The following is a 69,212-nucleotide window of genomic DNA, read 5'->3' on the forward strand; positions in this document are numbered from 1 at the left end:
CTCTTCGGGCGTGGGAGCTGTCACCAGAGCCGCGGCCCTACCAGAAAATGCTTCGCAGGCTGGCGCGGCGGCGCCAGTTGGGCGCCGGTGGCGCTGAGGCTGACGGCCGCCGCAAAGCCCGCAGCCCCACGGGCTGTGGGGCCACGCGATCGGCTGCCAAAGAGCTTTCCAACGAGGCACGGCTTTCCCTCTTGGCTCTTCGGGCGTGGGAGCTATGGCCAGAGCCGCGGCCCTACCGGAAAATGCTTTGCAGGCTGGCGCGGCGGCGCCAATTGGGCGCCGGTGGCGCCGAGGCTGATGGACACCGGAAAGCCCGCAGCCCCACGGGCTGTGGGGCCATGCGAGCAGCTGCCAAAGAGCTTTCCAACGAGGCACGGCTTTCCCTCCTGGCTCTTCGGGCGTGGGAGCTGTCGACAGAGCCGCGTCCCTACCAGAAAATGCTTCGCAGGCTGGCGCGGCGGCGCCAGGTGCGCGCCGGTGGCACCGAGGCTGACGGCCACCGGAAAGCCCGCAGCCCCACGGGCTGTGGGGCCACGCGATCGGCTGCCAAAGAGCTTTCCAACGAGGCACGGCTTTCCCTCCTGGCTCTTCGGGCGTGGGAGCTGTGGCCAGAGCCGCGGCCCTACCGGAAAATGCTTCGCAGGATGGTGCGGCGGCGCCACGTGGGCACCGGTGGCGCCGAGGCTGACGGCCGCCGGAAAGCCCGCAGCCCCACGGGCTGTGGGGCCACGCGAGCGGCTGCCAAAGAGTTTTCCAACGAGGCACGGCTTTCCCTCCTGGCTCTTCGGGCGTGGGAGCTATGGCCAGAGCCGCAGCCCTACCAGAAAATGCTTCGCAGGCTGGCGCGGCAGCGCCACGTGGGCGCCGGTGGCGCCGAGGCTGACGGCCGCCGCAAAGCCCGCAGTCCACGGGCTGTGGGGCCACGCGAGCGGCTGCCAAAGAGCTTTCCAACGAGGCACAGCTTTCCCTCCTGGCTCTTCGGGCGTGGGAGCTGTGGCCAGAGCCGCGGCCCTACCGTAAAATGCTTCGAAAGCTGGCGCGGCGGCGCCAGGTGGGCGTTGGTGGCGCCGAGGCTGACGGCCGCCGGAAAGCCCGCAGCCCCACGGGCTGTGGGGCCACGCGACGGCTGCCAAAGAGCTTTCCAACGAGGCACGGCTTTCCCTCCTGGCTCTTCGAGCGTGGGAGCTGTGGCCAGAGCCGCGGCCCTACCGGAAAATGCTTTGCAGGCTGGTGCGGCGGCCCCACGTGGGCGCTGGTGGCGCCGAGGCTGACGGCCGCCGCAAAGCCCGCAGCCCCACGGGCTGTGGGGCCACGCGAGCGGCTGCCAAAGAGCTTTCCAACGAGGCACGGCTTTCCCTCCTGGCTCTTCGGGCGTGGGAGCTGTGGCCAGAGCCGCGGCCCTACCGTAAAATGCTTCGCAAGCTGGCGCGGCGGCGCCAGGTGGGCGTTGGTGGTACCGAGGCTGACGGCCGCCGGAAAGCCCGCAGCCCCACGGGCTTTGGGGTCACGCGACAGCTGCCAAAGAGCTTTCCAACGAGGCACGGCTTTCCCTCCTGGCTCTTCGGGCGTGGGAGCTGTGGCCAGAGCCGCAGCCCTACCGGAAAATGCTTTGAAGGCTGGTGCGGTGGCCCCACGTGCGCACCAGTGGCGCCGAGGCTAACGGCCACTGCAAAGCCCGCAGCCCCACGGGCTGTGGGGCCACGCGATCGGCTGCCAAAGAGCTTTCCAACGAGGCACGGCTTTCCCTCCTGGCTCTTCGGGCGTGGAAGCTGTCACCAGAGCCGCGGCCCTACCAGAAAATGCTTCGCAGGCTGGCGCGGCGGCGCCAGTTGGGCGCCGGTGGTGCTGAGGCTGACGGCCGCCGCAAAGCCCGCAGCCCCACGGGCTGTGGGGCCACGCGATCGGCTGCCAAAGAGCTTTCCAACGAGGCACGGCTTTCCCTCTTGGCTCTTCGGGCGTGGGAGCTATGGCCAGAGCCGCGGCCCTACCGGAAAATGCTTTGCAGGCTGGCGCGGCGGCGCCAATTGGGCGCCGGTGGCGCCGAGGCTGATGGACACCGGAAAGCCCGCAGCCCCACGGGCTGTGGGGCCATGCGAGCGGCTGCCAAAGAGCTTTCCAACGAGGCACGGCTTTCCCTCCTGGCTCTTCGGGCGTGGGAGCTGTCGACAGAGCCGCGTCCCTACCAGAAAATGCTTCGCAGGCTGGCGCGGCGGCGCCAGGTGGGCGCCGGTGGCGCTGAGGCTGACGGCCACCGGAAAGCCCGCAGCCCCATGGGCTGTGGGGCCACGCGATCGGCTGCCAAAGAGCTTTCCAACGAGGCACGGCTTTCCCTCCTGGCTCTTCGGGCGTGGGAGCTGTGGCCAGAGCCGCGGCCCTACCGGAAAATGCTTCGCAGGATGGCGCGGCGGCGCCACGTGGGCGCCGGTGGCGCCGAGGCTGACGGCCGCCGGAAAGCCCGCAGCTCCACGGGCTGTGGGGCCACGCGAGCGGCTGCCAAAGAGTTTTCCAACGAGGCACGGCTTTCCCTCCTGGCTCTTCGGGCGTGGGAGCTATGGCCAGAGCCGCGGCCCTACCAGAAAATGCTTCGCAGTCTGGCGCGGCAGCGCCACGTGGGCGCCGGTGGCGCCGAGGCTGACGGCCGCCGCAAAGCCCGCAGTCCACGGGCTGTGGGGCCACGCGAGCGGCTGCCAAAGAGCTTTCCAACGAGGCACAGCTTTCCCTCCTGGCTCTTCGGGCGTGGGAGCTGTGGCCAGAGCCGCGGCCCTACCGTAAAATGCTTCGAAAGCTGGCGCGGCGGCGCCAGGTGGGCGTTGGTGGCGCCGAGGCTGACGGCCGCCGGAAAGCCCGCAGCCCCACGGGCTGTGGGGCCACGCGACGGCTGCCAAAGAGCTTTCCAACGAGGCACGGCTTTCCCTCCTGGCTCTTCGGGCATGGGAGCTGTAGACAGACCCGCGGCCCTACCGGAAAATGCTTTGAACCCTGGTGCGGCGGCCCCACGTGCGCGCCAGTGACGCCGAGGCTGACGGCCGCTGCAAAGCCCGCAGCCCCACGGGCTGTGGGGCCACGCGAGGGGCTGCCAAAGAGCTTTCCAACGAGGCACGGCTTTCCCTCCTGGCTCTTCGGGCGTGGGAGCTGTGGCCAGAGCCGCAGCCCTACCGGAAAATTCTTTGAAGGCTGGTGCGGCGGAACCAGGTGGGCGCCAGTGGCGCCGAGGCTGACGGCCGCTGCAAAGCCCGCAGCCCCACGGGCTGTGGGGCCACGCGAGCGGCTGCCAAAGAGCTTTCCAACGAGGCACGGCTTTCCCTCCTGGCTCTTCGGGCGTGGGAGCTGTGGCCAGAGCCGCGGCCCTACCGTAAAATGCTTCGCAAGCTGGCGCGGCGGCGCCAGGTGGGCGTTGGTGGCGCCGAGGCTGACGGCCGCCAGAAAGCCCGCAGCCCCACGGGCTTTGGGGTCACGCGACAGCTGCCAAAGAGCTTTCCAACGAGGCACGGCTTTCCCTCCTGGCTCTTCGGGCGTGGGAGCTGTGGCCAGAGCCGCGGCCCTACCGGAAAATGCTTCGCAGGCTGGCGCGGCGGCGCCACGTGGGCGCCGGTAGCACCGAGGCTGACGGACACCGGAAAGCCCGCAGCCCCACGGGCTGTGGGGCCACGCGAGCGGCTGCCAAAGAGCTTTCCAACGAGGCACGGCTTTCCCTCCTGGCTCTTCGGGCGTGGGAGCTGTGGCCAGAGCCGCAGCCCTACCGGAAAATGCTTTGAAGGCTGGTGAGGTGGCCCCACGTGCGCACCAGTGGCGCCGAGGCTGACGGCCACTGCAAAGCCCGCAGCCCCACGGGCTGTGTGGCCACGCGATCGGCTGCCAAAGAGCTTTCCAACGAGGCACGGCTTTCCCTCCTGGCTCTTCGGGCGTGGGAGCTGTCACCAGAGCCGCGGCCCTACCAGAAAATGCTTCGCAGGCTGGCGCGGCGGCGCCAGTTGGGCGCCGGTGGCGCTGAGGCTGACGGCCGCCGCAAAGCCCGCAGCCCCACGGGCTGTGGGGCCACGCGATCGGCTGCCAAAGAGCTTTCCAACGAGGCACGGCTTTCCCTCTTGGCTCTTCGGGCGTGGGAGCTATGGCCAGAGCCGCGGCCCTACCGGAAAATGCTTTGCAGGCTGGCGCGGCGGCGCCAATTGGGCGCCGGTGGCGCCGAGGCTGATGGACACCGGAAAGCCCGCAGCCCCACGGGCTGTGGGGCCATGCGAGCAGCTGCCAAAGAGCTTTCCAACGAGGCACGGCTTTCCCTCCTGGCTCTTCGGGCGTGGGAGCTGTCGACAGAGCCGCGTCCCTACCAGAAAATGCTTCGCAGGCTGGCGCGGCGGCGCCAGGTGCGCGCCGGTGGCACCGAGGCTGACGGCCACCGGAAAGCCCGCAGCCCCACGGGCTGTGGGGCCACGCGATCGGCTGCCAAAGAGCTTTCCAACGAGGCACGGCTTTCCCTCCTGGCTCTTCGGGCGTGGGAGCTGTGGCCAGAGCCGCGGCCCTACCGGAAAATGCTTCGCAGGATGGTGCGGCGGCGCCACGTGGGCACCGGTGGCGCCGAGGCTGACGGCCGCCGGAAAGCCCGCAGCCCCACGGGCTGTGGGGCCACGCGAGCGGCTGCCAAAGAGTTTTCCAACGAGGCACGGCTTTCCCTCCTGGCTCTTCGGGCGTGGGAGCTATGGCCAGAGCCGCAGCCCTACCAGAAAATGCTTCGCAGGCTGGCGCGGCAGCGCCACGTGGGCGCCGGTGGCGCCGAGGCTGACGGCCGCCGCAAAGCCCGCAGTCCACGGGCTGTGGGGCCACGCGAGCGGCTGCCAAAGAGCTTTCCAACGAGGCACAGCTTTCCCTCCTGGCTCTTCGGGCGTGGGAGCTGTGGCCAGAGCCGCGGCCCTACCGTAAAATGCTTCGAAAGCTGGCGCGGCGGCGCCAGGTGGGCGTTGGTGGCGCCGAGGCTGACGGCCGCCGGAAAGCCCGCAGCCCCACGGGCTGTGGGGCCACGCGACGGCTGCCAAAGAGCTTTCCAACGAGGCACGGCTTTCCCTCCTGGCTCTTCGGGCGTGGGAGCTGTCGACAGAGGCGCGGCCCTACCGGAAAATGCTTGCAGGCTGGCGCGGCGGCGCCAAGTGGGCGCCGGTTACAACGAGGCTGACGGACGCCACAAAGCCCGCAGCCCCACGGGCTGTGGGGCCACGCGAGCGGCTGCCAAAGAGCTTTCCAACGAGGCACGGCTTTCCCTCCTGGCTCTTCGGGCGTGGGAGCTGTGGCCAGAGCCGCGGCCCTACCGGAAAATGCTTTGCAGGCTGGTGCGGCGGCCCCACGTGGGCGCTGGTGGCGTCGAGGCTGACGGCCGCCACAAAGCCCGCAGCCCCACGGGCTGTGGGGCCACGCGAGCGGCTGCCAAAGAGCTTTCCAACGAGGCACGGCTTTCCCTCCTGGCTCTTCGGGCGTGGGAGCTGTCGCCAGAGCCGCGGCCCTACCGGAAAATGCTTCGCAGGCTGGTGCGGAGGCGCCACGTGGGCGCAGGTGGCGCCGAGGCTGACGGCCGCCGCAAAGCCCGCAGCCCCACGGGCTGTGGGGCCACGCGAGCGGCTGCCAAAGAGCTTTCCAACGAGGCACAGCTTTCCCTCCTGGCTCGTCGGGCGTGGGAGCTGTGGCCAGAGCCGCGGCCCTACCGGAAAATGCTTCGCAGGCTGGCGCGGCGGCGCCAGGTGGGCGTTGGTGGCACCGAGGCTGACGGCCGCCGGAAAGCCCGCAGCCCCACGGGCTTTGGGGTCACGCGACGGCTGCCAAAGAGCTTTCCAACGAGGCACGGCTTTCACTCCTGGCTCTTCGGGCGTGGGAGCTGTCGACAGAGCCGCGGCCCTACCGGAAAATGCTTCGCAGGCTGGCGCGGCGGCGCCACGTGGGCGCCGGTGGCACCGAGGCTGATGGACACCGGAAAGCCCGCAGCCCCACGGGCTGTGGGGCCACGCGAGCGGCTGCCAAAGAGCTTTCCAACGAGGCACGGCTTTCCCTCCTGGCTCTTCGGGCGTGGGAGCTGTGGCCAGAGCCGCGGCCCCACCGGAAAATTCTTTGAAGGCTGGTGCGGCGGAACCAGGTGGGCGCCAGTGGCGCCGAGGCTGACGGCCGCCGCAAAGCCCGCAGCCCCACGGGCTGTGGGGCCACGCGAGCGGCTGCCAAAGAGCTTTCCAACGAGGCACGGCTTTCCCTCCTGGCTCTTCGGGCGTGGGAGCTGTGGCCAGAGCCGCGGCCCTACCGGAAAATGCTTCGCAGGCTGGTGCGGCGGCGCCAGGTGGGCGCCGGTGGCGCCGAGGCTGATGGACACCGGAAAGCCCGCAGCCCCACGGGCTGTGGGGCCACGCGAGCGGCTGCCAAAGAGCTTTCCAACGAGGCACGGCTTTCCCTCCTGGCTCTTCGGGCGTGGGAGCTGTGGCCAGAGCCGCGGCCCTACCATAAAATGCTTCGCAAGCTGGCGCGGCGGCGCCAGGTGGGCGTTGGTGGCACCGAGGCTGACGGCCGCCAGAAAGCCCGCAGCCCCACGGGCTTTGGGGTCACGCGACGGCTGCCAAAGAGCTTTCCAACGAGGCACGGCTTTCCCTCCTGTCTCTTCGGGCGTGGGAGCTGTGGCCAGAGCCGCGGCCCCACCGGAAAATGCTTTGAAGGCTGGCGCGGCGGCACCAGGTGGGCGCCGGTGGCACCGAGGCTGACGGCCGCCGCAAAGCCCGCAGCCCCACGGGATGTGGGGCCACGCAGGCGGCTACCAAAGAGCTTTCCAACGAGGCACGGCTTTTCCTCCTGGCTCTTCGGGCGTGGGAGCTGTCGACAGAGCCGCGGCCCTACCGGAAAATGCTTCACAGGCTGGTGCGGCGGCGCCACGTGGGCGCCGGTGGCACCGAGGCTGACGGCCGCCGCAAAGCCCGCAGCCCCACGGGCTGTGGGGCCACGCGAGCGGCTGCCAAAGAGCTTTCCAACGAGGCACGGCTTTCCCTCCTGGCTCTTCGGGCGTGGGAGCTGTGGCCAGAGCCGCGGCCCTACCGGAAAATGCTTCGCAGGCTGGCGCGGCGGCGCCAGGTGGGCGTTGGTGGCACCGAGGCTGACGGCCGCCGGAAAGCCCGCAGCCCCACGGGCTTTGGGGTCACGCGACGGCTGCCAAAGAGCTTTCCAACGAGGCACGGCTTTCACTCCTGGCTCTTCGGGCGTGGGAGCTGTCGACAGAGCCGCGGCCCTACCGGAAAATGCTTCGCAGGCTGGCGCGGCGGCGCCACGTGGGCGCCGGTGGCACCGAGGCTGATGGACACCGGAAAGCCCGCAGCCCCACGGGCTGTGGGGCCACGCGAGCGGCTGCCAAAGAGCTTTCCAACGAGGCACGGCTTTCCCTCCTGGCTCTTCGGGCGTGGGAGCTGTGGCCAGAGCCGCGGCCCCACCGGAAAATTCTTTGAAGGCTGGTGCGGCGGAACCAGGTGGGCGCCAGTGGCGCCGAGGCTGACGGCCGCCGCAAAGCCCGCAGCCCCACGGGCTGTGGGGCCACGCGAGCGGCTGCCAAAGAGCTTTCCAACGAGGCACGGCTTTCCCTCCTGGCTCTTCGGGCGTGGGAGCTGTGGCCAGAGCCGCGGCCCTACCGGAAAATGCTTCGCAGGCTGGTGCGGCGGCGCCATGTGGGCGCCGGTGGCGCCGACGCTGATGGACACCGCAAAGCCCGCAGCCCCACGGGCTGTGGGGCCACGCGAGCGGCTGCCAAAGAGCTTTCCAACGAGGCACGGCTTTCCCTCCTGGCTCTTCGAGCGTGGGAGCTGTGGCCAGAGCCGCGGCCCTACCGGAAAATGCTTTGCAGGCTGGTGCGGCGGCCCCACGTGGGCGCTGGTGGCGCCGAGGCTGACGGCCGCCGCAAAGCCCGCAGCCCCACGGGCTGTGGGGCCATGCGAGCGGCTGCCAAAGAGCTTTCCAACGAGGCACGGCTTTCCCTCCTGGCTCTTCGGGCGTGGGAGCTGTGGCCAGAGCCGCGGCCCTACCGGAAAATGCTTCGCAAGCTGGCGCGGCGGCGCCAGGTGGGCGTTGGTGGCGCCGAGGCTGACGGCCGCCGGAAAGCCCGCAGCCCCACGGGCTTTGGGGTCACGCGACAGCTGCCAAAGAGCTTTCCAACGAGGCACGGCTTTCCCTCCTGGCTCTTCGGGCGTGGGAGCTGTGGCCAGAGCCGCGGCGCCACCGGAAAATGCTTTGAAGGCTGGTGCGGCGGCACCAGGTGGGCGCCGGTGGCGCCGAGGCTGACGGCAGCCGCAAAGCCCGCAGCCCCACGGGCTGCGGGGCCACACGATCGGCTGCCAAAGACCTTTCCAACGAGGCACGGCTTTCCCTCCTGGCTCTTCGGGCGTGGGAGCTGTGGCCAGAGCCGCGGCCCTACCGGAAAATGCTTCGCAGGCTGGCGCGGCGGCGCCAGGTGGGCCCCGGTGGCGCTGAGGCTGACGGCCGCCGCAAAGCCCGCAGCCCCACGGGCTGTGGGGCCACGCGATCGGCTGCCAAAGAGCTTTCCAACGAGGCACGGCTTTCCCTCTTGGCTCTTCGGGCGTGGGAGCTATGGCCAGAGCCGCGGCCCTACCGGAAAATGCTTTGCAGGCTGGCGCGGCGGCGCCAATTGGGCGCCGGTGGCGCCGAGGCTGATGGACACCGGAAAGCCCGCAGCCCCACGGGCTGTGGGGCCATGCGAGCGGCTGCCAAAGAGCTTTCCAACGAGGCACGGCTTTCCCTCCTGGCTCTTCGGGCGTGGGAGCTGTCGACAGAGCCGCGTCCCTACTGGAAAATGCTTCGCAGGCTGGCGCGGCGGCGCCAGGTGGGCGCCGGTGGCACCGAGGCTGACGGCCGCCGCAAAGCCCGCAGCCCCACGGGCTGTGGGGCCACGCGAGCGGCTGCCAAAGAGCTTTCCAACGAGGCACGGCTTTCCCTCCTGGCTCTTCGGGCGTGGGAGCTGTGGCCAGAGCCGCGGCCCTACCGGAAAATGCTTTTCAGGCTGGTGCGGCGGCCCCACGTGGGCGCTGGTGGCGCCGAGGCTGACGGCCGCCGCAAAGCCCGCAGCCCCACGGGCTGTGGGGCCACGCGAGCGGCTGCCAAAGAGCTTTCCAACGAGGCACGGCTTTCCCTCCTGGCTCTTCGGGCGTGGGAGCTGTGGCCAGAGCCCCGGCCCTACCGGAAAATGCTTTGCAGGCTGGCGCGGCGGCGCCAGGTGGGCGTTGGTGGCGCCGAGGCTGACGGCCGCCGCAAAGCCCGCAGCCCCACGGGCTGTGGGGCCACGCGAGCGGCTGCCAAAGAGCTTTCCAACGAGGCACGGCTTTCACTCCTGGCTCTTCGGGCGTGGCAGCTGTGGCCAGAGCCGCGGCCCTACCGGAAAATGCTTCGCAGGCTGGCGCGGCGGCGCCACGTGGGCGCCGGTTACAACGAGGCTGACGGGCGCCACAAAGCCCGCAGCCCCACGGGCTGTGGGGCCACGCGAGCGGCTGCCAAAGAGCTTTCCAACGAGGCACGGCTTTCCCTCCTGGCTCTTCGGGCGTGGGAGCTGTGGCCAGAGCCACGGCCCTACCGGAAAATGCTTCGCAGGCTGGCGCGGCGGCGCCACGTTGGCGCCGGTGGCACCGAGGCTGATGGACACCGCAAAGCCCGCAGCCCCACGGGCTGTGGGGCCACGCGAGCGGCTGCCAAAGAGCTTTCCAACGAGGCACGGCTTTCCCTCCTGGCTCTTCGGGCGTGGGAGCTGTGGCCAGAGCCGCGGCCCTACCGGAAAATGCTTTGCAGGCTGGTGCGGCGGCCCCACGTAGGCGCTGGTGGCGCCGAGGCTGACGGCCGCCGGAAAGCCCGCAGCCCCACGGGCTGTGGGGCCACGCGAGCTGCTGCCAAAGAGCTTACCAACGAGGCACGGCTTTCCCTCCTGGCTCTTCGGGCGTGGGAGCTGTGGCCAGAGCCGCGGCCCTACCTGAAAATGCTTTGCAGGCTGGTGCGGCGGTGCCACGTGGGCGCTGGTGGCGCCGAGGCTGATGGACACCGGAAATCCCACAGCCCCACGGGCTGTGGGGCCACGCGATCGGCTGCCAAAGAGCTTTCCAACGAGGCACGGCTTTCCCTCCTGGCTCTTCGGGCGTGGGAGCTGTGGCCAGAGCCGCGGCCCTACCGGAAAATGCTTCGCAGGCTGGCGCGGCGGCCCCACGTGGGCGCCGGTGGTGCCGAGGCTGACGGCCGCCGCAAAGCCCGCAGCCCCACGGGCTGTGGGGCCATGCGAGCGGCTGCCAAAGAGCTTTCCAACGAGGCACGGCTTTCCCTCCTGGCTCTTCGGGCGTGGGAGCTGTGGCCAGAGCCGCGGCCCTACCGGAAAATGCTTAACAGGCTGGCGCGGCGGCGCCATGTGGGCGCCGGAGGCGCCGAGGCTGACGGCCGCCGCAAAGCCCGCAGCCCCACGGGCTGTGGGGCCACGCGAGCGGCTGCCAAAGAGCTTTCCAACGAGGCACGGCTTTCCCTTCTGGCTCTTCGGGCGTGGGAGCTGTGGCCAGAGCCGCGGCCCTACCGGAAAATGCTTTGCAGGCTGGTGCGGCGGCCCCACGTGGGCGCCGGTGGCGCCGAGGCTGACGGACGCCGCAAAGCCCGCAGCCCCACGGGCTGTGGGGCCATGCGAGCGGCTGCCAAAGAGCTTTCCAACGAGGCACGGCTTTCCCTCCTGGCTCTTCGGGCGTGGGAGCTGTGGCCAGAGCCGCGGCCCTACCGGAAAATGCTTAACAGGCTGGCGCGGCGGCGCCAGGTGGGCGCCGGTGGCGCCAAGGCTGACGGCCGCCGCAATGCCCGCAGCCCCACGGGCTGTGGGGCCACGCGAGCGGCTGCCAAAGAGCTTTCCAACGAGGCACGGCTTTCACTCCTGGCTCTTCGGGCGTGGCAGCTGTGGCCAGAGCCGCGGCCCTACCGGAAAATGCTTCGCAGGCTGGCGCGGCGGCGCCAGGTGTGCGTTGGTGTCGCCGAGGCTGACGGCCGCCGGAAAGCCCGCAGCCCCACGGGCTGTGGGCCCACGCGAGCGGCTGCCAAAGAGCTTTCCAACGAGGCACGGCTTTCCCTCCTGGCTCTTCGGGCGTGGGAGCTGTGGCCAGAGCCGCGGCCCTACCGGAAAATGCTTTGCAGGCTGGTGCTGCGGCCCCACGTGGGCGCTGGTGGCGCCGAGGCTGACGGCCGCCGGAAAGCCCGCAGCCCCACGGGCTGTGGGGCCACGCGAGCGGCTGCCAAAGAGCTTTCCAACGAGGCACGGCTTTCCCTCCTGGCTCTTCGGGCGTGGGAGCTGTGGCCAGAGCCGCGGCCCTACCGGAAAATGCTTCGCAGGCTGGTGCGGCGGCGCCATGTGGGCGCCGGTGGCGCCGAGGCTGATGGACACCGCAAAGCCCGCAGCCCCACGGGCTGTGGGGCCACGCGAGCGGCTGCCAAAGAGCTTTCCAACGAGGCACGGCTTTCCCTCCTGGCTCTTCGAGCGTGGGAGCTGTGGCCAGAGCCGCGGCCCTACCGGAAAATGCTTTGCAGGCTGGTGCGGCGGCCCCACGTGGGCGCTGGTGGCGCCGAGGCTGACGGCCGCCGCAAAGCCCGCAGCCCCACGGGCTGTGGGGCCACGCGAGCGGCTGCCAAAGAGCTTTCCAACGAGGCACGGCTTTCCCTCCTGGCTCTTCGGGCGTGGGAGCTGTGGCCAGAGCCGCGGCCCTACCGTAAAATGCTTCGCAAGCTGGCGCGGCGGCGCCAGGTGGGCGTTGGTGGTACCGAGGCTGACGGCCGCCGGAAAGCCCGCAGCCCCACGGGCTTTGGGGTCACGCGACAGCTGCCAAAGAGCTTTCCAACGAGGCACAGCTTTCCCTCCTGGCTCTTCGGGCGTGGGAGCTGTGGCCAGAGCCGCAGCCCTACCGGAAAATGCTTTGAAGGCTGGTGCGGTGGCCCCACGTGCGCACCAGTGGCGCCGAGGCTAACGGCCACTGCAAAGCCCGCAGCCCCACGGGCTGTGGGGCCACGCGATCGGCTGCCAAAGAGCTTTCCAACGAGGCACGGCTTTCCCTCCTGGCTCTTCGGGCGTGGAAGCTGTCACCAGAGCCGCGGCCCTACCAGAAAATGCTTCGCAGGCTGGCGCGGCGGCGCCAGTTGGGCGCCGGTGGTGCTGAGGCTGACGGCCGCCGCAAAGCCCGCAGCCCCACGGGCTGTGGGGCCACGCGATCGGCTGCCAAAGAGCTTTCCAACGAGGCACGGCTTTCCCTCTTGGCTCTTCGGGCGTGGGAGCTATGGCCAGAGCCGCGGCCCTACCGGAAAATGCTTTGCAGGCTGGCGCGGCGGCGCCAATTGGGCGCCGGTGGCGCCGAGGCTGATGGACACCGGAAAGCCCGCAGCCCCACGGGCTGTGGGGCCATGCGAGCGGCTGCCAAAGAGCTTTCCAACGAGGCACGGCTTTCCCTCCTGGCTCTTCGGGCGTGGGAGCTGTCGACAGAGCCGCGTCCCTACCAGAAAATGCTTCGCAGGCTGGCGCGGCGGCGCCAGGTGGGCGCCGGTGGCGCTGAGGCTGACGGCCACCGGAAAGCCCGCAGCCCCACGGGCTGTGGGGCCACGCGATCGGCTGCCAAAGAGCTTTCCAACGAGGCACGGCTTTCCCTCCTGGCTCTTCGGGCGTGGGAGCTGTGGCCAGAGCCGCGGCCCTACCGGAAAATGCTTCGCAGGATGGCGCGGCGGCGCCACGTGGGCGCCGGTGGCGCCGAGGCTGACGGCCGCCGGAAAGCCCGCAGCTCCACGGGCTGTGGGGCCACGCGAGCGGCTGCCAAAGAGTTTTCCAACGAGGCACGGCTTTCCCTCCTGGCTCTTCGGGCGTGGGAGCTATGGCCAGAGCCGCGGCCCTACCAGAAAATGCTTCGCAGTCTGGCGCGGCAGCGCCACGTGGGCGCCGGTGGCGCCGAGGCTGACGGCCGCCGCAAAGCCCGCAGTCCACGGGCTGTGGGGCCACGCGAGCGGCTGCCAAAGAGCTTTCCAACGAGGCACAGCTTTCCCTCCTGGCTCTTCGGGCGTGGGAGCTGTGGCCAGAGCCGCGGCCCTACCGTAAAATGCTTCGAAAGCTGGCGCGGCGGCGCCAGGTGGGCGTTGGTGGCGCCGAGGCTGACGGCCGCCGGAAAGCCCGCAGCCCCACGGGCTGTGGGGCCACGCGACGGCTGCCAAAGAGCTTTCCAACGAGGCACGGCTTTCCCTCCTGGCTCTTCGGGCATGGGAGCTGTAGACAGACCCGCGGCCCTACCGGAAAATGCTTTGAACCCTGGTGCGGCGGCCCCACGTGCGCGCCAATGACGCCGAGGCTGACGGCCGCTGCAAAGCCCGCAGCCCCACGGGCTGTGGGGCCACGCGAGGGGCTGCCAAAGAGCTTTCCAACGAGGCACGGCTTTCCCTCCTGGCTCTTCGGGCGTGGGAGCTGTGGCCAGAGCCGCAGCCCTACCGGAAAATTCTTTGAAGGCTGGTGCGGCGGAACCAGGTGGGCGCCAGTGGCGCCGAGGCTGACGGCCGCTGCAAAGCCCGCAGCCCCACGGGCTGTGGGGCCACGCGAGCGGCTGCCAAAGAGCTTTCCAACGAGGCACGGCTTTCCCTCCTGGCTCTTCGGGCGTGGGAGCTGTGGCCAGAGCCGCGGCCCTACCGTAAAATGCTTCGCAAGCTGGCGCGGCGGCGCCAGGTGGGCGTTGGTGGCGCCGAGGCTGACGGCCGCCAGAAAGCCCGCAGCCCCACGGGCTGTGGGGTCACGCGACAGCTGCCAAAGAGCTTTCCAACGAGGCACGGCTTTCCCTCCTGGCTCTTCGGGCGTGGGAGCTGTGGCCAGAGCCGCGGCCCTACCGGAAAATGCTTCGCAGGCTGGCGCGGCGGCGCCACGTGGGCGCCGGTAGCACCGAGGCTGACGGACACCGGAAAGCCCGCAGCCCCACGGGCTGTGGGGCCACGCGAGCGGCTGCCAAAGAGCTTTCCAACGAGGCACGGCTTTCCCTCCTGGCTCTTCGGGCGTGGGAGCTGTGGCCAGAGCCGCAGCCCTACCGGAAAATGCTTTGAAGGCTGGTGAGGTGGCCCCACGTGCGCACCAGTGGCGCCGAGGCTGACGGCCACTGCAAAGCCCGCAGCCCCACGGGCTGTGTGGCCACGCGATCGGCTGCCAAAGAGCTTTCCAACGAGGCACGGCTTTCCCTCCTGGCTCTTCGGGCGTGGGAGCTGTCACCAGAGCCGCGGCCCTACCAGAAAATGCTTCGCAGGCTGGCGCGGCGGCGCCAGTTGGGCGCCGGTGGCGCTGAGGCTGACGGCCGCCGCAAAGCCCGCAGCCCCACGGGCTGTGGGGCCACGCGATCGGCTGCCAAAGAGCTTTCCAACGAGGCACGGCTTTCCCTCTTGGCTCTTCGGGCGTGGGAGCTATGGCCAGAGCCGCGGCCCTACCGGAAAATGCTTTGCAGGCTGGCGCGGCGGCGCCAATTGGGCGCCGGTGGCGCCGAGGCTGATGGACACCGGAAAGCCCGCAGCCCCACGGGCTGTGGGGCCATGCGAGCAGCTGCCAAAGAGCTTTCCAACGAGGCACGGCTTTCCCTCCTGGCTCTTCGGGCGTGGGAGCTGTCGACAGAGCCGCGTCCCTACCAGAAAATGCTTCGCAGGCTGGCGCGGCGGCGCCAGGTGCGCGCCGGTGGCACCGAGGCTGACGGCCACCGGAAAGCCCGCAGCCCCACGGGCTGTGGGGCCACGCGATCGGCTGCCAAAGAGCTTTCCAACGAGGCACGGCTTTCCCTCCTGGCTCTTCGGGCGTGGGAGCTGTGGCCAGAGCCGCGGCCCTACCGGAAAATGCTTCGCAGGATGGTGCGGCGGCGCCACGTGGGCACCGGTGGCGCCGAGGCTGACGGCCGCCGGAAAGCCCGCAGCCCCACGGGCTGTGGGGCCACGCGAGCGGCTGCCAAAGAGTTTTCCAACGAGGCACGGCTTTCCCTCCTGGCTCTTCGGGCGTGGGAGCTATGGCCAGAGCCGCAGCCCTACCAGAAAATGCTTCGCAGGCTGGCGCGGCAGCGCCACGTGGGCGCCGGTGGCGCCGAGGCTGACGGCCGCCGCAAAGCCCGCAGTCCACGGGCTGTGGGGCCACGCGAGCGGCTGCCAAAGAGCTTTCCAACGAGGCACAGCTTTCCCTCCTGGCTCTTCGGGCGTGGGAGCTGTGGCCAGAGCCGCGGCCCTACCGTAAAATGCTTCGAAAGCTGGCGCGGCGGCGCCAGGTGGGCGTTGGTGGCGCCGAGGCTGACGGCCGCCGGAAAGCCCGCAGCCCCACGGGCTGTGGGGCCACGCGACGGCTGCCAAAGAGCTTTCCAACGAGGCACGGCTTTCCCTCCTGGCTCTTCGGGCGTGGGAGCTGTCGACAGAGGCGCGGCCCTACCGGAAAATGCTTGCAGGCTGGCGCGGCGGCGCCAAGTGGGCGCCGGTTACAACGAGGCTGACGGACGCCACAAAGCCCGCAGCCCCACGGGCTGTGGGGCCACGCGAGCGGCTGCCAAAGAGCTTTCCAACGAGGCACGGCTTTCCCTCCTGGCTCTTCGGGCGTGGGAGCTGTGGCCAGAGCCGCGGCCCTACCGGAAAATGCTTAGCAGGCTGGCGCGGCGGCGCCAGGTGTGCGTTGGTGTCGCCGAGGCTGACGGCCGCCGGAAAGCCCGCAGCCCCACGGGCTGTGGGGCCACGCAAGCGGCTGCCAAAGAGCTTTCCAACGAGGCACGGCTTTCCCTCCTGGCTCTTCGGGCGTGGGAGCTGTGGCCAGAGCCGCGGCCCTACCGGAAAATGCTTTGCAGGCTGGTGCGGCGGCCCCACGTGGGCGCTGGTGGCGTCGAGGCTGACGGCCGCCACAAAGCCCGCAGCCCCACGGGCTGTGGGGCCACGCGAGCGGCTGCCAAAGAGCTTTCCAACGAGGCACGGCTTTCCCTCCTGGCTCTTCGGGCGTGGGAGCTGTCGCCAGAGCCGCGGCCCTACCGGAAAATGCTTCGCAGGCTGGTGCGGAGGCGCCACGTGGGCGCAGGTGGCGCCGAGGCTGACGGCCGCCGCAAAGCCCGCAGCCCCACGGGCTGTGGGGCCACGCGAGCGGCTGCCAAAGAGCTTTCCAACGAGGCACGGCTTTCCCTCCTGGCTCTTCGGGCGTGGGAGCTGTGGCCAGAGCCGCGGCCCTACCGGAAAATGCTTCGCAGGCTGGTGCGGCGGCGCCAGGTGGGCGCCGGTGGCGCCGAGGCTGATGGACACCGCAAAGCCCGCAGCCCCACGGGCTGTGGGGCCACGCGAGCGGCTGCCAAAGAGCTTTCCAACGAGGCACGGCTTTCCCTCCTGGCTCTTCGAGCGTGGGAGCTGTGGCCAGAGCCGCGGCCCTACCGGAAAATGCTTTGCAGGCTGGTGCGGCGGCCCCACGTGGGCGCTGGTGGCGCCGAGGCTGACGGCCGCCGCAAAGCCCGCAGCCCCACGGGCTGTGGGGCCATGCGAGCGGCTGCCAAAGAGCTTTCCAACGAGGCACGGCTTTCCCTCCTGGCTCTTCGGGCGTGGGAGCTGTGGCCAGAGCCGCGGCCCTACCGGAAAATGCTTCGCAAGCTGGCGCGGCGGCGCCAGGTGGGCGTTGGTGGCGCCGAGGCTGACGGCCGCCGGAAATCCCGCAGCCCCACGGGCTTTGGGGTCACGCGACAGCTGCCAAAGAGCTTTCCAAAGAGGCACGGCTTTCCCTCCTGGCTCTTCGGGCGTGGGAGCTGTGGCCAGAGCCGCGGCGCCACCGGAAAATGCTTTGAAGGCTGGTGCGGCGGCACCAGGTGGGCGCCGGTGGCACCGAGGCTGACGGCCGCCGGAAAGCCCGCAGCCCCACGGGCTTTGGGGTCACGCGACGGCTGCCAAAGAGCTTTCCAACGAGGCACGGCTTTCACTCCTGGCTCTTCGGGCGTGGGAGCTGTCGACAGAGCCGCGGCCCTACCGGAAAATGCTTCGCAGGCTGGCGCGGCGGCGCCACGTGGGCGCCGGTGGCACCGAGGCTGATGGACACCGGAAAGCCCGCAGCCCCACGGGCTGTGGGGCCACGCGAGCGGCTGCCAAAGAGCTTTCCAACGAGGCACGGCTTTCCCTCCTGGCTCTTCGGGCGTGGGAGCTGTGGCCAGAGCCGCGGCCCCACCGGAAAATTCTTTGAAGGCTGGTGCGGCGGAACCAGGTGGGCGCCAGTGGCGCCGAGGCTGACGGCCGCCGCAAAGCCCGCAGCCCCACGGGCTGTGGGGCCACGCGAGCGGCTGCCAAAGAGCTTTCCAACGAGGCACGGCTTTCCCTCCTGGCTCTTCGGGCGTGGGAGCTGTGGCCAGAGCCGCGGCCCTACCGGAAAATGCTTCGCAGGCTGGTGCGGCGGCGCCATGTGGGCGCCGGTGGCGCCGAGGCTGATGGACACCGCAAAGCCCGCAGCCCCACGGGCTGTGGGGCCACGCGAGCGGCTGCCAAAGAGCTTTCCAACGAGGCACGGCTTTCCCTCCTGGCTCTTCGAGCGTGGGAGCTGTGGCCAGAGCCGCGGCCCTACCGGAAAATGCTTTGCAGGCTGGTGCGGCGGCCCCACGTGGGCGCTGGTGGCGCCGAGGCTGACGGCCGCCGCAAAGCCCGCAGCCCCACGGGCTGTGGGGCCATGCGAGCGGCTGCCAAAGAGCTTTCCAACGAGGCACGGCTTTCCCTCCTGGCTCTTCGGGCGTGGGAGCTGTGGCCAGAGCCGCGGCCCTACCGGAAAATGCTTCGCAAGCTGGCGCGGCGGTGCCAGGTGGGCGTTGGTGGCGCCGAGGCTGACGGCCGCCGGAAAGCCCGCAGCCCCACGGGCTTTGGGGTCACGCGACAGCTGCCAAAGAGCTTTCCAACGAGGCACGGCTTTCCCTCCTGGCTCTTCGGGCGTGGGAGCTGTGGCCAGAGCCGCGGCGCCACCGGAAAATGCTTTGAAGGCTGGTGCGGCGGCACCAGGTGGGCGCCGGTGGCGCCGAGGCTGACGGCCGCCGCAAAGCCCGCAGCCCCACGGGCTGCGGGGCCACACGAGCGGCTGCCAAAGAGCTTTCCAACGAGGCACGGCTTTCCCTCCTGGCTCTTCGGGCGTGGGAGCTATGGCCAGAGCCGCGGCCCTACCGGAAAATGCTTCGCAGGCTGGCGCGGCGGCGCCACGTGGGCGCCAGTGGTGCCGAGGCTGACGGCCACCGCAAAGCCCGCAGCCCCACGGGCTGTGGGGCCACGCGAGCGGCTGCCAAAGAGCTTTCCAACGAGGCACGGCTTTCCCTCCTGGCTCTTCGGGCGTGGGAGCTGTGGCCAGAGCCGCGGCCCTACCATAAAATGCTTCGCAAGCTGGCGCGGCGGCGCCAGGTGGGCGTTGGTGGCACCGAGGCTGACGGCCGCCAGAAAGCCCGCAGCCCCACGGGCTTTGGGGTCACGCGACGGCTGCCAAAGAGCTTTCCAACGAGGCACGGCTTTCCCTCCTGGCTCTTCGGGCGTGGGAGCTGTGGCCAGAGCCGCGGCCCCACCGGAAAATGCTTTGAAGGCTGGCGCGGCGGCACCAGGTGGGCGCCGGTGGCACCGAGGCTGACGGCCGCCGCAAAGCCCGCAGCCCCACGGGCTGTGGGGCCACGCAGGCGGCTACCAAAGAGCTTTCCAACGAGGCACGGCTTTTCCTCCTGGCTCTTCGGGCGTGGGAGCTGTCGACAGAGCCGCGGCCCTACCGGAAAATGCTTCGCAGGCTGGTGCGGCGGCGCCACGTGGGCGCCGGTGGCACCGAGGCTGACGGCCACCGGAAAGCCCGCAGCCCCACGGGCTGTGGGGCCACGCGAGCGGCTGCCAAAGAGCTTTCCAACGAGGCACGGCTTTCCCTCCTGGCTCTTCGGGCGTGGGAGCTGTCGCCAGAGCCGCGGCCCTACCGGAAAATGCTTCGCAGGCTGGCGCGGCGGCGCCACGTGGGCGCCGGTGGCGCCGAGGCTGACGGATACCGGAAAGCCCGCAGCCCCACGGGCTGTGGGGCCACGCGAGCGGCTGCCAAAGAGCTTTCCAACGAGGCACGGCTTTCCCTCCTGGCTCTTCGGGCGTAGGAGCTGTGGCCAGAGCCGCGGCCCTACCAGAAAATGCTTTGAAGGCTGGTGCGGTGGCCCCACGTGCGCACCAGTGGCGCCGAGGCTGACGGCCACTGCAAAGCCCGCAGCCCCACGGGCTGTGGGGCCACGCGATCGGCTGCCAAAGAGCTTTCCAACGAGGCACGGCTTTCCCTCCTGGCTCTTGGGGCGTGGGAGCTGTCGCCAGAGCCGCGGCCCTACCCGAAAATGCTTCGCAGGCTGGCGCGGCGGCGCCAGGTGGGCCCCGGTGGCGCTGAGGCTGACGGCCGCCGCAAAGCCCGCAGCCCCACGGGCTGTGGGGCCACGCGATCGGCTGCCAAAGAGCTTTCCAACGAGGCACGGCTTTCCCTCTTGGCTCTTCGGGCGTGGGAGCTATGGCCAGTGCCGCGGCCCTACCGGAAAATGCTTTGCAGGCTGGCGCGGCGGCGCCAATTGGGCGCCGGTGGCGCCGAGGCTGATGGACACCGGAAAGCCCGCAGCCCCACGGGCTGTGGGGCCATGCGAGCGGCTGCCAAAGAGCTTTCCAACGAGGCACGGCTTTCCCTCCTGGCTCTTCGGGCGTGGGAGCTGTCGACAGAGCCGCGTCCCTACCAGAAAATGCTTCGCAGGCTGGCGCAGCGGCGCCAGGTGGGCGCCGGTGGCACCGAGGCTGACGGCCGCCGCAAAGCCCGCAGCCCCACGGGCTGTGGGGCCACGCGAGCGGCTACCAAAGAGCTTTCCAACGAGGCACGGCTTTCCCTCCTGGCTCTTCGGGCGTGGGAGCTGTGGCCAGAGCCGCGGCCCTACCGGAAAATGCTTCGCAGGCTGGCGCGGCGGCGCCAGGTAGGCGCCGGTGGCGCCGAGGCTGACGGCCGCCGCAAAGCCCGCAGCCCCACGGGCTGTGGGGCCATGCGAGCGGCTGCCAAAGAGCTTTCCAACGAGGCACGGCTTTCCCTCCTGGCTCTTCGGGCGTGGGAGCTGTCGACAGAGCCGCGGCCCTACCCGAAAATGCTTCGCAGGCTGGCGCGGCGGCGCCAGGTGGGCGCCGGTGGCACCGAGGCTGACGGCCACCGCAAAGCCGGCAGCCCCACGGGCTGTGGGGCCACGCGAGCGGCTACCAAAGAGCTTTCCAACGAGGCACGGCTTTCCCTCCTGGCTCTTCGGGCGTGGGAGCTGTGGCCAGAGCCGCGGCCCTACCGGAAAATGCTTCGCAGGCTGGCGCGGCGGCGCCAGGTAGGCGCTGGTGGCGCCGAGGCTGACGGCCGCCGCAAAGCCCGCAGCCCCACGGGCTGTGGGGCCATGCGAGCGGCTGCCAAAGAGCTTTCCAACGAGGCACGGCTTTCCCTCCTGGCTTTTCGGGCGTGGGAGCTGTGGCCAGAGCCGCGGCCCTACCAGAAAATGCTTCGCAGGCTGGCGCGGCGGCGCCAGGTGGGCACCGGTGGCTCCGAGGCTGACGGCCGCCGCAAAGCCCGCAGCCCCAGGGGCTGTGGGGCCACGCGAGCGGCTACCAAAGAGCTTTCAAACGAGGCACGGCTTTCCCTCCTGGCTCTTCGGGCGTGGGAGCTGTCGACAGAGCCGCAGCCCTACCGGAACATGCTTCGCAGGCTGGCGCGGCGGCGCCAGGTGGGCGCCGGTGGCGCCGAGGCTGACGGCCGCCGCAAAGCCCGCAGCCCCACGGGCTGTGGGGCCACGCGAGCGGCTGCCAAAGAGCTTTCCAACGAGGCACGGCTTTCCCTCCTGGCTTTTCGGGCGTGGGAGCTGTGGCCAGAGCCGCGGCCCTACCAGAAAATGCTTCGCAGGCTGGCGCGGCAGCGCCAGGTGGGCACCGGTGGCTCCAAGGCTGACGGCCGCCGCAAAGCCCGCAGCCCCACGGGCTGTGGGGCCATGCGAGCGGCTGCCAAAGAGCTTTCCAACGAGGCACGGCTTTCCCTCCTGGCTCTTCGGGCGTGGGAGCTGTCGACAGAGCCGCGTTCCTACCGGAAAATGCTTCGCAGGCTGGCGCGGCGGCGCCAGGTGGGCGCCGGTGGCACCGAGGCTGACGGCCGCCGCAAAGCCCGCAGCCCCACGGGCTGTGGGGCCACGCGATCGCCTGCCAAAGAGCTTTCCAACGAGGCACGGCTTTCCCTCCTGGCTCTTCGGGCGTGGGAGCTGTGGCCAGAGCTGCGGCCCTACCGGAAAATGCTTTGAAGGCTGGTGCGGCGGCCCCACGTGCGCACCGGTGGCGCCGAGGCTGACGGCGCAGACAGAGCCGCAGCCCTACCGGAATATGCTTCGCAGGCTGGCGCGGCGGCGCCAGGTAGGCGCCGGTGGCGCCGAGGCTGACGGCCGCTGGAAAGCCCGCAGCCCCACGGGCTGTGTGGCCACGCGAACGGCTGCCAAAGAGCTTTCCAACGAGGCACGGCTTTCCCTCCTGGCTCTTCGGGCGTGGGAGCTGTCGCCAGAGCCGCGGCCCTACCCGAAAATGCTTCGCAGGCTGGCGCGGCGGCGCCAGGTGGGCCCCGGTGGCGCTGAGGCTGACGGCCGCCGCAAAGCCCGCAGCCCCACGGGCTGTGGGGCCACGCGATCGGCTGCCAAAGAGCTTTCCAACGAGGCACGGCTTTCCCTCTTGGCTCTTCGGGCGTGGGAGCTATGGCCAGAGCCGCGGCCCTACCGGAAAATGCTTAGCAGGCTGGCGCGGCGGCGCCAATTGGGCGCCGGTGGCGCCGAGGCTGATGGACACCGGAAAGCCCGCAGCCCCACGGGCTGTGGGGCCATGCGAGCGGCTGCCAAAGAGCTTTCCAACGAGGCACGGCTTTCCCTCCTGGCTCTTCGGGCGTGGGAGCTGTCGACAGAGCCGCGTCCCTACCAGAAAATGCTTCGCAGGCTGGCGCGGCGGCGCCAGGTGGGCGCCGGTGGCACCGAGGCTGACGGCCGCCGCAAAGCCCGCAGCCCCACGGGCTGTGGGGCCACGCGAGCGGCTGCCAAAGAGCTTTCTAACGAGGCACGGCTTTCCCTCCTGGCTCTTCGGGCATGGGAGCTGTGGCCAGAGCCGCGGCCCTACCGGAAAATGCTTCGCAGGCTGGCGCAGCAGCGCCACGTGGGCGCCGGTGGCGCCGAGGCTGACGGCCGCCGCAAAGCCCGCAGCCCCACGGGCTGTGGGGCCACGCGAGCGGCTGCCAAAGAGCTTTCCAACGAGGCACGGCTTTCCCTCCTGGCTTTTCGGGCGTGGGAGCTGTGGCCAGAGCCGCGGCCCTACCAGAAAATGCTTCGCAGGCTGGCGCGGCGGCGCCAGGTGGGCACCGGTGGCTCCGAGGCTGACGGCCGCCGCAAAGCCCGCAGCCCCACTGGCTGTGGGGCCACGCGAGCGGCTACCAAAGAGCTTTCAAACGAGGCACGGCTTTCCCTCCTGGCTCTTCGGGCGTGGGAGCTGTCGACAGAGCCGCAGCCCTACCGGAATATGCTTCGCAGGCTGGCGCGGCGGCGCCAGGTAGGCGCCGGTGGCGCCGAGGCTGATGGCCGCCGCAAAGCCCGCAGCCCCACCGTCTGTGGGGCCACGCGATCGGCTGCCAAAGAGCTTTCCAACGAGGCACGGCTTTCCCTCCTGGCTCTTCGAGCGTGGGAGCTGTGGCCAGAGCCGCGGCCCTACCGGAAAATGCTTTGCAGGCTGGTGCGGCGGCTCCACGTGCGCACCGGTGGCGCCGAGGCTGACGGCCGCCGCATAGCCCGCAGCCCCACGGGCTTTGGGGCCACGCGAGCGTCTGCCAAAGAGCTTTCCAACGAGGCACGGCTTTCCCTCCTGGCTCTTCGGGCGTGGGAGCTGTGGCCAGAGCCGCGGCGCCACCGGAAAATGCTTTGAAGGCTGGTGCGGCGGCACCAGGTGGGCGCCGGTGGCGCCGAGGCTGACGGCCGCCGCAAAGCCCGCAGTCCACGGGCTGTGGGGCCACGCGAGCGGCTGCCAAAGAGCTTTCCAACGAGGCACAGCTTTCCCTCCTGGCTCTTCGGGCGTGGGAGCTGTGGCCAGAGCCGCGGCCCTACCGTAAAATGCTTCGAAAGCTGGCGCGGCGGCGCCAGGTGGGCGCCGGTGGCACCGAGGCTGACGGACACCGGAAAGCCCGCAGCCCCACGGGCTGTGGGGCCACGCGAGCGGCTGCCAAAGAGCTTTCCAACGAGGCACGGCTTTCCCTCCTGGCTCTTCGGGCGTGGGAGCTGTCGCCAGAGCCGCAGCCCTACCGGAAAATGCTTTGAAGGCTGGTGCGGTGGCCCCACGTGCGCACCAGTGGCGCCGAGGCTGACGGCCACTGAAAAGCCCGCAGCCCCACGGGCTGTGGGGCCACGCGAGCGGCTGCCAAAGAGCTTTCCAACGAGGAACGGCTTTCCCTCCTGGCTCTTCGGGCGTGGGAGCTGTCACCAGAGCCGCGGCCCTACCAGAAAATGCTTCGCAGGCTGGCGCGGCGGCGCCAGTTGGGCGCCGGTGGCGCTGAGGCTGACGGCCGCCGCAAAGCCCGTAGCCCCACGGGCTGTGGGGCCACGCGATCGGCTGCCAAAGAGCTTTCCAACGAGGCACGGCTTTCCCTCTTGGCTCTTCGGGCGTGGGAGCTGTGGCCAGAGCCGCGGCCCTACCGGAAAATGCTTTGCAGGTTGGCGCGGCGGCGCCAATTGGGCGCCGGTGGCGCCGAGGCTGATGGACACCGGAAAGCCCGCAGCCCCACGGGCTGTGGGGCCATGCGAGCGGCTGCCAAAGAGCTTTCCAACGAGGCACGGTTTTCCCTCCTGGCTCTTCGGGCGTGGGAGCTGTCGACAGAGCCGCGTCCCTACCAGAAAATGCTTCGCAGGCTGGCGCGGCGGCGCCAGGTGGGCGCCGGTGGCGCCGAGGCTGACGGCCACCGGAAAGCCCGCAGCCCCACGGGCTGTGGGGCCACGCGATCGGCTGCCAAAGAGCTTTCCAACGAGGCACGGCTTTCCCTCCTGGCTCTTCGGGCGTGGGAGCTGTGGCCAGAGCCGCGGCCCTACCGGAAAATGCTTCGCAGGATGGCGCGGCGGCGCCACGTGGGCGCCGGTGGCGCCGAGGCTGACGGCCGCCGGAAAGCCAGCAGCCTCACGGGCTGTGGTTCCACGCGAGCGGCTGCCAAAGAGTTTTCCAACGAGGCACGGCTTTCCCTCCTGGCTCTTCGGGCGTGGGAGCTATGGCCAGAGCCGCGGCCCTACCAGAAAATGCTTCGCAGGCTGGCGCGGCAGCGCCACGTGGGCGCCGGTGGCGCCGAGGCTGACGGCCGCCGCAAAGCCCGCAGTCCACGGGCTGTGGGGCCACGCGAGCGGCTGCCAAAGAGCTTTCCAACGAGGCACAGCTTTCCCTCCTGGCTCTTCGGGCGTGGGAGCTGTGGCCAGAGCCGTGGCCCTACCCGAAAATGCTTCGAAAGCTGGCGCGGCGGCGCCAGGTGGGCGTTGGTGGCGCCGAGGCTGACGGCCGCCGGAAAGCCCGCAGTCCACGGGCTGTGGGGCCACGCGAGTGGCTGCCAAAGAGCTTTCCAACGAGGCACGGCTTTCCCTCCTGGCTCTTCGGGCATGGGAGCTGTAGACAGACCCGCGGCCCTACCAGAAAATGCTTTGAACCCTGGTGCGGCGGCCCCACGTGCGCGCCAGTGACGCCGAGGCTGACGGCCGCTGCAAAGCCCGCAGCCCCACGGGCTGTGGGGCCACGCGAGGGGCTGCCAAAGAGCTTTCCAACGAGGCACGGCTTTCCCTCCTGGCTCTTCGGGCGTGGGAGCTGTGGCGAGAGCCGCGGCCCCACCGGAAAATTCTTTGAAGGCTGGTGCGGCGGAACCAGGTGGGCGCCAGTGGCGCCGAGGCTGACGGCCGCCACAAAGCCCGCAGCCCCACGGGCTGTGGGGCCACGCGAGCGGCTGCCAAAGAGCTTTCCAACGAGGCACGGCTTTCCCTCCTGGCTCTTCGGGCGTGGGAGCTGTGGCCAGAGCCGCGGCCCTACCGTAAAATGCTTCGCAAGCTGGCGCGGCGGCGCCAGGTGGGCGTTGGTGGCGCCGAGGCTGACGGCCGCCGGAAAGCCCGCAGCCCCACGGGCTTTGGGGTCACGCGACAGCTGCCAAAGAGCTTTCCAACGAGGCACGGCTTTCCCTCCTGGCTCTTCGGGCGTGGGAGCTGTGGCCAGAGCCGCGGCGCCACCGGAAAATGCTTTGAAGGCTGGTGCGGCGGCACCAGGTGGGCGCCGGTGGCGCCGAAGCTGACGGCCGCCGCAAAGCCCGCAGCCCCACGGGCTGCGGGGCCACACGAGTGGCTGCCAAAGAGCTTTCCAACGAGGCACGGCTTTCCCTCCTGGCTCTTCGGGCGTGGGAGCTGTCGACAGAGCCGCGGCCCTACCGGAAAATGCTTCGCAGGCTGGCGCGGCGGCGCCACGTGGGCGCCGGTGGCGCCGAGGCTGACGGCCGCCGCAAAGCCCGCAGCCCCACGGGCTGTGGGGCCATGCGAGCGGCTGCCAAAGAGCTTTCCAACGAGGCACGGCTTTCCCTCCTGGCTCTTCGGGCGTGGGAGCTGTCGACAGAGCCGCGTCCCTACCAGAAAATGCTTCGCAGGCTGGCGCGGCCGCGCCAGGTGGGCGCCGGTGGCGCCGAGGCTGACGGCCACCGGAAAGCCCGCAGCCCCACGGGCTGTGGGGCCACGCGATCGGCTGCCAAAGAGCTTTCCAACGAGGCACGGCTTTCCCTCCTGGCTCTTCGGGCGTGGGAGCTGTGGCCAGAGCCGCGGCCCTACCGGAAAATGCTTCGCAGGATGGCGCGGCGGCGCCACGTGGGCGCCGGTGGCGCCGAGGCTGACGGCCGCCGGAAAGCCCGCAGCCCCACGGGCTGTGGGGCCACGCGAGCGGCTGCCAAAGAGCTTTCCAACGAGGCACAGCTTTCCCTCCTGGCTCTTCGGGCGTGGGAGCTGTGGCCAGAGCCGCGGCCCTACCGTAAAATGCTTCGAAAGCTGGCGCGGCGGCGCCAGGTGGGCGTTGGTGGCGCCGAGGCTGACGGCCGCCGGAAAGCCCGCAGCCCCACGGGCTGTGGGGCCACGCGACGGCTGCCAAAGAGCTTTCCAACGAGGCACGGCTTTCCCTCCTGGCTCTTCGGGCATGGGAGCTGTAGACAGACCCGCGGCCCTACCGGAAAATGCTTTGAACCCTGGTGCGGCGGCCCCACGTGCGCGCCAGTGACGCCGAGGCTGACGGCCGCTGCAAAGCCCGCAGCCCCACGGGCTGTGGGGCCACGCGAGGGGCTGCCAAAGAGCTTTCCAACGAGGCACGGCTTTCCCTCATGGCTCTTCGGGCGTGGGAGCTGTGGCCAGAGCCGCAGCCCCACCGGAAAATTCGTTGAAGGCTGGTGCGGCGGAACCAGGTGGGCGCCAGTGGCGCCGAGGCTGACGGCTGCCACAAAGCCCGCAGCCCCACGGGCTGTGGGGCCACGCGAGCGGCTGCCAAAGAGCTTTCCAACGAGGCACGGCTTTCCCTCCTGGCTCTTCGGGCGTGGGTGCTGTGGCCAGAGCCGCGGCCCTACCGGAAAATGCTTCGTAGGCTGGCGCGGCGGCGCCACGTGGGCGCCGGTGGCGCCGAGACTGATGGACACCAGAAAGCCCGCAGCCCCACGGGCTGTGGGGCCACGCGAGCGGCTGCCAAAGAGATTTCCAACGAGGCACGGCTTTCCCTCCTGGCTCTTCGGGCGTGGGAGCTGTCGACAGAGGCGCGGCCCTACCGGAAAATGCTTGCAAGCTGGCGCGGCGGCGCCAAGTGGGCGCCGGTTACAACGAGGCTGACGGGCGCCACAAAGCCCGCAGCCCCACGGGCTGTGGGGCCACGCGAGCGGCTGCCAAAGAGCTTTCCAACGAGGCACGGCTTTCCCTCCTGGCTCTTCGGGCGTGGGAGCTGTGGCCAGAGCCGCGGCCCTACCGGAAAATGCTTTGCAGGCTGGTGCGGCGGCCCCACGTGGGCGCTGGTGGCGTCGAGGCTGACGGCCGCCGCAAAGCCCGCAGCCCCACGGGCTGTGGGGCCACGCGAGCGGCTGCCAAAGAGCTTTCCAACGAGGCACGGCTTTCCCTCCTGGCTCTTCGGGCGTGGGAGCTGTCGCCAGAGCCGCGGCCCTACCGGAAAATGCTTCGCAGGCTGGTGCGGAGGCGCCACGTGGGCGCAGGTGGCGCCGAGGCTGACGGCCGCCGCAAAGCCCGCAGCCCCACGGGCTGTGGGGCCACGCGAGCGGCTGCCAAAGAGCTTTCCAACGAGGCACAGCTTTCCCTCCTGGCTCTTTGGGCGTGGGAGCTGTGGCCAGAGCCGCGGCCCTAACATAAAATGCTTCGCAAGCTGGCGCGGCGGCGCCAGGTGGGCGTTGGTGGCACCGAGGCTGACGGCCGCCGGAAAGCCCGCAGGCCCAAGGGCTTTGGGGTCACGCGACGGCTGGCAAAGAGCTTTCCAACGAGGCACGGCTTTCCCTCCTGGCTCTTCGGGCGTGGGAGCTGTGGCCCCACCGGAAAATGCTTTGAAGGCTGGCGCGGCGGCACCAGGTGGGCGCCGGTGGCGCCGAGGCTGACGGCCGCCGCAAAGCCCGCAGCCCCACGGGCTGTGGGGCCACGCAGGCGGCTGCCAAAGAGCTTTCCAACGAGGCACGGCTTTCACTCCTGGCTCTTCGGGCGTGGGAGCTGTCGACAGAGCCGCGGCCCTACCGGAAAATGCTTCGCAGGCTGGCGCGGCGGCGCCACGTGGGCGCCGGTGGCACCGAGGCTGATGGACACCGGAAAGCCCGCAGCCCCACGGGCTGTGGGGCCACACGAGCGGCTGCCAAAGAGCTTTCCAACGAGGCACGGCTTTCCCTCCTGGCTCTTCGGGCGTGGGAGCTGTGGCCAGAGCCGCGGCCCCACCGGAAAATTCTTTGAAGGCTGGTGCGGCGGAACCAGGTGGGCGCCAGTGGCGCCGAGGCTGACGGCCGCCGCAAAGCCCGCAGCCCCACGGGCTGTGGGGCCACGCGAGCGGCTGCCAAAGAGCTTTCCAACGAGGCACGGCTTTCACTCCTGGCTCTTCGGGCGTGGCAGCTGTGGCCAGAGCCACGGCCCTACCGGAAAATGCTTCGCAGGCTGGCGCGGCGGCGCCACGTGGGCGCCGGTGGCGCCGAGACTGATGGACACCGCAAAGCCCGCAGCCCCACGGGCTTTGGGGCCACGCGATCGGCTGCCAAAGAGCTTTCCAACGAGGCACGGCTTTCCCTCCTGGCTCTTCGGGCGTGGGAGCTGTCGACAGAGGCGCGGCCCTACCGGAAAATGCTTCGCAGGCTGGCGCGGCGGCGCCAAGTGGGCGCCGGTTACAACGAGGCTGACGGGCGCCACAAAGCCCGCAGCCCCACGGGCTGTGGGGCCACGCGATCGGCTGCCAAAGAGCTTTCCAACGAGGCACGGCTTTCCCTCCTGGCTCTTCGGGCGTGGGAGCTGTGGCCAGAGCCGCGGCCCCACCGGAAAATGCTTCGCAGGCTGGCGCGGCCGCGCCAGGTGGGCGCCGGTGGCAACGAGGCTGATGGACACCGCAAAGCCCACAGCCCCACGGGCTGTGGGGCCACGCGAGCGGCTGCCAAAGAGCTTTCCAACGAGGCACGGCTTTCCCTCCTGGCTCTTCGGGCGTGCGAGCTGTGGCCAGAGCCGCGGCCCTACCGGAAAATGCTTAGCAGGCTGGCGCGGCGGCGCCAGGTGTGCGTTGGTGGCGCCGAGGCTGACGGCCGCCGGAAAGCCCGCAGCCCCACGGGCTTTGGGGTCACGCGACAGCTGCCAAAGAGCTTTCCAACGAGGCACGGCTTTCCCTCCTGGCTCTTCGGGCGTGGGAGCTGTGGCCAGAGCCGCGGCGCCACCGGAAAATGCTTTGAAGGCTGGTGCGGCGGCACCAGGTGGGCGCCGGTGGCGCCGAAGCTGACGGCCGCCGCAAAGCCCGCAGCCCCACGGGCTGCGGGGCCACACGAGTGGCTGCCAAAGAGCTTTCCAACGAGGCACGGCTTTCCCTCCTGGCTCTTCGGGCGTGGGAGCTGTCGACAGAGCCGCGGCCCTACCGGAAAATGCTTCGCAGGCTGGCGCGGCGGCGCCACGTGGGCGCCGGTGGCGCCGAGGCTGACGGCCGCCGCAAAGCCCGCAGCCCCACGGGCTGTGGGGCCATGCGAGCGGCTGCCAAAGAGCTTTCCAACGAGGCACGGCTTTCCCTCCTGGCTCTTCGGGCGTGGGAGCTGTCGACAGAGCCGCGTCCCTACCAGAAAATGCTTCGCAGGCTGGCGCGGCCGCGCCAGGTGGGCGCCGGTGGCGCCGAGGCTGACGGCCACCGGAAAGCCCGCAGCCCCACGGGCTGTGGGGCCACGCGATCGGCTGCCAAAGAGCTTTCCAACGAGGCACGGCTTTCCCTCCTGGCTCTTCGGGCGTGGGAGCTGTGGCCAGAGCCGCGGCCCTACCGGAAAATGCTTCGCAGGATGGCGCGGCGGCGCCACGTGGGCGCCGGTGGCGCCGAGGCTGACGGCCGCCGGAAAGCCCGCAGCCCCACGGGCTGTGGGGCCACGCGAGCGGCTGCCAAAGAGTTTTCCAACGAGGCACGGCTTTCCCTCCTGGCTCTTCGGGCGTGGGAGCTATGGCCAGAGCCGCGGCCCTACCAGAAAATGCTTCGCAGGCTGGCGCGGCAGCGCCACGTGGGCGCCGGTGGCGCCGAGGCTGACGGCCGCCGCAAAGCCCGCAGTCCACGGGCTGTGGGGCCACGCGAGCGGCTGCCAAAGAGCTTTCCAACGAGGCACAGCTTTCCCTCCTGGCTCTTCGGGCGTGGGAGCTGTGGCCAGAGCCGCGGCCCTACCGTAAAATGCTTCGAAAGCTGGCGCGGCGGCGCCAGGTGGGCGTTGGTGGCGCCGAGGCTGACGGCCGCCGGAAAGCCCGCAGCCCCACGGGCTGTGGGGCCACGCGACGGCTGCCAAAGAGCTTTCCAACGAGGCACGGCTTTCCCTCCTGGCTCTTCGGGCATGGGAGCTGTAGACAGACCCGCGGCCCTACCGGAAAATGCTTTGAACCCTGGTGCGGCGGCCCCACGTGCGCGCCAGTGACGCCGAGGCTGACGGCCGCTGCAAAGCCCGCAGCCCCACGGGCTGTGGGGCCACGCGAGGGGCTGCCAAAGAGCTTTCCAACGAGGCACGGCTTTCCCTCATGGCTCTTCGGGCGTGGGAGCTGTGGCCAGAGCCGCAGCCCCACCGGAAAATTCGTTGAAGGCTGGTGCGGCGGAACCAGGTGGGCGCCAGTGGCGCCGAGGCTGACGGCTGCCACAAAGCCCGCAGCCCCACGGGCTGTGGGGCCACGCGAGCGGCTGCCAAAGAGCTTTCCAACGAGGCACGGCTTTCCCTCCTGGCTCTTCGGGCGTGGGTGCTGTGGCCAGAGCCGCGGCCCTACCGGAAAATGCTTCGTAGGCTGGCGCGGCGGCGCCACGTGGGCGCCGGTGGCGCCGAGACTGATGGACACCAGAAAGCCCGCAGCCCCACGGGCTGTGGGGCCACGCGAGCGGCTGCCAAAGAGATTTCCAACGAGGCACGGCTTTCCCTCCTGGCTCTTCGGGCGTGGGAGCTGTCGACAGAGGCGCGGCCCTACCGGAAAATGCTTGCAAGCTGGCGCGGCGGCGCCAAGTGGGCGCCGGTTACAACGAGGCTGACGGGCGCCACAAAGCCCGCAGCCCCACGGGCTGTGGGGCCACGCGAGCGGCTGCCAAAGAGCTTTCCAACGAGGCACGGCTTTCCCTCCTGGCTCTTCGGGCGTGGGAGCTGTGGCCAGAGCCGCGGCCCTACCGGAAAATGCTTTGCAGGCTGGTGCGGCGGCCCCACGTGGGCGCTGGTGGCGTCGAGGCTGACGGCCGCCGCAAAGCCCGCAGCCCCACGGGCTGTGGGGCCACGCGAGCGGCTGCCAAAGAGCTTTCCAACGAGGCACGGCTTTCCCTCCTGGCTCTTCGGGCGTGGGAGCTGTCGCCAGAGCCGCGGCCCTACCGGAAAATGCTTCGCAGGCTGGTGCGGAGGCGCCACGTGGGCGCAGGTGGCGCCGAGGCTGACGGCCGCCGCAAAGCCCGCAGCCCCACGGGCTGTGGGGCCACGCGAGCGGCTGCCAAAGAGCTTTCCAACGAGGCACAGCTTTCCCTCCTGGCTCTTTGGGCGTGGGAGCTGTGGCCAGAGCCGCGGCCCTAACATAAAATGCTTCGCAAGCTGGCGCGGCGGCGCCAGGTGGGCGTTGGTGGCACCGAGGCTGACGGCCGCCGGAAAGCCCGCAGGCCCAAGGGCTTTGGGGTCACGCGACGGCTGGCAAAGAGCTTTCCAACGAGGCACGGCTTTCCCTCCTGGCTCTTCGGGCGTGGGAGCTGTGGCCAGAGCCGCGGCCCCACCGGAAAATGCTTTGAAGGCTGGCGCGGCGGCACCAGGTGGGCGCCGGTGGCGCCGAGGCTGACGGCCGCCGCAAAGCCCGCAGCCCCACGGGCTGTGGGGCCACGCAGGCGGCTGCCAAAGAGCTTTCCAACGAGGCACGGCTTTCACTCCTGGCTCTTCGGGCGTGGGAGCTGTCGACAGAGCCGCGGCCCTACCGGAAAATGCTTCGCAGGCTGGCGCGGCGGCGCCAAGTGGGCGCCGGTGGCACCGAGGCTGATGGACACCGGAAAGCCCGCAGCCCCACGGGCTGTGGGGCCACACGAGCGGCTGCCAAAGAGCTTTCCAACGAGGCACGGCTTTCCCTCCTGGCTCTTCGGGCGTGGGAGCTGTGGCCAGAGCCGCGGCCCCACCGGAAAATTCTTTGAAGGCTGGTGCGGCGGAACCAGGTGGGCGCCAGTGGCGCCGAGGCTGACGGCCGCCGCAAAGCCCGCAGCCCCACGGGCTGTGGGGCCACGCGAGCGGCTGCCAAAGAGCTTTCCAACGAGGCACGGCTTTCCCTCCTGGCTCTTCGGGCGTGGCAGCTGTGGCCAGAGCCACGGCCCTACCGGAAAATGCTTCGCAGGCTGGCGCGGCGGCGCCACGTGGGCGCCGGTGGCGCCGAGACTGATGGACACCGCAAAGCCCGCAGCCCCACGGGCTTTGGGGCCACGCGATCGGCTGCCAAAGAGCTTTCCAACGAGGCACGGCTTTCCCTCCTGGCTCTTCGGGCGTGGGAGCTGTCGACAGAGGCGCGGCCCTACCGGAAAATGCTTCGCAGGCTGGCGCGGCGGCGCCAAGTGGGCGCCGGTTACAACGAGGCTGACGGGCGCCACAAAGCCCGCAGCCCCACGGGCTGTGGGGCCACGCGATCGGCTGCCAAAGAGCTTTCCAACGAGGCACGGCTTTCCCTCCTGGCTCTTCGGGCGTGGGAGCTGTGGCCAGAGCCGCGGCCCCACCGGAAAATGCTTCGCAGGCTGGCGCGGCCGCGCCAGGTGGGCGCCGGTGGCAACGAGGCTGATGGACACCGCAAAGCCCACAGCCCCACGGGCTGTGGGGCCACGCGAGCGGCTGCCAAAGAGCTTTCCAACGAGGCACGGCTTTCCCTCCTGGCTCTTCGGGCGTGCGAGCTGTGGCCAGAGCCGCGGCCCTACCGGAAAATGCTTAGCAGGCTGGCGCGGCGGCGCCAGGTGTGCGTTGGTGGCGCCGAGGCTGACGGCCGCCGGAAAGCCCGCAGCCCCACGGGCTGTGGGGCCACGCGAGCGGCTGCCAAAGAGCTTTCCAACGAGGCACGGCTTTCCCTCCTGGCTCTTCGGGCGTGGGAGCTGTGGCCAGAGCCGCGGCCCTACCGGAAAATGCTTCGCAAGCTGGCGCGGCGGCGCCAGGTGGGCGTTGGTGGCACCGAGGCTGACGGCCGCCGGAAAGCCCGCAGCCCCACGGGCTTTGGGGTCACGCGACGGCTGGCAAAGAGATTTCCAACGAGGCACGGCTTTCCCTCCTGGCTCTTCGGGCGTGGGAGCTGTGGCCAGAGCCGCGGCCCCACCGGAAAATGCTTTGAAGGCTGGCGCGCCGGCACCAGGTGGGCGCCGGTGGCGCCGAGGCTGACGGCCGCCGCAAAGCCCGCAGCCCCACGGGCTGTGGGGCCACGCAGGCGGCTACCAAAGAGCTTTCCAACGAGGCACGGCTTTCCCTCCTGGCTCTTCGGGCGTGGGAGCTGTCGACAGAGCCGCGGCCCTACCGGAAAATGCTTCGCAGGCTGGCGCGGCGGCGCCAGGTGGGCGCCGGTGGCACCGAGGCTGATGGACACCGGAAAGCCCGCAGCCCCACGGGCTGTGGGGCCACGCGAGCGGCTGCCAAAGAGCTTTCCAACGAGGCACGGCTTTCCCTCCTGGCTCTTCGGGCGTGGGAGCTGTGGCCAGAGCCGCGGCCCTACCGGAAAATGCTTCGCAGGCTGGCGCGGCGGCGCCACGTGGGCGCCAGTGGTGCCGAGGCTGACGGCCACCGCAAAGCCCGCAGCCCCACGGGCTGTTGGGCCACGCGATCGGCTGCCAAAGAGCTTTCCAACGAGGCACGGCTTTCCCTCCTGGCTCTTCGGGCGTAGGAGCTGTGGCCAGAGCCGCGGCCCTACCAGAAAATGCTTTGAAGGCTGGTGCGGTGGCCCCACGTGCGCACCAGTGGCGCCGAGGCTGACGGCCACTGCAAAGCCCGCAGCCCCACGGGCTGTGGGGCCACGCGATCGGCTGCCAAAGAGCTTTCCAACGAGGCACGGCTTTCCCTCCTGGCTCTTCGGGCGTGGGAGCTGTCGCCAGAGCCGCGGCCCTACCCGAAAATGCTTCGCAGGCTGGCGCGGCGGCGCCAGGTGGGCCCCGGTGGCGCTGAGGCTGACGGCCGCCGCAAAGCCCGCAGCCCCACGGGCTGTGGGGCCACGCGATCGGCTGCCAAAGAGCTTTCCAACGAGGCACGGCTTTCCCTCTTGGCTCTTCGGGCGTGGGAGCTATGGCCAGAGCCGCGGCCCTACCGGAAAATGCTTTGCAGGCTGGCGCGGCGGCGCCAATTGGGCGCCGGTGGCGCCGAGGCTGATGGACACCGGAAAGCCCGCAGCCCCAAGGGCTGTGGGGCCATGCGAGCGGCTGCCAAAGAGCTTTCCAACGAGGCACGGCTTTCCCTCCTGGCTCTTCGGGCGTGGGAGCTGTCGACAGAGCCGCGTCCCTACCAGAAAATGCTTCGCAGGCTGGCGCGGCGGCGCCAGGTGGGCGCCGGTGGCACCGAGGCTGACGGCCGCCGCAAAGCCCGCAGCCCCACGGGCTATGGGGCCACGCGATCGGCTGCCAAAGAGCTTTCCAACGAGGCACGGCTTTCCCTCCTGGCTCTTCGGGCGTGGGAGCTGTGGCCAGAGCTGCGGCCCTACCGAAAAATGCTTTGAAGGCTGGTGCGGCGGCCCGACGTGCGCACCGGTGGCGCCGAGGCTGACGGCCGCTGCAAAGCCCGCAGCCCCACGGGCTGTGGGGCCACGCGAGCAGCTGCCAAAGAGCTTTCCAACGAGGCACGGCTTTCCCTCCTGGCTCTTCGGGCGTGGGAGCTGTAGCCAGAGCCGCGGCCCTACCGTAAAATGCTTTGCAGGCTGGCGCGGCGGCGCCAGGTGGGCGTTAGTGGCGCCGAGGCTGACGGCCGCCGGAAAGCCCGCAGCCCCACGGGCTGTGGGGCCACGCGAGCGGCTACCAAAGAGCTTTCAAACGAGGCACGGCTTTCCCTCCTGGCTCTTCGGGCGTGGGAGCTGTCGACAGAGCCGCAGCCCTACCGGAATATGCTTCGCAGGCTGGCACGGCGGCGCCAGGTAGGCGCCGGTGGCGCCGAGGCTGACGGCCGCCGCAAAGCCCGCAGCCCCACGGGCTGTGGGGCCATGCGAGCGGCTGCCAAAGAGCTTTCGAACGAGGCACGGCTTTCCCTCCTGGCTCTTCGGGCGTGGGAGCTATGGCCAGAGCCGCGGCCCTACCAGAAAATGCTTCGCAGGCTGGCGCGGCAGCGCCACGTGGGCGCCGGTGGCGCCGAGGCTGACGGCCGCCGGAAAGCCCGCAGCCCCACGGGCTGTGGGGCCACGCGACGGCTGCCAAAGAGCTTTCCAACGAGGCACGGCTTTCCCTCCTGGCTCTTCGGGCATGGGAGCTGTAGACAGACCCGCGGCCCTACCGGAAAATGCTTTGAAGGCTGGTGCAGCGGAACCAGGTGGGCGCCGGTGGCGCCGAGGCTGACGGCCGCTGGAAAGCCCGCAGCCCCACGGGTTGTGGGGCCACGCGAGCGGCTGCCAAAGAGCTTTCCAACGAGGCACGGCTTTCCCTCCTGGCTCTTCGGGCGTGGGTGCTGTGGCCAGAGCCGCGGCCCTACCGGAAAATGCTTCGCAGGCTGGCGCGGCGGCGCCACGTGGGCGCCGGTGGCGCCGAGACTGATGGACACCGGAAAGCCCGCAGCCCCACGGGCTGTGGGGCCATGTGAGCGGCTGCCAAAGAGTTTTCCAACGAGGCACGGCTTTCCCTCCTGGCTCTTCGGGCGTGGGAGCTGTCGACAGAGGCGCGGCCCTACCGGAAAATGCTTGCAGGCTGGCGCGGCGGTGCCACGTGGGCGCCGGTTACAACGAGGCTGACGGGCGCCACAAAGCCCGCAGCCCCACGGGCTGTGGGGCCACGCGAGCGGCTGCCAAAGAGCTTTCCAACGAGGCACGGCTTTCCCTCCTGGCTCTTCGGGCGTGGGAGCTGTGGCCAGAGCCGCGGCCCTACCGGAAAATGCTTTGCAGGCTGGTGTGGCGGCCCCACGTGGGCGCTGGTGGCGTCGAGGCTGACGGCCGCCGCAAAGCCCGCAGCCCCACGGGCTGTGGGGCCACGCGAGCGGCTGCCAAAGAGCTTTCCAACGAGGCACGGCTTTCCCTCCTGGCTCTTCGGGCGTGGGAGCTGTCGCCAGAGCCGCGGCCCTACCGGAAAATGCTTCGCAGGCTGGTGCGGAGGCGCCACGTGGGCGCAAGTGGCGCCGAGGCTGACGGCCGCCACAAAGCCCGCAGCCCCACGGGCTGTGGGGCCACGCGAGCGGCTGCCAAAGAGCTTTCCAACGAGGCACAGCTTTCCCTCCTGGCTCTTCGGGCGTGGGAGCTGTGGCCAGAGCCGCGGCCCTAACATAAAATGCTTCGCAAGCTGGCGCGGCGGCGCCAGGTGGGCGTTGGTGGCACCGAGGCTGACGGCCGCCGGAAAGCCCGCAGCCCCAAGGGCTTTGGGGTCACGCGACGGCTGCCAAAGAGCTTTCCAACGAGGCACGGCTTTCCCTCCTGGCTCTTCGGGCGTGGGAGCTGTGGCCAGAGCCGCGGCCCCACCGGAAAATGCTTTGAAGGCTGGCGCGCCGGCACCAGGTGGGCGCCGGTGGCGCCGAGGCTGACGGCCGCCGCAAAGCCCGCAGCCCCACGGGCTGTGGGGCCACGCAGGCGGCTGCCAAAGAGCTTTCCAACGAGGCACGGCTTTCACTCCTGGCTCTTCGGGCGTGGGAGCTGTCGACAGAGCCGCGGCCCTACCGGAAAATGCTTCGCAGGATGGCGCGGCGGCGCCACGTGGGCGCCGGTGGCACCGAGGCTGATGGACACCGGAAAGCCCGCAGCCCCACGGGCTGTGGGGCCACACGAGCGGCTGCCAAAGAGCTTTCCAACGAGGCACGGCTTTCCCTCCTGGCTCTTCGGGCGTGGGAGCTGTGGCCAGAGCCGCGGCCCCACCGGAAAATTCTTTGAAGGCTGGTGCGGCGGAACCAGGTGGGCGCCAGTGGCGCCGAGGCTGACGGCCGCCGCAAAGCCCGCAGCCCCACGGGCTGTGGGGCCACGCGAGCGGCTGCCAAAGAGCTTTCCAACGAGGCACGGCTTTCACTCCTGGCTCTTCGGGCGTGGCAGCTGTGGCCAGAGCCACGGCCCTACCGGAAAATGCTTCGCAGGCTGGCGCGGCGGCGCCACGTGGGCGCCGGTGGCGCCGAGGCTGACGGCCGCCGCAAAGCCCGCAGCCCCACGGGCTTTGGGGCCACGCGATCGGCTGCCAAAGAGCTTTCCAACGAGGCACGGCTTTCCCTCCTGGCTCTTCGGGCGTGGGAGCTGTCGACAGAGGCGCGGCCCTACCGGAAAATGCTTCGCACGCTGGTGCGGCGGCGCCAAGTGGGCGCCGGTTACAACGAGGCTGACGGGCGCCACAAAGCCCGCAGCCCCACGGGCTGTGGGGCCACGCGATCGGCTGCCAAAGAGCTTTCCAACGAGGCACGGCTTTCCCTCCTGGCTCTTCGGGCGTGGGAGCTGTGGCCAGAGCCGCGGCCCTACCGGAAAATGCTTCGCAGGCTGGCGCGGCGGCGCCATGTGGGCGCCGGTGGCAACGAGGCTGATGGACACCGCAAAGCCCACAGCCCCACGGGCTGTGGGGCCACGCGAGCAGCTGCCAAAGAGCTTTCCAACGAGGCACGGCTTTCCCTCCTGGCTCTTCGGGCGTGCGAGCTGTGGCCAGAGCCGCGGCCCTACCGGAAAATGCTTAGCAGGCTGGCGCGGCGGCGCCAGGTGTGCGTTGGTGTCGCCGAGGCTGACGGCCGCCGGAAAGCCCGCAGCCCCACGGGCTGTGGGGCCACGCGAACGGCTGCCAAAGAGCTTTCCAACGAGGCACGGCTTTCCCTCCTGGCTCTTCGGGCGTGGGAGCTGTGGCCAGAGCCGCGGCCCCACCGGAAAATGCTTTGAAGGCTGGCGCGCCGGCACCAGGTGGGCGCCGGTGGCGCCGAGGCTGACGGCCGCCGCAAAGCCCGCAGCCCCACGGGCTGTGGGGCCATGCAGGCGGCTACCAAAGAGCTTTCCAACGAGGCACGGCTTTCCCTCCTGGCTCTTCGGGCGTGGGAGCTGTCGACAGAGCCGCGGCCCTACCGGAAAATGCTTCGCAGGCTGGCGCGGCGGCGCCAGGTGGGCGCCGGTGGCACCGAGGCTGATGGACACCGGAAAGCCCGCAGCCCCACGGGCTGTGGGGCCACGCGAGCGGCTGCCAAAGAGCTTTCCAACGAGGCACGGCTTTCCCTCCTGGCTCTTCGGGCGTAGCAGCTGTGGCCAGAGCCGCGGCCCTACCGGAAAATGCTTCGCAGGCTGGCGCAGCGGCGCCACGTGGGCGCCAGTGGTGCCGAGGCTGACGGCCACCGCAAAGCCCGCAGCCCCACGGGCTGTTGGGCCACGCGAGCGGCTGCCAAAGAGCTTTCCAACGAGGCACGGCTTTCCCTCCTGGCTCTTCGGGCGTGGGAGCTGTCGCCAGAGCCGCGGCCCTACCCGAAAATGCTTCGCAGGCTGGCGCGGCGGCGCCAGGTGGGCCCCGGTGGCGCTGAGGCTGACGGCCGCCGCAAAGCCCGCAGCCCCACGGGCTGTGGGGCCACGCGAGCGGCTGCCAAAGAGCTTTCCAACGAGGCACGGCTTTCCCTCTTGGCTCTTCGGGCGTGGGAGCTATGGCCAGAGCCGCGGCCCTACCGGAAAATGCTTTGCAGGCTGGCGCGGCGGCGCCAATTGGGCGCCGGTGGCGCCGAGGCTGATGGACACCGGAAAGCCCGCAGCCCCAAGGGCTGTGGGGCCATGCGAGCGGCTGCCAAAGAGCTTTCCAACGAGGCACGGCTTTCCCTCCTGCCTCTTCGGGCGTGGGAGCTGTCGACAGAGCCGCGTCCCTACCAGAAAATGCTTCGCAGGCTGGCGCGGCGGCGCCAGGTGGGCGCCGGTGGCACCAAGGCTGACGGCCGCCGCAAAGCCCGCAGCCCCACGGGCTATGGGGCCACGCGATCGGCTGCCAAAGAGCTTTCCAACGAGGCACGGCTTTCCCTCCTGGCTCTTCGGGCGTGGGAGCTGTGGCCAGAGCTGCGGCCCTACCGAAAAATGCTTTGAAGGCTGGTGCGGCGGCCCCACGTGCGCACCGGTGGCGCCGAGGCTGACGGCCGCTGCAAAGCCCGCAGCCCCACGGGCTGTGGGGCCACGCGAGCAGCTGCCAAAGAGCTTTCCAACGAGGCACGGCTTTCCCTCCTGGCTCTTCGGGCGTGGGAGCTGTAGCCAGAGCCGCGGCCCTACCGTAAAATGCTTTGCAGGCTGGCGCGGCGGCGCCAGGTGGGCGTTAGTGGCGCCGAGGCTGACGGCCGCCGGAAAGCCCGCAGCCCCACGGGCTGTGGGGCCACGCGAGCGGCTACCAAAGAGCTTTCAAACGAGGCACGGCTTTCCCTCCTGGCTCTTCGGGCGTGGGAGCTGTCGACAGAGCCGCAGCCCTACCGGAATATGCTTCGCAGGCTGGCACGGCGGCGCCAGGTAGGCGCCGGTGGCGCCGAGGCTGACGGCCGCCGCAAAGCCCGCAGCCCCACGGGCTGTGGGGCCATGCGAGCGGCTGCCAAAGAGCTTTCCAACGAGGCACGGCTTTCCCTCCTGGCTCTTCGGGCGTGGGAGCTGTGGCCAGAGCCGCGGCCCCACCGGAAAATTCTTTGAAGGCTGGTGCGGCGGAACCAGGTGGGCGCCAGTGGCGCCGAGGCTGACGGCCGCCGCAAAGCCCGCAGCCCCACGGGCTGTGGGGCCACGCGAGCGGCTGCCAAAGAGCTTTCCAACGAGGCACGGCTTTCACTCCTGGCTCTTCGGGCGTGGCAGCTGTGGCCAGAGCCACGGCCCTACCGGAAAATGCTTCGCAGGCTGGCGCGGCGGCGCCACGTGGGCGCCGGTGGCGCCGAGACTGATGGACACCGCAAAGCCCGCAGCCCCACGGGCTGTGGGGCCACGCGAGCGGCTGCCAAAGAGCTTTCCAACGAGGCACGGCTTTCCCTCCTGCCTCTTCGGGCGTGGGAGCTGTCGACAGAGCCGCGTCCCTACCAGAAAATGCTTCGCAGGCTGGCGCGGCGGCGCCAGGTGGGCGCCGGTGGCACCGAGGCTGACGGCCGCCGCACAGCCCGCAGCCCCACGGGCTATGGGGCCACGCGATCGGCTGCCAAAGAGCTTTCCAACGAGGCACGGCTTTCCCTCCTGGCTCTTCGGGCGTGGGAGCTGTGGCCAGAGCTGCGGCCCTACCGAAAAATGCTTTGAAGGCTGGTGCGGCGGCCCCACGTGCGCACCGGTGGCGCCGAGGCTGACGGCCGCTGCAAAGCCCGCAGCCCCACGGGCTGTGGGGCCACGCGAGCAGCTGCCAAAGAGCTTTCCAACGAGGCACGGCTTTCCCTCCTGGCTCTTCGGGCGTGGGAGCTGTAGCCAGAGCCGCGGCCCTACCGTAAAATGCTTTGCAGGCTGGCGCGGCGGCGCCAGGTGGGCGTTAGTGGCGCCGAGGCTGACGGCCGCCGGAAAGCCCGCAGCCCCACGGGCTGTGGGGCCACGCGAGCGGCTACCAAAGAGCTTTCAAACGAGGCACGGCTTTCCCTCCTGGCTCTTCGGGCGTGGGAGCTGTCGACAGAGCCGCAGCCCTACCGGAATATGCTTCGCAGGCTGGCACGGCGGCGCCAGGTAGGCGCCGGTGGCGCCGAGGCTGACGGCCGCCGCAAAGCCCGCAGCCCCACGGGCTGTGGGGCCATGCGAGCGGCTGCCAAAGAGCTTTCCAACGAGGCACGGCTTTCCCTCCTGGCTCTTCGGGCATGGGAGCTGTGGCCAGAGCTGCGGCCCTACCAGAAAATGCTTCGCAGGCTGGCGCGGCGGCGCCACGTGGGCGCCGGTGGCACCGAGGCTGACGGCCGCCGCAAAGCCCGCAGCCCCACGGGCTGTGGGGCCACGCGAGCGGCTACCAAAGAGCTTTCCAACGAGGCACGGCTTTCCCTCCTGGCTCTTCGGGCGTGGGAGCTGTGGCCAGAGCCGCGGCCCTACCGGAAAATGCTTCGCAGGCTGGCGCGGCGGCGCCAGGTAGGCGCCGGTGGCGCCGAGGCTGACGGCCGCCGCAAAGCCCGCAGCCCCACGGGCTGTGGGGCCATGCGAGCGGCTGCCAAAGAGCTTTCCAACGAGGCACGGCTTTCCCTCCTGGCTCTTCGGGCGTGGGAGCTGTCGACAGAGCCGCGTCCCTACCAGAAAATGCTTCGCAGGCTGGCGCGGCGGCGCCAGGTGGGCGCCGGTGGCACCGAGGCTGACGGCCGCCGCAAAGCCCGCAGCCCCACGGGCTGTGGGGCCACGCGAGCGGCTACCAAAGAGCTTTCCAACGAGGCACGGCTTTCCCTCCTGGCTCTTCGGGCGTGGGAGCTGTCGCCAGAGCCGCAGCCCTACCGGAATATGCTTCGCAGGCTGGCGCGGCGGCGCCAGGTATGCGCCGGTGGCGCCGAGGCTGACGGCCGCCGCAAAGCCCGCAGCCCCACGGGCTGTGGGGCCATGCGAGCGGCTGCCAAAGAGCTTTCCAACGAGGCACGGCTTTCCCTCCTGGCTCTTCGGGCATGGGAGCTGTGGCCAGAGCTGCGGCCCTACCAGAAAATGCTTCGCAGGCTGGCGCGGCGGCGCCAGGTGGGCGCCAGTGGCACCGAGGCTGACGGCCGCCGCAAAGCCCGCAGCCCCACGGGCTGTGGGGCCACGCGATCGGCTGCCAAAGAGCTTTCCAATGAGGCACGGCTTTCCCTCCTGGCTCTTCGTGCGTGGGAGCTGTGGCCAGAGCTGCGGCCCTACCGGAAAATGCTTTGAAGGCTGGTGCGGCGGCCCCACGTGCGCACCGGTGGCGCCGAGGGTGACGGCGCAGACAGAGCCGCAGCCCTACCGGAATATGCTTCGCAGGCTGGCGCGGCGGCGCCAGGTAGGCGCCGGTGGCGCTGAGGCTGACGGCCGCTGCAAAGCCCGCAGCCCCACGGGCTGTGGGGCCATGCGAGCGGCTGCCAAAGAGCTTTCCAACGAGGCACGGCTTTCCCTCCTGGCTCTTCGGGCATGGGAGCTGTGGCCAGAGCTGCGGCCCTACCAGAAAATGCTTCGCAGGCTGGCGCGGCGGCGCCACGTGGGCGCCGGTGGCACCGAGGCTGACGGCCGCCGCAAAGCCCGCAGCCCCACGGGCTGTGGGGCCACGCGAGCAGCTGCCAAAGAGCTTTCCAACGAGGCACGGCTTTCCCTCCTGGCTCTTCGGGCGTGGGAGCTGTGGCCAGAGCCGCGGCCCTACCGGAAAATGCTTCGCAGGCTGGCGCGGCGGCGCCAGGTAGGCGCCGGTGGCGCCGAGGCTGACGGCCGCCGCAAAGCCCGCAGCCCCACGGGCTGTGGGGCCACGCGAGCGGCTACCAAAGAGCTTTCCAACGAGGCACGGCTTTCCCTCCTGGCTCTTCGGGCGTGGGAGCTGTCGACAGAGCCGCGTCCCTACCAGAAAATGCTTCGCAGGCTGGCGCGGCGGCGCCAGGTGGGCGCCGGTGGCACCGAGGCTGACGGCCGCCGCAAAGCCCGCAGCCCCACGGGCTGTGGGGCCACGCGAGCGGCTACCAAAGAGCTTTCCAACGAGGCACGGCTTTCCCTCCTGGCTCTTCGGGCGTGGGAGCTGTCGCCAGAGCCGCAGCCCTACCGGAATATGCTTCGCAGGCTGGCGCGGCGGCGCCAGGTATGCGCCGGTGGCGCCGAGGCTGACGGCCGCCGCAAAGCCCGCAGCCCCACGGGCTGTGGGGCCATGCGAGCGGCTGCCAAAGAGCTTTCCAACGAGGCACGGCTTTCCCTCCTGGCTCTTCGGGCATGGGAGCTGTGGCCAGAGCTGCGGCCCTACCAGAAAATGCTTCGCAGGCTGGCGCGGCGGCGCCAGGTGGGCGCCAGTGGCACCGAGGCTGACGGCCGCCGCAAAGCCCGCAGCCCCACGGGCTGTGGGGCCACGCGATCGGCTGCCAAAGAGCTTTCCAATGAGGCACGGCTTTCCCTCCTGGCTCTTCGTGCGTGGGAGCTGTGGCCAGAGCTGCGGCCCTACCGGAAAATGCTTTGAAGGCTGGTGCGGCGGCCCCACGTGCGCACCGGTGGCGCCGAGGGTGACGGCGCAGACAGAGCCGCAGCCCTACCGGAATATGCTTCGCAGGCTGGCGCGGCGGCGCCAGGTAGGCGCCGGTGGCGCTGAGGCTGACGGCCGCTGCAAAGCCCGCAGGCCCACGGGCTGTGGGGCCACGCGAGCGGCTGCCAAAGAGCTTTCCAACGAGGCACGGCTTTCCCTCCTGGCTCTTCGGGCATGGGAGCTGTAGACAGACCTGCGGCCCTACCTGAAAATGCTTTGAACCCTGGTGCGGCGGCCCCACGTGCGCGCCAGTGACGCCGAGGCTGACGGCCGCTGCAAAGCCCGCAGCCCCACGGGCTGTGGGGTCACGCGAGGGGCTGCCAAAGAGCTTTCCAACGAGGCACGGCTTTCCCTCCTGGCTCTTCGGGCGTGGGAGCTGTCGCCAGAGCCGCGGCCCTAGCCGAAAATGCTTCGCAGGCTGGCGCGGCGGCGCCAGGTGGGCCCCGGTGGCGCCGAGGCTGACGGCCGCCGCAAAGCCCGCAGCCCCACGGGCTGTGGGGCCACGCGAGCGGCTGCCAAAGAGCTTTCCAACGAGGCATGGCTTTCCCTCCTGGCTCTTCGGGCGTGGGAGCTGTCGACAGAGCCACGGCCCTAACAGAAAATCCTTCGCAGGCTTCCGCGGCAGCGCCACGTGGTCGCCGGTGGCGCCGAGGCTGACGGCCGCTGCAAAGCCCGCAGCCCCACGTCTCGCATGGCAGTCAAGGCAATTACAGGGCAATACAAAGCACTATGTCGCAGTAAAGAAGGCAGTACAAGGCAACACTCAGTCAAATAAATAACAGACAGCCAAAAAATTCACAGTGCAGTGCACTACTCTGACACCATGGTTCCGATGGCAACCAGAAGAAGGACAGGGCAATACAAGGCGAGAGGTAACCCAATACGGGGCCGGACAAGGCAATATGCAGTTGTGGCGAGTGGAGCCATTCACTTCAGTCCTGAGAGAAGCAGAGAAACATTTAGAAACATCAACACAGTGTTTCGACAAAGGCAGCAGTGAACGTAACATCCCTTTACCTGGTTCTGTGGCCACGTCCCCCGGATAATTTATTGCACAGGGACCAGGGTCAGACGAGCTGTTAGGGAGACCCTCCCGTTGAGCCACAACCCCCTTGCTTTCTAAACTCCTTCTTGACGAGCAGTCTAAGTGCGGCTGGATCCAATTCCTAGCCCTGGACTTGGGAAACGGTTCACCTCTAAAGGATTGTATCCACGCCACCAACCCTTTATATCACTGAGCTAAGGCTATGAGGTTTAGCGTGGTATTAGTCACTTACCGAGACTCTGTTGCGGCAAGGGATCTCTCAGCCTTGTGTAGCAGAACCTGAAGCAAGAGTCCCCGCTCAAGGGCACATCCTGGTGCCATGACAGACTATGACAGGCAATACTATGACAGGGCAATACAACGCAAGACGGAACTTTACACAGGGCAGTACAAGGCCAATACACAGTCAAATAGGGAACGACCGATCACAAAATTGATGCACGGTCAAATAGAGTACAACAGCCTAAGAAGCCCTCAATACAGCGCCTGTCAACGCCAGAATACATCAGATGGCTCGCAGCACGGTGAGAGGGCAATACGACGCAAGACTTAGGAAAATACAGGGCAGTACAAAGCAATACGTAGTCAAATATAGAACAGCCGATCAAAAACACCTTCAGTTCGGTGCGGTACAACCCCAGAGAGTGTAAAAGGACAGTTAAGACTATTTCATGGCAACACAACGCACAACGTAACACAATACAGGTTGCTACAACGCAATACAGAATAATAAACAACCGATCAAAACGCCACAATACGGAGCAGTACGATCCCACACGGTCTCGGGTGGCAGTCAAAACAACTATAGGGCGACACGATCCAAGATGCAACATTACACGACAGAGCAGAACGGAAGACGCAGTCAACTAAATACCAACCGATTAGAAGAACCGCAGTACAGTGTGGGAGAAAACAAAAATGAGTGGAGTTGCCAGTCAAGACAATGACAGAGCAATACAAGGCAAGAAATAACGCAATACAGGGCAGTACAGTGAAATACACGGTCAAATAAATAACTGATTAAGTATCCCGCAATACCGTGCGATGCAATGCCAGAACGTGTGAGACAGCAGTCGAGGCAGTGACAGAGCTATACAATGGAAGACATAACGCAGGGCTGTACAACACCGAAATGTATCAGGTGGCACTCACAACAACAACATGGCGATACAACGCAAGCCGCAACACAATACAAGGTGGTAACAAGGCAATACGTGGGTCAAACACAGAACAACGAATAAAACCTGCACAATACGGATCGCTGCAATCCCAGAACATCTAAAGTGACAGTGAACGGAATGACGGGGCAGTACAATGCAAGATACAACACTAGACAGGGCAACACGCATTCAAATAACGCAAAACCGATTAAAAAACCCACAATACACACCAGTACAACGCCAAAACAGATCAGATGGCAGACCGGGCAAATAGAGGGCAACACAATGCCAAACGTGACGCCATACGGGGCCGGACAAGGCAATACGCAGTTGTGGCAGGCCGAGCGGCTAACTTCGCTTCTAAGAGAGAAGCGGTGAAACATTCAGAAACATCAACACAGTGATTCTCCAAAGGCAGCAGCGCACGTGACGGCGCTTTACCAGATTCCATATGGCCACGCACCCCGGATTATTTACTGCCTAGGGGCCAGGGTCAGACGAGCTGTCTGGGAGACCCTCCTGTTGAGTCACGAGGCTCGGAAAGGACCCCCTTGCTTTCTAAACTCCTTCTCCGAGAGGAGTCTAGGTGCGGCTGGATCCAATTCCTAGCCCCGGACTTAGGCAATGGTTCACCTCTAAAGGATTGTATCTGCGCCATCGACCCTTTATATCACTGAGCTAAGGCTACAAGATTTTGCATGGTATTAGTCACTTACTGAGAATCTGTTGCAGCAAGGCATATCTCAATCTCGAGGAGCAGAACCTTAATCGAGCGTCCCTGCTCAAGGGGAGATCCTGGCACGGAGGCCCCTGCCATGCAGAAGTCAAAAGGCTCTTGGGCTGTCCACTATTTATGGGGTAAGCCAATTGACTTATAGTCACATCAGCACGGGAACAAAATATCTAGGTCCCCACCGTGTTGCCAACCATCCCCCAACTTCAAGTACCACTCAGAACAACTCCATGGATGATTGGGGCGCCAAAACGAAGGGGCGCCCACACCACCCCAGCAGTCAAATAAGGAACAACCAATGGAACTTTCACAATAAATAAGTACAATCCCAGACAGTCCAAGGTAACAGCCAAGACAATGACAGACCAATACAGTGCAAGACCTAACATCATACAGAGCAGTAAAAGGCAACGCGCAGCCAAGTCAAGAACAGTTAAAATACCCATAATCCAGTGCAGCACTATGACACTGTCCCAAAACACAGTCAAAACAACGACAGAGTAATGCAACACGAGCCGTAACACAACACAGGGCAGCACAAAGCAATACACAGTCACACAAAGAACAGCCAATTACAAAACCCACAACAGAACGCCCTACGATCTCAGAAAGTCTCAGAGGGCAGTCACGGCAAATACAGGGCAATACGGTGCAAGATAACACAATACAGGCCACTGCCAGCCAATACTCAGTCAAATAAATAACAGACAGTCAAAAAATTCACAGTGCAGCGCACTACTATGACACCATGGGTCAGGCGGCAATCATGACAACGATAGGGCAATACAAGGCAAGACGTAACCCAACACGGGGCCGGACAAGGCAACATGCAGTTGTGGCAGGTGGAGCCATTCACTTCACTCCCAAGAGAAAAGTAGAGAAACATTCAGAAACATCAACACAGTGATTCTCCAAAGGCAGCAGTGCGCATGACGGTGCTTTATCAGGTTCCGTGGCCACGTACCCTGGATTAGTTCCTGCCTAGGGGCCAGGGTCAGACGAGCTGTCAGGGAGACCCTCCCCTTGAGTCACGAGGCTTGGAAAGGACCCCCTTGCTTTCTAAACTCCCTCTCAGAGAGGAGTCTAGGTGCGGCTGGATCCAATTCCTAGCTCGGAGAGGACCCCCTTGCTTTCTAAACTCCTTCTCAGAGAGGAGTCTAGGTGCGGCTGGATCCAATTCATAGCCCCGGACTTGGGCAACGGTTCACCTCTAAAGGATTATGTCTGTGCCGTCAACCCTTTACATGGCTCATAAAAAACAGCTGATGAAGGAAGTGACAATATGGTGGCCTACAACAGCAGAATAGATCAGATGACAATCAAGACAACAACAGAGCAATACAATGGAAGATGTAACACCACACGGGGCCAGACAAGGCAATACACAGCCACATCAGAACCCATGAGAGACATCACACTACAGTCCAGACCTAGGACAGATTCTCTAACGTGACCGTCAAGACGACGGGGCAATACAACGCAAGACGTAACACAGGCCATATGTAGTTGTGGCGGGTGCAGTGATAAAATTCACTCCTAAGAGAGAGGTAGAGAAACATTAACAAACATAACAGTGATTCACTAAAGGTAGCAGTGCACGTGATGGCACTTTACCAGATTGCACGGCCACGCACCCTGGGTCATTTACTGCCTCGGGGCCAGGGTCTGACACGCTGTCTGGGAGACCCTCCTGTTGAGTCACGAGGCTCGGAAAGGACCCCCTTGCTTTCTAAACTCCTTCTCCGAGAGGAGTCTAGGTGCGGCTGGATCCCATCCTCGCCCCGGACTTGGGCAACGGTTCACCTCTAAAGGATCATATCTGCGTGATCAAACCCTTTGTATCGCTCAGCTAAGATGGCAAAGTCTGGCATGCTGTTAGTCACTTACCCAGAATCTGTTGCGGCAAGGCTTCTCTCAACCTAGAGGAGCAGAACCTTAAGTGAGTGTCCCCGGGAAATGCTGGTGAACAGGCCGCTGCCTTGCAAGAAAGCTCAAAGGGCTCTTGGTCTGTCCGCTAGGTCTATAGCAAGCTAACTGACTCACAGTGTCTTGACTCTGGTGCCAGCCATCCCACAAAGTTCAAGTGCCACTCGTAGCGACTCCTGCTGGTCGTTATAGCTCGAGCAGCAGCCCGGGGGAAAAAGGGGGGGTGACATCGCAACAGCGGTCAAATACAGAACAACCGGTTAAAAATTGCACAATACAGTGCCAGAGACTCTAAAATAACTGGCAAGACAACGACAGAGCAACACCATGCAAGATCTAACCTTACACAGGGCAGTACAAGGCAACGCACAATCAAATGCAGAGCAGACAATGAAAGAATTGACGGTACAGTGCCATACAACGGTAGAATATATCAGATGTCGGTCACCACAATGACAGAGCAATACAAGGCAAGACGTAACGCGATACGGGGCCCTACCAGGCGACACAGTCAAGGAAACAACAACCCATGAAAGAGTTCACAACACAGCGCGGTCCTAGGACGGAACGTGTAAAATGACCGTCGAGACAGTGACAGGGCAATACAATGCAAGACACAACACCATAGCAGGCGGTAACAAGGCAACATGCAGCCAAACGAAGAACAACCGATTAAGAAACCCAGCATACGTTCAACTGTAATACCAGAAAAGATCAGAAGGCAGTCAAGACAATGACAGCGCACTATAACGCGAGAAGTAACACAATACAGGGCAGTACAAGGCATTACACAGTCAAATAAAGAAGAACCCATTAAAAGCCACACAATACAGTGCGGTGCGATGCCAGAGTAGATCAGAAGGCAGTCGAGACTACGACGGGGCAATATAATGCGAGATGTTACACGATACAGGGCGGTACAAGGCATTAGAAAGCCAAACGAAGAACAACCCCAAATGAAGAACAACCGATTAAAAAACCCGCAATACAGCGTGGTACGAGGCCCGAACAGATCAGAAGGCAGTCAAGGCTACGACGGGGCAATATAACACGAGACGTAACACAATAGAGGGCGGTACAAGGCATTACACAGTCAAAGAACAACCGATTAAAAAAAAAAAAAACACGCAACACGGTGTGGTACGATGCCAGAATAGATCACAGAGCAGGCAAGAGCGTGATGGGGCAACACGATGCGAAACCGATACTGAGTGAGGCGGAGCAATACTATTGCAAATATACAAGAACACAGTACGGAACCAAGTTCTTAAGCGTACGATGCAATACCATCTCAAATGGCAGTCAAGGAAGTTCCTGAGCAACGTAATCCCGATTTGCACAAAATGGTGCCATCAGGCACCATCGCGTCCGTCAACACTAAGTTGTACTGCAATATCCCCCGCATCACACGCGCCGTACCCTTCTGCTCACCTGCTCCGCATGGATTCCGGATTCGGACTTCGTGGCACTCTCTGGTTCTGGCACCTAAAACACCGAAGACACACAATATTCCTGTTGAGCTTATGGGAAACCACCACCCCCATGCGCTACCTCTCTGCTACCCAGCTCACCTCCAATGCTCGTCGGGCTCCGGACGCCTGCGGCGCCTGCAAAACCAAAGACAAACACTCCCCTGAGCTCCCCAACGTGTCCACAACCGCCTCACTCGCTGGGACTACTCAGTGGGCGTGCAGCATCGCCCCTCTGACCCTGCGTGTCACACCAACTGAAGAAACGCACGCCGAGATACCGCCCAAAACCCTACCAAATTCCCCATCTCCCGCTCCCTCACCTTGCCCGCCCGTCCTCCCCCGAGGCGTGCAACCTGAAGGCTCACAAACCACCCATAAAACCCAACCGACATGGGTTGCTTTACAACTTGGAAGTTGCTCCCTCTGAGGCAGATGTGATACTTCAGCCCACCCGCCCCTGCTGACCTTGACTGACTCATCCCCATCCCCACATCCCACGTCATTCATTGCTTCAAAACTTCAAATTGGAAAGAACCAATACATACAGTACTCAGAGCCACATCTTCTCTCTAACACCATGTGCTGACCCACCTTCTGACGTCGCTCTCCTCCTCTACGCTGCCCCGCCAAGCTTGTCCCGCTGCATCTGCAAGAACAACATCAGAGAAATCACCCTCAGGCAGAGCAATAGAGTCGTAACAACAAAAGGTCTTGCACCTTTTCACAAATACCACCTAAGGTCCAGATTCAACCGTACACAAAGAAAGTTACAAAAAAGAAATCCACACCAAAACCAGCCGTACCCTCTTCCACATGAACTCTTCTTCACTGCTGCTGTATTGCCTTTCCAACATGCCTCTGCTCTTCCCAAACAAAACAGAAGAGGTGTCTACACAGCCTCCCGATGGCTACCCTGAGATGACTCTAACACCTTTCCCCCGATCTATGGGGATTCATGTACTACATATAGACTCTCCACACAACTCCACCCACCCTGGACACTACGCGCCCGGGCAGGGCGGCCCCGAGCCAAACACTCACGGTTACAGACAGACACTACACGGAACGCTACGAACGACGCGCCTCAAAAATGAGAGAAAACTCTCAGCAAGAAAGATAACACGGGGACCAAAGTCACCGTCGTGCAAGAAAATCTGTGGGATCGTGATGATGTCAACGTGAAGACGCTCTACGGAACCCCCTGAAGCAAACTGTAGAATGTGATGGTACGTAATAAGAACGGACTGTTGAGCCCGCTAAGATGGACATGCAGGAAGCCTGGCTTCAAGACCTAAGAACGTAACGACGCAGGGAAGAACTCCCAGACATGGAAGTGGGCCGTCCAGAAACTTCCAAGAGGCAAGATTGATGCACGCTTTAAGATGCTAACGCAAGAAGAGCATCAGATGAATGATGCTACGCCCACAGGCCCAAGCAGTCGAGACCCTAAGGATGACGCCCAGGGCCCCACGTCGTGCTCCTGGAGCTCAAAGATGACCTCGAGACCCAAGAAGGGGCGAAGATACACAACACAGACCACATGAACGACATGACAACACGCACAGGCTGGAACTGCCCTGCCCGGGACACGCTAGCGTCACACTGAACAGTAAGCAACATCCTTTACCCTCCTAAATATGACTGTGCCCCGGGACAGCCCTCGCCACTACGCTAACGTCAAAGACCCCATTTTGCAATTGTCCACCTCGGCCCCTCTCCGGCGCCTGACTGTCAACTTAGCTTTTGGAGGGCCAGGCATCTGAATCCTTCTTCGATGCGGTCCGCAAAAACCAGCTATCCGATACATTTCCGCAGTCACCAGGTTCCTCCTCTTCCTCTGCAAAAGGAAAATAAAACATAATCCCAGAGGCCGCCACAGCACCAGCAATAAGCATCCTGAGAGGAGATGCCAACCTCTTCGACGACACCCTCAGCCTCCCGAAGGCCGTGGCGTTCTGCTCGCCCGCTCCGCGCCGATTCCGGAGTCCGAGGCTGCAGTGATAGTTATTCACAGCACCTAAGAGACCAAGAAACACAACATTACCACTGCGCTTCTGCCAAACCGCCACACCATCGACTCCCATCTTCTGTCTTCATTCACATGAAAAAAAAAAAGTACCCAATTGTATTCATAGAGGCGCCAGTCACATCTTCCCTCTAATGCCACATGCCGAGCCACCTCCGTACAGCGCTCCTCTCGGCTCCCCTACGTCACCCTGCACATCTCATCTCTCGGCATCTAAAAAGAGAAAAAAAAAATCCAACATTACCCCGATGCAGAGCGATAGCTTAATTCCAAAGGTCTTGTTTCTACTTCGGAACACTGTTCAATTAGATCCAACTACAGCCTGCCATCAAAAAAAAAAAAAACCACAGAAAAAGCCCACAAACATTACACCCCACACAAAGCAGCCTGAACATCTTTGAGATACTGCGTCCTTCACTGACTGTGAACAGCCTCTCCGAATTGGCTCTGCTTATGCCAACACCCACTAATAAAACACCCACGCACCCAACCTACTGAGAGCAAATTCATTCCAGATGACTACCCAACCTTTGCCTCGGTCTCCACAGACCCACATCTTAACTGTAGACTCTCGTCACTATTCTGCCTGCCCTGGACTCTACACACCCGGGCAGGGGGGCTCCGAGCCAGACACACACACAAGCACAGACCAACACTACACAGAACACTAAAAACAACGCGCCTCAAGGATGAGAGAAAACTCTCAGCAAGAAGGATGACACCCAGACAGAAGTCACCGTCGGGAAGAAGACCTGGAGACCGTGGTGGTGATGTGAAGAGGCTCTATGGAAGCCCCTGAAACAGAGTGTAGGACATCATCATCTGTGATAAGAAGGGACTGTCAAGACTGATAAGATGTATGCGGGGGAAGCCTGGCTTCAAGACCTAAGAACGTAATGACATAGGGAAGAAGTCCCAGTTGTAGACACGGGCCATCCGGAAACTTCCAAGACGCAAGACCAATGCAAGCTTTAAGCTTCTAACGCAAGACGACCAGCAGCCGAATGGTGCTATGCCCATGGGTGCAGGTGTTCGAGACTCTAGGGATGGCGCCTGAGGCGCCATGCCGTGCTCCTGGAGCTTAAAGATGACCTCGAGACCCGAGAAAGGTCTAAGACACAGAACACGGACCACACGAAAGACAACACCACACACAGGCTGGAACCACCCTGCCCGGGAATGCCGAACAGTAAGCCGCATCCCTTACGTGCCTAAAGGAGACTGCCCTCCAGGACAAACCTCTCCCCTACGCCAACCTCAAAGACACCTTTTTGCAATTCTCAACCTCGTCCCCTCTCGGGCGCCAGGCTCTCAACTTAGCTTTTGGAGGGCCAGGGGTCCGAATCCATCCTTGAGGCAGTCCACAGAAAACAGCCATCCAGTACGTTCCTGTGGTCACCAGCTTCCTCCTCTTCCTCTGCAAAAGGAAAAGAAAAAAAAAAGTTATCCCAAAAGCAGCCACAGCACCAGCAATAAGCATCCTGAGAGGAGATGCCAACCTCTTCCACAACACCCTCAGCCTCATGAACGCCGAGGCACTCTGCTCACCCGCTCAGCGCCAATTCCAGCGTCTGACGCTGCAGCAACAGTTATTCACGGCACCTAAGATACCAAGAAACACAGCATTACCACTGCGCTACTGCCAAACCACCAGTCCCGTGCTCCTCCTCAATACTATCTGGCTCGCCTCAAATGCGAGAGCCTAGAGCACACCAGGCTCCGACGACACCCGAACCCATCTGCAAAACCTGTCCAAGAAGGACTCATGAACCCGGCTCCCTTTTCTAGCCCTCCCCCAGTGCCAAAACTTTAGAAACCCCTTCTCTTCTCCCTGAGCTGCCAGGGAAGGAGCCCCACTTCTTCCCCACAGATCCCACCCTTTATTTGCCAGCCCGAACACCCGGCGTTGGACACTTCTCAAGAGCCACTCTTCCCAGCCTCTCCCTGCGTCCCACCACCACCTCCTATCTTCTGTCTTCCCACAGACTCTGGGCTCTGCTGCAGACCCACAGAGTCAGTGAAGCCCTGATCTGACCTATACCAGGGGCCTGCCGCACGCCGCAAAGGCTCCAGGGACACGGCAAAACCCTGAGCACGGTGGGGGAAGGTGACAAGGCACCCCACATCCTGAAATACGTTATGCTTTATGGCCCTGCTGCTTTCCTGAGAAATGTGGAAACTCCATCTACAGCTGCAGACAAGGTGCTCACCCAGTCCCTGCAAAGTAATCTCATCATCTGCCCGATTGAGACAGATTCTATTGGCATCTTATCTGGGATACAGCAAAGCTAGTGGGAAAAAAAAAACAACACAAACAAGAAAGTTCCGTCTTCAATACAGTCAGGGATTCCAGGAAAATGCGCCATGCCTGGAAGAGAGAAAACCATACCCTTAAACTATCTCACCGCCCCCTAAGACTCATTACCACGTGACTCACCTGAAAAACCACAAGGAAGAGAACCGGCACATGAGGCCGCTCTCTACTATACACGCTGCCAAACCTCACCTGGTCCTGAAGGTCTTGCCACCTCCAGCTTCTTACCTGCTATTCTCTAAATGGGATAACATCTCCACCCAAGGAGCTGAGCCGCCTCCAAAGCTGCAATCGACTGAAGGACAGGCAGAGCTCTGACCCTGGAGAAGCCCAGCAGCAGAATGAGCTGCCCCAGCAGAGGCTGTGGGTTATATACCCCGGGCCCCGCCCACCCCCGTTCCCACCAGCACCTGGGAAAGGGCCTGGCTGACCTCCACAAGGCATAGAGCCTGCCAGAGGAAAAGCTGCTCCTTTCCTCACAGGCCTGAGAAGTACAGCATGCAAAACACCAAAACGGAGAAAGCGACCCTTAGAGGAACGGACAATATGTGCTCTTTTATTACAACTACATCAACTGTGTCAGCAACAGGGCCCGGTAGGTAAGTAAACTTAATTAAACTTTTGCAGGGCGTAGACATAAAGAGAAAGACATCATCCTAACCTAAATAGGCCAGAAGATCATGAAGCATAATAACAATATTTTTATCAAGACTCAATGTGCTTTAGTTTCCTTGTAAAAGAAACCCCACAACGAGTCATACAGCATTTCTAGCAAGACGACGCATATTATCCGACTTCTGCCAGAACTGTGTTCTGGATCGGACCGACAGACAGAGTGCAAGCAGAGGCTTGTGCGCCGCCCGTAATGCAGTGGCTGAGAAAGAACCAAGGCTTGGGGCCGCCGCTCTCCTCGGCCGAGTCTGCTCCGGTGCCCTGTCTGTCATCATTGCTGTTGTGCCTTAGGCCATGCAGTAAAACAAGTGACACGTGCTCCCTTTTAACTTCTCTCCTGAGGCAGAAAAGAACAAGAGAGAGAGACTTAGGGACTGAAAGATAAACTGAACTGTAATGAAATCTTAACAGCAAAATAATACTGAGAAAAGACAACAGTAACAAGAAAACAATTAAATATATACAGGACATACACAACCCGATACAGAGCTCCCAGGATGACCGCTGCTTCACTGGCAAAGTCCGGAACCAGACTCCGTGACAGACTGGAACCAGACTCCGTGACAGACTGGAACCAGACTCCGGACCTGGTTGCATAAATGCACGGATCGAGGTCAAAGGACAATGAACAGACAGAGGAGTCTTCAGAGGCCAGACAACAGGTACCGACCCCTTTGATCCCTCCGCTTTTATACTGAGCGTGATGAGGATGGGATGGAATACCCCATCAGTCAGATTGGGTCACCGGTCCCGTCTACTCTTCACCATGGGTGCAACCCCTCTACGCTTTTCTGCTTCCAACCCTCCAACAGGGCAGATATATAAAAGTTAGCTGGGCTGTGCTGTTGTAGGAATAAGTATAAGCAAGAGCCTCTCTGCACGGCATCCCTTCGCATTAAGTGTAAATATAAGTTCTTGGTGCTCTGAAGGCAGATACTACCTGAAAAATACGTCATTATTTTCAGAGAGTTCACTTCATTGGAAGAGACTTACCTGAAAAGTAAAGTGACTGCAAACAACACCAGTTCTGTTGTACCTCAGACCAGCACTTCCACACATGGCTACGTAACCTCACATTCACATGAAAAAAAGAAGAAGTGGCCAAATGTATTCATGGAGCCGCCGGTCACATCTTCCCTTTAAGACCTCGGGCTCAGCCACCTTTGTCCTGCGCCCCCATCAGCTCCCCTGTGTATCCCTGGCCACCTCATCTCTCTGCATCTGAAAAAAAAGCAACACACCAACATCAAACATTACCCTAATGCAGAGCAGTAGCTTAATTCCAAAGGTCTTGTTTCTACTTAGGAACCCTGTTCACATAAGTCCAACTACAGCCTGTCATCCAAAGAAGAGACGCCTGCAAACATTACACCCCACACAATGCAGGTTTACCATCTTTGAGATACTGTCCCCTTCACTAGCCATGAACACCCTCTCCAACTTGTCTCCGCTTATGCCAGCGCCCGCTAATGAAACACCCGTCCACACAGCCTCTCGAAAGCTAATCAAGTCGAGACGACTGAGCAACCTTTGCCTGGGTCTAGACAGATCCTCATATTCACTACAGACTGCCGTCTGTAAGTCCTGCCGTCTGAAAGTCCAAGACACAGAAGACAGAGCACACAAACTACACAACCGAAGACACAGGCCAGAACTGCCCTGCCCAGCACACACTAGCTTTGTGCTGAAAAGTAACCCACTCCCTTTACCTACTCAGAGGAGACTGCTCCCGCATAGCCCTCTGCTCTAGCCTGACTTTAAAACTCCTCCCTGAAACTGTCAACCTTGGCCCCCCTCCAGCACCTGTCCCTCTACTTCGTTTTCAGAGGGCCAGTGGTCTGAATTCATCCTTGACAAAAAAAACCACAACAAACAGCTAACTGATGTGTTCCTGCAGTCACCATGTTCCTCTTCATCAGCAAAACAAAAAGAAATCACAGCTCCAGCAGTGACCACCATGACAGTAGATGCCAACCTCTTCCACAACACCCTCATCCTCAGAGGTGCCATGGCAATCCACTCACCTGCTTCACATCGATTCCAGTTGGAGGCTGCAGCAACAATTATTTATGGCACCTAAGATACCAACAGACACAAAATTACCATTGCATTTCTGCAAAATCATCAGTCCCGTGCTCCTCCTCCACACTGTCCAGCTCACCTCAAATGCAAGAGACTAGAACAGACCAGACCCTGTTGACACCCAAATCCAAAACCGATATGACAGAGACTGATGAACCCACCTCCTTTTCCTAGCCAGCCCCCAGCGCCAAAACTTTAGAAACCCCTTCTCTTCTCCTCAACCGTCAGGGAAGGAGCCTCACTTCTTCCTGACAGCTCCCATCCTGTATTTGCAACCCTGAACCCCCTACGCCGGCTGCTTCTCAGGAGCAGCTCTTCTGAGCTGTGCCCTGCGTTTGGCAGGCACCTCCTATCTTCTGTCTTCCCACAGACTCTGGGCTCTGCATCAGACCCACAAAACAAATAATGTCCTGACACAATCTATGAGGGGCCTGCTGCCCGCTGCAAAAACTCTAGGGACACCGTGGCACTCTATGGGCAACGGGGAAAGGTGATGAGCCATGCCATACCCTGAACGACGCTATGCCTTACATCCCTGCTGCTTTCTTGAGAAATGCTAGTGCCATATATGCAGATGCATACAAAACGCTCACCCTAACCCCCATAAGATAATCTCATCATCAACCCAATTAAGAGAAACAATATCAGCAATTTACACAGCATACTGCAAAACTGGTGAAAAACCCACAGTTCTATCTTCAATAAAGTCAGAAATTCTAGGAAAATGCAGTGCTCCTAGAACAAAGAAAAGCATACTATTAAACCATCTGGGCACCCCCTAAACACTCATCACAAAGTTATGACCCGAAAAAAAAAGGAGCATAGCAGTCAACTTTCTACCATACAGGCAGCTGGATGTTTACTGCTCCCGAAGGTCTCAGCTCAGCCTTCTCACCTCTGCCTCCCTAAATGCCGAAACACGCCTGCCCAAACAGCTGAGCCTGTCCCACAGCTGCAGCAAAGCGAGGGACCAGCAGAGCACCCACCCCACGGGGCCCAGCAGCAGAATGAGCTCCTGAGCCCGGGCTGGGGCTCAGGTACCCCGGGCCCCGCCCACTGCCCTCAGGCCCCGCCCACCACCCTTCCCACAATCCCCTGGGAAAGGGGCGGGGCCAACCCCCAGAAGACGTGAAGGCGGGCGGCAGCGGGAGCAGCAGCTTCGCTTCTCCTGCCTTAAGTTCCCAGCAGGCGAAGCACCTCCCCTTTTTATTTCCATTTGGGACCAACCTCTGGTGATTCTCTTACCGCTTTTGTGTGATTTCTGTCCAGTTGTTGCTGTGGAGAAGAGAGCTCTGCAGGGGTTGCATTATTTTTGCGATCTTCAGATATTTTTGTGGTTAACTGATAATCGTGTTTTATCGTTTTGGAAGAGTGTTGGAAGCATATGATTTCCAGAAGACTTATGAGCACTTCCGGGGTCGTGGAGGACTAAAGTGCCATAGAGACACGCATCGGAGGACTGAGGGGGCACTTCCGGGGTCGTGGAGGACCGAAGTGCCACGGAGACGCGCGTCGGAGGACTGAGGGGGAACTTCCGGGCTCCTGGAGGACCGAAGTGCCACGGAGACGCGCGTCGGAGGACTGAGGGGGCACTTCCGGGCTCCTGGAGGACCGAAGTGCCACGGAGACGCGCGTCGGAGGACTGAGGGGGCACTTCCGGGATCCTGGAGGACCGAAGTGCCACGGAGACGTGCGTCGGAGGACTGAGGGGGCACTTCCGGGGTCCTGGAGGACCGCGGGGTCACGTAGATGGAAACCCGGAAAACTGCCGGGCACTGACGGGGCCGCGGTAACGCGTAAGAGCCGATGCGGAGGGGCCGATGGCCGCTCTGGAGGCCGGGCGGGCGGCACCGATGCCGCTCCAGGTGGCGCGGAGCTTGCCAGAGTCCCGGCGGTCCTGGTTCGCCCTCCGGCCGCCGCTCTCTTGAGACTGCGGCCGGACGGGCCTCCGCGAAGCCGCGCCTGCGCACGAGCTGCGGAACCCACGCGGCGCTGGCGGCGGGGGCCGAGGGGGGCCGGGAGGCGCGGGCACTGCGCATGCGCCGTCCCCCACCTGCAGGACGCGCCTTCAGCCGCCAGGCGGCAGCACCCGCTCCGGTATTGACACACATCTGTACGTTTAGGGAATTTACGTTGCCCGTTTCCTACGTTAACGCTTTTGATACCGAATATCTATTTAGGCTGTCTGCCTACACACCTAGTTTGACACTAATATCTTTTTATAAACGCATCTAAGTATTTTTATATTCTAGGATCTTTCATATAACACAGAATCACAGAATCCTTAGAGACAGAGGTTTTTATTTTGAACTTTTACATACATAATTTATATATATGTATATTTCTCATTCCCTATTTCAATGCCTCCTGCCCATAGTTACAGGTTTTCACATTTTTTAATGCATCCCAAGAATTTTCAGACATTCTGGGGCCGCAACCCACTTCTTTTGGGGGGGCAACTCCACGTAACCCCCCCCCCATCTCCCATTCACCTGCTCCTCTGCTGCATCATCGCTGCCCCAGTGACATCGGGGTGCCCCAAATGACACCATCACCCCCCAAGACACACACACACAGACACCCTTCTATTCACCCCAAAAAAAGGCTTAAAACGCCCAGACCCAGGGCTGGCCCCTTCTCCTCAGGGGGGCTCCGCCACCGGCTGCAAACCTGGGCTGGGGCATCTCTCGAGCAGCACGAGACGCCTACGACGAGGCACCTGGAAAACAAAAATCCCCAATTATAGCTCAGCATCCCAAAAAAACAGCACAGAAGAGAGCAGAGGAATTCCGTCAGACGGAGGGACGGGACAGGAGCTGGGGAAACAGCTCAGCTCGAAATACAGCACAGCCTTCAAAAGCCAGCGCCATCTGAACTCTTAAAAGTCAGGATTAAGACTAATCAGTGCCATTTTGAACACGTTCTTAGCATAAGGGCGAACCCTCCGGCTGGTGCTGGGAAACACCTGGCCCTTTCCCTTTCCCTGAGAAGGTGTGCATGAAGTTTACATCCACCCAGTGAAAATACTTACCCTGTGAAAGTACTTGGCTTTCCTTCGGCGCTAATTTAACTTGCACAGCTGTGAACGGATACTATTAAACTATCCGTCTCCAAAATACACAGCTATGATTTGACCACGGGGGGTTTTTTGTGTGCTACACGAGGAGGAGGAGGGACATCGGGGCAGCGGCGCTGCCCGAGAGAGACACTACTGGCTGCCGGGAAAAGGCAGCACTGAAAGCCAGACAGAAGTAAAGTACTTCAGAGCACTCTGCCAAAAAAACGGGGGGAAAACCGCATAACATTCAGTTGTCTCTCCTTTTAAACATTTCGAACAAATACCTAACTGCCCAGGTACACCTCATAAATTGTACACTACAGCCGTTTAGGCGGCTGCAGTTTAAACTACGCAAGTCAGTTTGTCGATTATACAACTCTCACTTTTTTTTTTTTAGCTTCATTTAACATAGAAAAATCAGTGAGAGAAAAAACTCCTCCAAATGGTTTTACTTTTGGGGGCGGGGAATCAAATCGCCGGCGCCGCGATCCGTAGGGCTACCAAAAAGGACCGGCAGATTCGCGAATGCTTTTGGCTGTGCTGAAGGCGCAGAGGAACGCGTTTTTATGGTATCTCGACTGTTCCAACCGAGAACCCAAAGGCCGGCGATGCCAGCAACTGGGGGGAGACGCGCGGCACTTGGGCCTGCGGAAGGAAATGAACTTCCTCCCGAGGTTACAGAAAAAGGACATTGTTGAAGCCGTAACTCACCAAAACCACAACCAAAACCACAGGATTCGCCGTCACGAGTTAAACGCTGCTGATGCTTCACGGCAAAGCCTGGAGAACGCAGAGAGGCGATGCCCGTTTGTCCCGTTTTGTCCATGTCTCCTCTTTGACCTCAATCGCCTTTAGGACAGATGCCAGTATCTCAGTGAGGTTTTCGAGTACCGCTGTGAAATATTTTAAAGACTTATTGACTGAGAAAGCATAAAGTTTTTATCGTGAAAGCAAAGCCTGCTTCTTCTGGACATGTGAACTCTTACAAACAGTTCCTTCCCTCTTCTAGTACAGAATTATTTTCACAGTATCGTTTGACAGTGAGCACCCAGAAAGAGAAGAATATGCTTTCAGGAAGAGAAAAATAAATGGAGGGAAGTAAGCTTTGCAGAGGCGTAACGTGCTCCAGGACAGACTTTATTTTGTTTTTAGGATTGTGAGGGACGGACTGTAAATTCCCTGCCGAGGGGCAGGAGCCCCTCCAAGCCTTCAGTGGAACGCCTCAAACACTCGCAAGGAAATAAATAACGCAGGCCTGGCCTTCAAACAGCTGATGAGGCTCACACTTCTGGCGGCTGAAAGTGTGGGAGAACTGTCTTGTGAAGACAGGTCGGTTCTGCCACTCGTGCCGTGAGCTCGCTCGTTCTCAGTTCTCGAGGCCGTTGTGTCCCATGAGTGACCTTTGCTTCATTATCCGCGAAACGCACGTGAAAGCGCACGCCCTGCATGTGCTAATGAAGATTACAGAGATCACGCTAAACATGTGTGACCATGGCACTCGTCTCTCCACCCAAATCATGGCACACGTCACCGGGGAGAAGGGAGAAACCTGAGCTGAGCCCGTCCTCAGCAAGGAGGGCGGACCGTGCTGATTCAGCAAACGTAAAAGGGGAAAATAAGTGCCCCGAGGGAACAAAAAAGAAACAAAAGAAATAGATAGTGCCTGGGAAGATTCTTCCCAAGAAAGAAGAAGATTATGCCTGGGAAGAATCCCTGAAAAAGACGCTGGAACCAGGACGCGCGATCTCTTTATCTCTGTCTTTTTCTCTGTCTTTTCCTCTCTCTGTCCCTCAGTTTCTCTTTTCTCTTGGAATTGTTAAGTAACAGTTAGAGCTGTGAAGTGATGACCTTAAGTACGACCTTAAGCACCGCTTGCCGTAAGTTGTCCTACACCTGGTGTTAACTAACACAATGTACACCCCAACACCTGCCATAATTTTTTATATACCTAACCAATTATCGTGGGCTTGTTAAGATCTATACTAACCATTTTGGTAAGCTAATAAATGTTTCTATATGGACCTTGAGATTTATCTCACCTTAGTCCGTGCCGCTGAGAATTTACAAATCTGAAGTCACTTACCCTCCCCTCTTTCCTGACAGCGGGAAGCGACAAGGATTTTGTTAAAATATTTCACAGAAAAACTATAGGAGGAGTGCTGGCACATCCTTCCCGTTAACTTCAGAGTCCACACTACAAGTACCTCGGGAAAAAAGCAGACGCGCATCGCAGACGCACCTCGTACTCGCAGAGCACTCCGGATTCTTTCCGTCTGTCCTGTACCATCACGGCAGAAGGAAGGGCGACCACGGAGAAACGCTGGCAGCTGGCATTCTGCCAAGACAGGAAAAAAACTTCTGGCGTAAAGCTAGGTGGCAATCTAAAGCGTCCTTCTTTCGTGAAGGTCTGTGAAGACTGCAGCCAACGGAGGCTCCTGACGAGTGGGACACGGCCCCAAAGCCTGGGACTCACCGCAGCTCCTGCTTTCAGCGCTGCCCACAGAATTTTCCAGTTCAGGTGCCTCTCTCTTTCTCTGTCCCTTCCTCTTCTGCAGCGCTGGTCACTTGACCATCCTCCACCTAAGAGAACACAGCGGTGTCTTACAGCTCTTGCGATATGAAGCTTCCCAGATGTGCAGCCTTGCACGCGCACAACCCTTCCCCATGGCCATACCGTGATTTTGGATACGCGTACGGACCCTGCGGTACATATCAGCAATCTGGTCTGCTGAGGACAACTCAGAGGGGACCCTTCCTCACCCAGAAATGCTTGGCTGTCTCTTCCCTGCCGCAGGAAGCACCTTCTGGCTCAATCACCTTGATGTTGTTCTCTGGCTGTTTCACGTTTTTCAAGCATCTTAAGCTTCACCCACAGCAGCTCCTGTTCAAAGCCAGTAAACGTCCACCAGTCCCAGGTCGCCCACACCAGGAGGGAGAACGGGGCTGAACGGAGACAGCCCAGGCAAGTCTGTGGCAAAGGCAGCCCACGACAACCCCGGGGAGGAGCGGACAACCGCGGCCTCCGGGAGAGAAAGAGAAGGGGCAGCAGTTCCCCGACCACTGGCCCCAGCAGGAGCCCCACCTGCAGCAGGAGCTCCTGGAGACGCTGCTTTCCCCACCCGGATGCTCCTGGCACCTGCATCGAGAGGCGACCAAGCGCAGCCAGGGGCGGCCGCCGCTGTCGGGAACAAGACGGGGGGAGGACATCTGCCGGCAGTGCCTCGGCTGGGGAGGAGGGCCGGGGCCCGTCTCCTCGCAAAGGAACAGGGAGCGGGGGGGCTGCAGGCCCAGGAGCGGGGGGACGCCGGCCCGGGAGCGGGGGGATGCCGGCCCGGGAGCAAGGGGGGTCCGGCCCGGGAACCCGGGGACGCGGGGGGAGAACTGTCCCGATGGGGGGGGACGCGAGGGAGGAAGGGAGGGGGGGTCCGAGGCGGAGGACGCAGGGGGGGGCCGGGGCCGGGGCCGGCCTGGGAGCCCGGGGCCGGGACGCGGGGGGGGAACCGTCCCTAGAGCGGGGGGGTCCGAGCCGGAGGACGGGGCGGGCAGGGCCGGGGCCGGCCTGGGAGCCCGGGGACACGGGCGGGGGACACGGGGGGGGGGGGGGAACCGTCCCGGGAGCGGGGGGGGGTCCGTCCCGGGAGCGGGGGCCGCATACCATCCTCCCGCCCGATGAAACGCGGCCGGCAGACGCCGCTCCCCACGTGACCACCCGGAAGTAACATACTGGAAAATGCTTCGCAGGCTGGCGCAGCGGCGCCACGTGGGCGCCGGTGGCACCGAGGCTTACGGCCGCCGCAAAGCCCGAAGCCCCACGGGCTGTGGGGCCACGCGAGCGGCTGCCAAAGAGCTTTCCAACGAGGCACGGCTTTCCCTCCTGGCTCTTCGGGCGTGGGAGCAGTGGCCACAGCCGCGGCCCTACCGGAAAATGCTTCGCAGGCTTGCGCGGCGGCGCCACTTGGGCGCCGGTGGCGCCAAGGCTGACGGCCGCCGCAAAGCCCGCAGCCCCACGGGCTGTGGGGCCACGCGAGCGGCTGCCAAAGAGCTTTCCAAGGAGGCACGGCTTTCCCTCCTGGCTCTTCGGGCTTGGGAGCTGTGGCCAGAGCCGCGGCCCTACCGGAAAATGCTTCGCAGGCTGGCGCGGCCGCGCCAGGTGGGCGCCGGTGGCGCCGAGGCTGACGGCCGCCGCAAAGCCCGCAGCCCCACGGGCTGTGGGGCCACGCGAGCAGCTGCCAAAGAGCTTTCCAACGAGGCACGGCTTTCCCTCCTGGCTCTTCGGGCGTGGGAGCTGTGGCCACAGCCGCGGCCCTACCGGAAAATGCTTCGCAGGCTGGCGCGGCGGCGCGTTGTGGGTGCCAGTGGCGCCGAGGCTGACAGCCGCCGCAAAGCCCGCAGCCCCACGGGCTGTGGGGCCATGCGAGCAGCTGACAAAGAGCTTTCCAACGAGGCACGGATTTCCCTCCTGGCTCTTCGGATGTGGGAGCTGTGGCCACAGCCGCGGCCCTACCGGAAAATGCTTCGCGGGCTGGCGCGGCGGCGCCACGTGGGTGCCGGTGGCGCCGAGGCTGACGGCCGCCGCAAAGCCCGCAGCCCCACGGGCTGTGGGGCCACGCGAGCGGCTGCCAAAGAGCTTTCCAACGAGGCACGGCTTTCCCTCCTGGCTCTTCGGGCGTGGGAGCTGTGGCCAGAGCCGCGGCCCTACCAGAAAATGCTTCGCAGGCTGGCGCGGCGGCACCAGGTGTGGGCCGGTGGCGCCGAGGCTGACGGCCGCTGCAAAGCCCGCAGCCCCACGGGCTGTGGGGCCACGCGAGCGGCTGCCAAAGAGCTTTGCAAGGAGGCACGGCTTTCCCTCCTGGCTCTTCGGGCGTGGGAGCTGTCGCCAGAGCCGCGGCCCTACCAGAAAATGCTTCGCAGGCTTGCGCAGCGGCGCCACTTGGGCGCCGGTGGTGCCAAGGCTGACGGCCGCCAGAAAGCCCGCATCCCCACGGGCTGTGGGGCCACGCGAGCGGCTGCCAAAGAGCTTTCCAAGGAGGCACGGCTTTCCCTCCTGGCTCTTCGGGCGTGGGAGCTGTGGCCAGAGCCGTGGCCCTACCGGAAAATGCTTCGCAGGCTGGCGCGGCGGCGCCACGTGGGCGCCGGTGGCGCCGATGCTGACGGCCGCCGCAAAGCCCGCAGCCCCACGGGCTGTGGGGCCACGCGAGCGGCTGCCAAAGAGCTTTCCAACGAGGCACAGCTTTCCCTCCTGGCTCTTCGGGCGTGGGAGCTGTGGCCAGAGCCGTGGCCCTACCGGAAAATGCTTCGCAGGCTGGCGCGGCGGCGCCAGGTGGGCGCCGGTGGCGCCGAGGTTGACGGCCGCCGCAAAGCCTGCAGCCCCACGGGCTGTGGGGCCACGCGAGCGGCTCCCAAAGAGCTTTCCAATGAGGCATGGCTTTCCCTCCTCGCACTTCGGGCGTTGGAGCGGTGGCCAAAGATGCGGCCCTAAAGGAAAATGCTTCGCAGGCTTTCGTGGCGGCGCCAGGTGGGCGCCGGTGGCGCCGAGGCTGACGGCCGCCGCTAAGCCCGCAGCCCCACGGGCTGTGGGGCCACGCGAGCGGCTGCCAAAGAGCTTTCCAACGAGGCACGGCTTTCCCTCCTGGCTCTTCGGGCGTGGGAGCTGTGGCTACAGCCGCGGCCCTACCGGAAAATGCTTCGCAGGCTGGCGCGGTGGCGTGACGTGGGTGCCGGTGGCGCCGGGGCTGACGGCCGCCGCAAAGCCCGCAGCGCCACGGGCTGTGGGGCCACGCGAGCGGCTGCCAAAGAGCTTTCCAACGAGGCACGGCTTTCCCTCCTGGCTCTTCGGGCGTGGGAGCTGGGGCCAGAGCCGTGGCCCTACCGGAAAATGCTTCGCAGGCTGGCGCGGCGGCACGACGTGGGCGCCGGTGGCGCCGGGGCTGACGGCCGCCGCAAAGCCCGCAGCCCCACGGGCTGTGGGGCCACGCGAGCGGCTGCCAAAGACCTTTCCAACGAGGCACGGCTTTCCCTCCTGGCTCTTCGGGCGTGGGAGCTGTCACCAGAGCCGCGGCCCTACCGGAAAATGCTTCGCAGGCTGGCACGGCGGCGCCATGTGGGCCCGGTGGCGCCGAGGCTGACGGCCGCCGCAAAGCCCGCAGCCCCACGGGCTGTGGGGCCACGCGAGCGGCTGCCAAAGAGCTTTCCGATGAGGCACGGTTTTCCCTCCTGGCTCTTCGGGCGTGGGAGCTGTGGCCAGAGCCGCGGCCCTACCCGAAAATGATTCGCAGGTTGGTGCGGCGGCGCCACGTGGGCGCCGGTGGTGCCAAGGCTGACGGCCACCGCAAAGCCCGCAGCCCCACGGGCTGTGGGGCCACGCGAGCGGCTGCCAAAGAGCTTTCCAACGAGGCACGGCTTTCCCTCCTGGCTCTTCGGGCGTGGGAGCTGTGGCCACAGCCGCGGCCCTACCGGAAAATGCTTCGCAGGCTGGCGCGGCTGCGCCACGTGGGCGCCGGTGGCGCCGAGGCTGACGGCCGCCGCAAAGCCCGCAGCCCCACGGGCTGTGGGGCCACGCGAGCGGCTGCCAAAGAGCTTTCCCACGAGGCACGGCTTTCCCTCCTGGCTCTTCGGGCATGGGAGCTGTGGCCAGAGCCGCGGCCCTACCCGAAAATGCTTCGCAGGCTGGTGCGGCAGCGCCATGTGGGCCCGGTGGCGCCGAGGCTGACGGCCGCCGCAAAGCCCGCAGCCCCACGGGCTGTGGGGCCACACGAGCGGCTGCCAAAGAGCTTTCCAACGAGGCACGGCTTTCCCTCCTGGCTCTTCGGGCGTGGGAGCTGTGGCCACAGCCGCGGCCCTACTGGAAAATGCTTCGCAGGCTGGCGCGGCGGCGCCACGTGGGCGCCAGTGGCGCCGAGGCTGACGGCCGCCGCAAAGCCCGCAGCCGCACGGGCTATGGGGCCACGCGAGCGGCTGCCAAAGAGCTTTCCAACGAGGCACGGCTTTCCCTCCTGGCTCTTCGGGCGTGGGAGCTGTCGCCAGAGCCGCGGCCCTACCAGAAAATGCTTCGCAGGCTGGCGCGGCGGCACCACGTGGGCGCCGGTGGCGCCGAGGCTGACGGCCGCCGCAAAGCCCGCAGCCCCACGGGCTGTGGGGCCACGCGAGCGGCTGCCAAAGAGCTTTCCAACGAGGCACAGCTTTCCCTCCTGGCTCTTCGGGCGTGGGAGCTGTGGCCAGAGCTGTGGCCCTACCGGAAAATGGTTCGCAGGCTGCCGCGGCGGCGCCACGTGGGCGCCGGTGGCGCCGAGGCTGACGGCCGCCGCAAAGCCCGCAGCCCCACGGGCTGTGGGGCCACGCGAGCGGCTGCCAAAGAGCTTTCCAACGAGGCACGGCTTTCCCTCCTGGCTCTTCGGGCGTGGGAGCTGTGGCCAGAGCCGCGGCCCTACCCGAAAATGCTTCGCAGGCTGGCGCGGCGGCGCCACGTGGGCGCCGGTGGCGCCGACGCTGACGGCCGCCGCAAAGCCCGCAGCCCCACGGGCTGTGGGGCCACGCGAGCGGCTGCCAAAGAGCTTTCCAACGAGGCATGGCTTTCCCTCCTCGCACTTCGGGCGTTGGAGCGGTGGCCAAAGATGCGGCCCTACAGGAAAATTCTTCGCAGGCTTTCGTGGCGGCGCCAGGTGGGCGCCGGTGGCGCCGAGGCTGACGGCCGCCGCTAAGCCCGCAGCCCCACGAGCTGTGGGGCCACGCGAGCGGCTGCCAAAGAGCTTTCCAACGAGGCACGGCTTTCCCTCCTGGCTCTTCGGGCGTGGGAGCTGTGGCTACAGCCGCGGCCCTACCGGAAAATGCTTCGCAGGCTGGCGCGGTGGCGCGACGTGGGTGCCGGTGGCGCCTGGGCTGACGGCCGCCGCAAAGCTCGCAGCCCCACGGGCTGTGGGGCCACGCGAGCGGCTGCCAAAGAGCTTTCCAACGAGGCACAGCTTTCCCTCCTGGCTCTTCGGGCGTGGGAGCTGTCACCAGAGCCGCGGCCCTACCGGAAAATGCTTCGCAGGCTGGCGCGGCGGCGCCATGTGGGCCCGGTGGCGCCGAGGCTGACGGCCGCCACAAAGCCCGCAGCCCCACGGGCTGTGGGGCCACGCGAGCGGCTGCCAAAGAGCTTTCCAACGAGGCACAGCTTTCCCTCCTGGCTCTTCGGGCGTGGGAGCTGGGGCCAGAACCGTGGCCCTACCGGAAAATGCTTCGCAGGCTGGCGCGGCGGCGCCACGTGGGCACCGGTGGCGCCGAGGCTGACGGCCGCTGCAAAGCCCGCAGCCCCACGGGCTGTAGGGCCACGCGAGCGGCTGCCAAAGAGCTTTCCAACGAGGCACGGCTTTCACTCCTGGCTCTTCGGGCGTGGGAGCTGTGGACAGAGCCGCGGCCCTACCAGAAAATGCTTCGCAGGCTGGCGCGGCGGCGCCATGTGGGCCCGGTGGCGCCGAGGCTGACGACCGCCGCAAAGCCCGCAGCCCCACGGGCTGTGGGGCCACGCGAGCGGCTGCCAAAGAGCTTTCCAATGAGGCACGGCTTTCCCTCCTGGCTCTTCGGGCGTGGGAGCTGTGGCCAGAGCCGTGGCCCTACCGGAAAATGCTTCGCAGGCTGGCGCGGCGGCGCCAGGTGGGTGCCGGTGGCGCCGAGGTTGACGGCCGCCGCAAAGCCCGCAGCCCCACGGGCTGTGGGGCCACGCGAGCGGCTGCCAAAGAGATTTCCAACGAGGCATGGCTTTCCCTCCTGGCACTTCGGGCGTTGGAGCGGTGGCCAAAGATGCGGCCCTACAGGAAAATGCTTCGCAGGCTTTCGTGGTGGCGCCAGGTGGGCGCCGGTGGCGCCGAGGCTGACGGCCGCCGCTAAGCCCGCAGCCCCACGGGATGTGGGGCCACGCGAGCGGCTGCCAAAGAGCTTTCCAACGAGGCACGGCTTTCCCTCCTGGCTCTTCGGGCGTGGGAGCTGTGGCTACAGCCGCGGCCCTACCGGAAAATGCTTCGCAGGCTGGCGCGGTGGCGCGACGTGGGTGCCGGTGGCGCCGGGGCTGACGGCCGCCGCAAAGCCCGCAGCCCCACGGGCTGTGGGGCCACGCGAGCGGCTGCCAAAGAGCTTTCCAACGAGGCACAGCTTTCCCTCCTGGCTCTTCGGGCGTGGGAGCTGTCACCAGAGCCGCGGCCCTACCGGAAAATGCTTCGCAGGCTGGCGCGGCGGCGCCATGTGGGCCCGGTGGCGCCGATGCTGACGGCCGCCGCAAAGCCCGCAGCCCCACGGGCTGTGGGGCCACGCGAGCGGCTGCCAAAGAGCTTTCCAACGAGGCACAGCTTTCCCTCCTGGCTCTTCGGGCGTGGGAGCTGGGGCCAGAACCGTGGCCCTACCGGAAAATGCTTCGCAGGCTGGCGCGGCGGCGCCAGGTGGGCGCCGGTGCCGCCGAGGCTGACGGCCGCCGCAAAGCCCGCAGCCCCACGGGCTGTGGGGCCACGCGAGCGGCTGCCAAAGAGCTTTCCAACGAGGCACGGCTTTCCCTCCTGGCTCTTCGGGCGTGGGAGCTGTGGCCAGAGCCGCGGCCCGAGCCGCGGCCCTACCCGAAAATGCTTCGCAGGCTGGTGCGGCGGCGCCACGTGGGCGCCGGTGGTGCCGAGGCTGACGGCCGCCGCAAAGCCCGCAGCCCCACGGGCTGTGGGGCCACGCGAGCGGTTGCCAAAGAGCTTTCCAACGAGGCACGGCTTTCCCTCCTGGCTCTTCGGGCGTGGGAGCTGTGGCCAGAGCCGCGGCCCTAC

This window comes from Chroicocephalus ridibundus, unplaced genomic scaffold, assembly GCF_963924245.1.
Source record: "Chroicocephalus ridibundus unplaced genomic scaffold, bChrRid1.1 SCAFFOLD_54, whole genome shotgun sequence".
In the NCBI taxonomy this organism is placed as follows: domain Eukaryota; kingdom Metazoa; phylum Chordata; class Aves; order Charadriiformes; family Laridae; genus Chroicocephalus; species Chroicocephalus ridibundus.